The sequence below is a fragment of the Mesoplodon densirostris genome, chromosome 15, assembly GCF_025265405.1.
Source record: "Mesoplodon densirostris isolate mMesDen1 chromosome 15, mMesDen1 primary haplotype, whole genome shotgun sequence".
Lineage (NCBI taxonomy): Eukaryota > Metazoa > Chordata > Mammalia > Artiodactyla > Ziphiidae > Mesoplodon > Mesoplodon densirostris.
In genome coordinates, this window is record NC_082675.1 from 47,087,619 (window position 1) to 47,153,249 (window position 65,631).

General features: G+C 37.8%; 1 protein-coding gene across 1 annotated transcript; it reads left to right on the top strand.

Annotated features, from left to right (window-relative positions):
- Nucleotides 1–31,717: 31,717 nt before the first annotated feature.
- DSG3 (desmoglein 3) lies at nucleotides 31,718–60,566 on the top strand. The gene is given in 16 exon segments (XM_060119072.1): nucleotides 31,718–31,765; nucleotides 39,615–39,650; nucleotides 40,166–40,297; nucleotides 41,954–42,109; nucleotides 42,698–42,842; nucleotides 44,168–44,334; nucleotides 45,194–45,322; nucleotides 45,600–45,785; nucleotides 48,247–48,515; nucleotides 49,699–49,838; nucleotides 50,875–51,099; nucleotides 53,013–53,276; nucleotides 56,845–56,984; nucleotides 57,286–57,349; nucleotides 58,742–59,028; nucleotides 59,949–60,566. Coding segments are annotated over 16 exon segments (3,006 nt in total).
- Nucleotides 60,567–65,631: the final 5,065 nt, after the last annotated feature.

Consider the following 65,631-nt stretch of genomic DNA (forward strand, 5'->3'; position numbering starts at 1 on the left):
GAGCCACCAGTTGTGGGGAAACTGAAACTAGATAGGAGCTGTAAAAAAAAAAAAAAAAAAAAAAAAGAGTGAAAAAATAAATATTTATTATCATGCACCAAGCATTATGCTAATTACTTTTCAAATATTTTCTCATTCAATCCACCCTATGATCTTCCTTTTAAAGATGAAGAAAAGTGGGAAAAAATATGATATGGGAACCACTGTGACCTCGTTTCAATGCTCATTCATTCATTCATTCATTAAAAATGTTTTTAGTATTTCACTATTACCTGTGAGCTGAGTGCTGGGAACAGAGAGGTTGAGTTAAGGTCCTTGCCATCAAGAACCTCACAGTCAGATGCAGGAAGAAGTAAGAGTTAAAATACAGTATGACAAGTGTTTCATAAAGGGTGTGAATGAGAGGGCTATGGGAGAAGAGAGGGGTGCCCAGCTGAGTGGAGTTGAGAAAGGCTTCTCTGAAGAAGTGACCTTTCAGCTGAGTCTGGCAGGACCGCAGGAAATAGCCAAATGATGAAATAGGAATGGCATTCCAGGTCAGTAGAACAGAATGGGGGAGAGACACAGAGAGAGAGAGAGAGAGAGAGAGGGAAACTAGCTAATCTCTTAGCATAGTAAGGCTGGGGAATGAAGGAAGATGGTTCCATAAACAAGAAGTCTGAGGCCTAAATATTATGAAATGCTAAGGATATTTTAACTTTAACCTGGAAGGTAAAGAGAACCAGGAGAACAGTGATTTCAAAATCACTTGTGAAGTTTGCTCTGGAGTAGATAGGAGGAGGATGAGGCTGTTGGTGAGGAGATCAGAGGAAATTCTTTCAATGAAACAAAGCAGTGAGGGACTGCTTTGAGTTTCATCTACACGTCCTGATCCCTGGGCTAACTGAATAATTAACTGCTCATGTCACAAAATCATATTTGAATTGTGCATTTCACATCATCAACAAATGGTGGCAACAAGTTATGCCAGCTATGTCCCAAAGATGGCACTCTAACCTAAAAACACCAAGCCAGTAAATGCGCTTAAAACTGGACGACCTTCCCTGGAAGACCATCTGCTGAAGGAGCAGAACATGAACACTAAGACTCAGGCTTTCACCTCAAGAATAATATGCTTTCTCCTTTTACAAGGAATAGAAATGAAATCAACAGAAAAATCAGTGTTAGGATTTTAAGACTTTTTTTGCTATCGGTGCACCACTGATTATATTCCTAGCATAAAATTAACGTGTGGGGCTTCCCTGGTGGCACAGTGGTTGAGAGTCTGCCTGCCAATGCAGGGGACACAGGTTCATGCCCTGGTACAGGAAGATCCCACATGCCACGGAGCGGCTAGGCCCATGAGCCTTGGCTGCTGAGCCTGCACGTCCAAAGCCTGTGCCCACAACGTGAGAGGCCCATGTACTGCAAAAAAAAAAAAAAAAAAATTAATGTGTGCTTACTGTAGAAAATTTAGAAAATATAAAAACATAAAAAGAGGCAAGTCTCTTAGATAGCCTCATTCACAAGAGGACAGACAGCAGAAGCAAGAAGAACTACAATCCTGCAGCATGTAAAACAAAAGCCACATTCACAGAAAGATAGACAAGATGAAAAGGCCGAAGGTTATGTACCAGATGAAGGAACAAGATAAAACCCCAGAAAAACAACTAAATGAAGAGGAGAGGGCTTCCCTGGTGGCGCAGTGGTTGAGAGTCCGCCTGCCGATGCAGGGGACATGGGTTCGTGCCCCAGTCCGGGAAGATCCCACATACCACGTGCAGCGGCTGGGCCCGTGAGCCATGGCCGCTGAGCCTGCACGTCCGGAGCCTGTGCTCCGCAACGGGAGAGGCCACAACAGTGAGAGGCCCGCATACCACAAAAAAAAAAAAAAAAAAAAAAAGAGGAGATAGGCAATCTTCCAGAAAAAGAATTCAGAATAATGATAGTGAAGATGATCCAGGATCTCAGAAAAAGAATGGAGGCAAAGATCGAGAAGATGCAAAAAATGTTTAACAAAGACTTAGAAGAATTAAAGAACAAACAAACAGAGATGAACAATAAACTAACTGAAATGAAAAATACACTAGAGGGAATCAATAGCATAGTAACTGTGGCAGAAGAATGGATAAGTGACGTGGAAGATAGAATGGTGGAATTCACTTCTACAGAACAGAATAAAGAAAAAACAATGAAAAGAAAAGAAGATAGCTTAAGAGACCTCTGGGACAATATTAAATTCAATCACATTCACATTATAGGGGTCCCAGAAGAAGAGAGAGAGAAAGGACCCAAGAAAATATTTGAAGAGATTATAGGCAAAAACTTCCCTAACATGTGAAAGGAAATAGCCACCCAAGTCCAGGAAGTGCAGAGAGTCCCATGCAAGATAAACCCAAGGAGAAACATGTTGAGACACATAGTAATAAAATTGCCAAAAATTAAAGAAGAATTATTGAAAGCAGCAAGGGAAAAATGACAAATAATATACAAGGGAACTTCCATAAGGTTAACAGCTGATTTCTCAGCAAAACCTCCACAAGCCAGAGGGAGTGCCATGATATAATTAAAGTGATGAAAGGGAAGAACCTACAACCAAGATTATTCTACCTGACAAGGATCTCATTCAGATTCGATGGAGAAATCAAAAGCTTTACAGACAAGCAAAAGCTAAGAGAATTCAGCACCACCAAACCAGCTCTACAACAAAGGCTAAAGGAACTTCTCTAGGCAGGAAACACAAGAGAAGGAAAAGACCTACAAAAACAAACTGAAAACAATTAAGAAAATGGTAATGGGAACATACATATTGATAATTATCTTAAACATGAATGGATTAAATGCTCCAACCAAAAGACACAGGCTCACTAAATGGATACAAAAACAAGACCTATATATATGCTATCTATAAGAGACCCACTTCAGACCTAGGGACACAAACAGACTGAAAGTGAGGGGGTGCAAAAAGATATTCCACACAAATGACAATCAAAAGAAAGCTGGAGTAGCAATACTCATATTGATAAAATAGGCTTTAAAATAAAGAATGTTACAAGAGAAAAGAAAGGACACTACATAATGATCAAGGAGTCAATCCAAGATGCACCCAACATAGAAGCACCTCAATACCTAAGGCAACTGCTAACAGCTGTACAAGAGGAAATCAACAGTAACGCATTAATAGTGGGGGACATTAACACCTCACTTACACCAACTGACAGATCATCCAAACAGAAAATTGATAAGGAACACAAGCTTTAAATGACAAAATAGACAAGATAGATTTAATTGATATTTATAGGACATTCTATCCAAAAACAGCAGATTACACTTTCTTCTCAAGTGAGCACAGAACATTCCCCAGGACAGATCACATCTTGGGTCACAAATCAAGCCTCAGTAAATTTAAGAAAATTGAAATCAGATCAAGCATCTTTTCAGACCACAGCGCTATGAGATTAGACATGAATTACAGGGGAAAAAATGTAAAAAACAGACACACATTGATGCTAAAGAATACACTACTAAATAACCAAGAGATCACTGAAGAGACCAAAGAGGAAATCAAAAAATACCTAGAGAGAAATGACAATGAAAACACGATGTTCTAAAACTTATGGGATGCAGCAAAAGCAGTTCTAAGAGGGAAGTTTATAGCTATACAAGCCTACCTCAAGAAACAAGAAAAATCTCAAATAAACAATCTAATCTTACAATGAAAGGAACTAGAGGAAGAAGAATGAACAAAACCCGAAGTTAGCAGAAGGAAAGAAATCATAAAGATCAGAGCAGAAATAAATGAAATAGAAACAAAGAAAACAATAGCAAAGATCCATAAAACTAAAAGCTGGTTCTTTGAGAAGATAAACAAAATTGATAAACCATTAGCCAGACTCATCAAGAAAAAGAGGGAGAGGGCTTCCCTGGTGGCGCAGTGGTTGACAGTCCGCCTGCCGATGCAGGGGACACGGGTTTGTTCCCCGGTCCAGGAAGATTCCACATGCCGTGGATTGGCTAAGCCCATGAGCCATGGCCACTGAGCCTGCACGTCCAGAGCCTGTGCTCTGCAATGGGAGAGGCCACAACAGTGAGAGGCACGTGTAATGCAAAAAAAAAAAAAAAGAAAAGAAAAGAAAAAGAGGGAGAGGACTCAAATCATTAAAATTAGAAATGAAAATGGAGAAGTTGCAGCAGACAACACAGAATTACAGAGCATCCTAAGAGACTACTACAAGCAACTCTATGCCAATAAAATGGACAACCTGGAAGAAATGGACAAATTCTTAGAAAGGTATAACCTTCCAAGACTGAACCAGGAAGAAACAGAAAATATGAACAGACAAATCACAAGTAATGAAACTGAAGCTGTGATTTAAAATCTTCCAACAAACAAAAGTCCAGGACCAGATGGCTTCACAGGTCAATTCAATCAAACATTCAGAGACGAGTTAACACCCATCCTTCTAAAACTCTTCCAAAAAATTGCAGAGGAAAGAACACTCCAAAACTCATTCTACAAGGCCACCATCACCCTGATACCAAAACCAGACAAAGATACTACAAAAAAAAGAAAATTACAGACCAATATCACTGATGAATATAGTTGCAAAAATCCTCAACCAAATACTAGCAAACAGAATCCAACAACACATTAAAAGGATCATACACCATGCTCAAGTGGGATTTATCCCATGGATGCAAGGATTCTTTAATATACATAAATCAGTCAATGTGATACACCACATTAACAAATTGAAGAATAAAACCCATATGATCATCTGAAGAGATGCAGAAAAAGCTTTTGACAAAATTCAACACTCAGTTATGATAAAAACTCTCCAGAAAGTGGGCATGGCGGGAACCTACCCCCACATAATAAAGGCCATATACAAAAAACCCACAGCAAACATCATTCTCAATGGTGAAAAACCGAAAGCATTTCCTCTAAGATCAGGAACAAGACAAGGATGTCCACTCTCACCACTATTATTCAACATAGTTTTGGAAGTCCTAGTCAGGGCAATCAGGGAAGAAAAAGAAATAAAAGGAATGCAAATTGGAAAAGAAGACATAAAACTGTCACTGTTTGCAGATGATATGATACTCTACATAGAGAATCCTAAAGATGCCACCAGAAAACTACTAAAGCTAATCAATGAATTTGGTAAAGTTGCAGGATACAAAATTAATGCGCAGAAATACTTTGCATTACTGTACACTAATGAGGAAAAATCTGAAAGAGAAATTAAGGAAACACTCCCATTTACAATTGCAACAAAAAGAATAAAATACCTAGCCATAAACCCACCTAGGGAGACAAAAGACCTGTATGCAGAAAACTATAAGACACTGATGAAAGTAATTAAAGATGATACTAACAGTTGGAGAGATATATCATATTCTTGGATTGGAAGAATCAATATTGTGAAAATTACTATACTATACAAAGCAATCTACAGATTCAATGTAATCCCCATCAAATTATGAATGGCATTTTTTACAGAAGTAGAACAAAAAACCTTAAAATTTGTATGGAGACACAAAAGACCCTGAATAGCCAAAGCAGTCTTGAGGGAAATAAACGGAGCTGGAGGAATCAGACTCCCTGGCTTCAGACTATACTACGAAGCTACAGTAATCAAGGCAATATGGTATTGGCACAAAAACAGAAACATAGATTAATGGAACAGGATAGAAACCCAGAGATAAACCCACGCACCTATTGTCAACTAATCTATGACAAAGGAGGCAAGGATATACAATAGAGAAAAGACAGTCTCTTCAATAAGTGGTGCTGGGAAAACTGGACAGCTACATGCAAAAGAATGAAATTAGAACACTCCCTAATACCATACACAAAAATAAACTCAAAATGGATTAGAGATCTAAATGTAAGACCGGACACTATAAAACTCTTAGAGGAAAACTTAGGAAGAACACTGTTTGACATAAATCACAGCAACATCTTTTTTGATCCACCTCCTAAAGTAATGGAAATCAAAACAAAAATAAACAAATGGGACTTAATGAAACTTAAAAGCTTTTGCACAGCATAGGAAACTACAAACAAGATGAAAAGACAACCCTTAGAATGGGAGAAAATATTTGCAAACGAATCAACAAAGAATTAATCTCCCAAATATATAAACAGCTCACGCAGGTCAATATTAAAAAAAACCAACAACCCAATCTAAAAATGGACTGAAGACCTAAATGGACATTTCTCCAAATGTCCAAAGAAGGCATACAGATCGTTAAGAAGCACATTAAAAGGTGCTCAACATCACTAATTATTAGAGAAATGCAAATCAAAACTACAGTGAGGTATCACCTCACACCAGTTAAAATGGGCATCATCAGAAAATCTACAAACAACAAATGCTGGATAGGGTGTGGAGAAAAGGGAACCCTCTTGCACTGTTGGTGGGAATGTAAACTGATACAGCCACTATGGAAAACAGTACAGATGTTCCTTAAAAAACTAAAAATAGAATTACCATATGATCCAGCAATCCCACTACTGGGCATTTATCCAGTGAAAACCATAATTCATAAAGACATGCACCCCAATGTTCCTTGCAGCACTATTTACAATAGCCAGGTCATGGAAGCAACCTAAATGCCCATCGACAGACAAATGGATAAAGAAGTTGTGGTACATATATAGAATGGAATATTACTCAGCCATAAAAAGGAACGAAATTGGGTCCTTTGTAGAGACGTGGATGGATCTACAGAGTGTCATTCTGAGTGAAGTAAGTCAGAAAGAGAAAAATAAATATCATATATTAACGTATATTTGTGGAACCTAGAAAAATGGTACAGATGACCGGTTTGCAGGGCAGAAATTGAGACACAGATGTAGAGAACAAATGTATGGACACCAAGAGTGGAAAATGGTGGGGGGTTGGGGGTGGTGGTGTGATGAATTGGGAGATTGGGATTGACATGTATACACTGATGTGTATAAAATTGATGATTAATAAGAACCTGCTGTTTATTCTTTTTTTTTTTTTTTTTTTCTTTTTGCGGTATGCGGGCCTCTCACTGTTGTGGCCTCTCCCGTTGCGGAGCACAGGCTCCGGATGCGCAGGCCCAGCGGCCATGGCTCACGGGCCCAGCCGCTCCGCGGCATGTGGGATCCTCCCGGACCGGGGCACGAACCCGTATCCCCTGCATCGGCAGGCGGACTCTCAACCACTGCGCCACCAGGGAGGCCCAGAACCTGCTGTTTAAAAAAATAATAATTAAATAAAATTCAAAAATAAAAATAAAAAGAAAATCGAAATCATGTTCCATTACCCAGAGACATCTACTGCTCACACCATGATAGTTTTCCTTTCAGTTAATGCCATCATAGCTCTACTCTTTGGCTGACAGGTAATGCCTAAGAAAACCAAATCTGTAGTTAGTACTTAGTCTCTACACCCTTTCTCTACAAACTTATTCATTGCATATAATTTTAAAGTTGAGATTGTTATAAACAAAAGTTTGTGCCTGCTTTTTATATTTAAAATTCTTTAAAAGTATTTTAAGGGATATTTCATTCCATGAATGAACATTGAGGTTTCTTCCACTTCTTTTATATTGTAAATAGTGACATGATTAATATCTTCATGTGTATAGCTTTGCATGCACTTTGCATTATTTCCTTTTGAATTGAAATTTCTGGGTCAAAGACTCTGCACATATTTAAAAATCTGTATAGTACACCACATTATTAACAAGGTAGTCCAAGATGTTAGTGAAAAAACACCTTATACACTACAGTGCAATAATCATAGCTATACTTTTTACATTTCTGGAGTTCCAGTTTCCCTTCCAGTTCCGAGATTGAGTCCAAGTATCCAATAGATGTTTCCTATTACTATGAAGCTCATATTCGTTTGTATGGATGCCAGCACTCTAGAGGAATATTTAGATAGATATCCCGTGCTATCAAGGCTTAAGTTGTCACAGGTTACTTTTGATGGCCATAAAACTTACTCAGCTTTTAGACTGAAGACAATACAGGCTCTGCTGTCTTTGTATAATGTGTTCAGCCCTGATCTATGTAGGTATAATCCTAGAACCAAAGTATTGAGCTATAATTTTCTTTTAAAATACCAAATTATCATCTAACAATTTAAGCCCTGAAAAGCATCTCTCCCCCCAAAAAGTCATGAGAAAGTCTGAACCACAATGCCACACTGGCACACCCAGGTACCACCTGTGTCCTCACTGATAGAACTAGGTTAACCATCCAACAGAAAAAATCCTTAGATTTAAATATGTGCTTTAGAGGGAAAAAAATATTCCCAGCAAAAATAGGACATGATCTGACATGATGATGGTAAATCCCATCCTGGGATGGCACTTATTACTTACCTGTGGTCTTAATTTCAAAAAATTTGAGATTTTTACTGTGTCCAGAATACAGTAAACCCTGACTAATCTTTCACAGTTGGTGGATTTCAATCGAGGTCTAGCCTGTTCTTTGTTAGTTTACATTTCCACAGTTTGAAACCAATGTTTCCACCCCTCATCCAGCCTCCCTTAACTTAGAGAATTTACATCTTCTGCTTCACCTGCACTGAGATACTGGGAGGAGAGAAGATACTGTGACAAATGACACTGAAAAATTAAGATTAAATGTTCAACTCTTGAATGGAGGACGGACGACCTGGACCCATCAGGGAAATTTGGCTTATACACTCATCCTTTTCACAACAATTACAAGCTGGAGTGCAAACCCTAAACAAATATTACAAGCTAACAAGATTCATTAACTGTTTCTGATGGCTGTTATCTATTCATACAGAGTATAATCTTCACAGAATGGTTAGAATCAAGATGCTTCCAACTAACTACCGACATCGACTAGTACTTTTGGACCAAATCACACAGCAAGCACTAAAACAGTTAAATGGAACCTTAACACTTTTCCACCCATTCCAATTTCATAAAATTTATCAGTGAAAACCAACTGATTACCTAAAGAAACGAAAAAAAAAAAAAAGAAAGTTAAATCCTTTACCATATTCTGGTAATCAACTATTTTAGGGAGTTAATGCCTTCCTCTCTCAATCTTCAGATTTTCTGATGGGAGGCTCAGGGGAGCCTCATTTTCTGCTGAGAGGAAGCAAGCATGAGAATCTGAAAGAGAAGCTATTCTCTACCAGAACAAGAGGGAACACGACACCTACCCTCCATTAACTCTGGCCTCTCCCAGTCTGTCTCCAAGTCAACAGTTCCCTTCTGCCCTGCACCACAGGCTACCTCAGAAAGGAGTACCCAGCAGCAGGTCAGGAGGACACCAAGACTCCTCCCTCCACACTTTTCCCTCCCCTAGAGAGAGAAGAAGGAAGGGGAGAAAAGACCACAGAAAATTCCACTGGCTTAGCAATTTTGGTTTCCCTAGAATCAAAAGGGATGTCCTTTCTCTGAAGGTAAAGGTGTGTTCAGCTCACTGCATGTTTTGGCAAAGTACTTGTGAAGTATCCTCAGCTAAGACAGAAAAACATGTAGCTTAGCAGGAAAAAAGGGTTGAGAAATGATACCTGAAATTAAAACCACTAAGCTCTTTGATAGACTGATTAGCAGTGATTACTTAGAAAACATCCATCACGTTGTCAACTGGGAAATCTGTGCAAAATGAAAATTGGTTTATAAGGAGTTTTGAAATCTGGAACGACTGTTGATTTTAAGTGTCAGGTACAATAATTAGTAGTAAGCATACCTCCTGGATTTCCAGGATAGGTTCACACTGATCACCAGCTCTTTCAGTCTTAACTTAAAATCATCTATTTGTTATTCCCTTATATACTCATTCTTGTTAGACTAAGTTGAGTTTTAGAAAATACAGTCACCCTTGTAGGCATCCATTAAATATCTGTCAATCTCATATGACCCATTAGTCATCTAAAATCTTTCATAGCATGAATTGAATTAGTTCATTTCTTTCCATGCCTATGGATACACCTTTATCCAAGACTCTACCACTGTCTCATTCATCTTTGTGTCTCAAGATCGCCAAAAAGCACATGAAAAGCTGCTCAACATCACTAATTATTAGAGAAATGCAAATCAAAACTACAATGAGGTATCACCTCACACCAGTTAGAATGGGCATTATCAGAATATCTACAAACAACAAATGCTGGAGAGGGTGTGGAGAAAAGGGAACCCTCTTGCACTGTTGGTGGGAATGTAAATTGATACAGCCATTATGGAGAACAGTATGGAGGTTCCTTAAAAAACTAAAAAGAGAATTATCATATGACCCAGCAATCCCACTCCTAGGCATATATCCAGAGAAAATCAGAATTCGAAATGCACCCCGATGTTCATTGCAGCACTATTTACAATAGCCAGGTCATGGAAGCAACCTAAATGTCATCGACAGAGGAATAAAGAAGATGTGATACATATATACAATGGAATATTAGTCAGCCATAAAAAGGAATGATATTGGGTCCTTTGTAGAGACGTGGATGGATCTAGATATTGTCATACGGAGTGAAGTAAGTCAGAAAGAGAAAAACAAGTATTGCATATTAAAACATGTATGTGGAATCTAGAAAAATGGTACAGATGAACCAGTTTGCAAGGCAGAAATTGAGACGCAGATGTAGAGAACAAACTTATGGACACCAAGGGGGAAAGTGGGTGGGAGGTTGTGGGATGATTTGGGAGATTGGGGTTGACATATATACACTAATATGTATTAAATAAATAACTAATAAGAACGTGCTGTATAAAAGTGAATAAATAAAATTAAATTTTAAAAAATTAACTTTTATAATCTGAAAAAATAAATAAATAAATATATTCCGTATACATGGGAAATATACTTGATTGAATTACCCTGACTCAATCAATTCTTTTTTTATTTTATTTTTATTTTATTTATTGTATTTATTTATTTTATTAGTTTCTGCTTTATAACAAGGTGAATCAGTCATACATATACATCTGTTCCCACATCCCTTCCCTCTTGCGTCTCCCTCCCTCCCACCCTCCCTATCCCACCCCTACAGGCGGTCACAAAGCACTGAGCTGATCTCCCTGTGCTCTGCGGCTGCTTCCCACTATTTATCTACCTTATGTTTAGTACTGTATATATGTCCATGCCTCTCTTTCGTTTTGTCTCAGCTTACCCTTCCCCCTCCCCATATCCTCAAGTCCATTCTCAAGTAGGTCTGTGTCTTTATTCTTGTTTTACCCCTCGGTTCTTCATGACATTTTTTTTTCTTAAATTCCATATATATGTGTTAGCATATGGTATTTGTCTTTCTCTTTCTGACTTACTTCACTCTGTATGACAGACTCTAGGTCTATCCACCTCATTACAAATAGCTCAGTTTCGTTTCTTTTTATGGCTGAGTAATATTCCATTGTATATATGTGCCACATCTTCTTTATCCATTCATCCGATGATGGACACTTAGGTTGTTTCCATCTCTGGGCTATTGTGAATAGAGCTGCAATGAACATTTTGGTACATGTTTCTTTTTGAATTATGGTTTTCTCAGGGTATATGCCTAGTAGTGGGATTGCTGGGTCATATGGTAGTTCTATTTTTAGTTTTTTAAGGAACCTCCATACTGTTCTCCATAGTGGCTGTACCAATTCACATTCCCACCAGCAGTGCAAGAGTGTTCCCTTTTCTCCACACCCTCTCCAGCATTTATTGTTTCTAGATTTCTTGATGATGGCCATTCTGACTGGTGTGAGATGATATCTCATTGTAGTTTTGACTTGCATTTCTCTAATGATTAATGATGCTGAGCATTCTTTCATGTGTTTGTTTGCAGTCTGTATATCTTCTTTGGAGAAATGCCTATTTAAGTCTTCTGCCCATTTTTGGATTGGGTTGTTTGTTTTTTTGTTATTGAGCTGCATGAGCTGTTTATAAATTTTGGAGATTAATCCTTTGTCAGTTGCTTCATTTGCAAATATTTTCTCCCATTCTGAGGGTTGTCTTTTGGTCTTGTTTATGGTTTCCTTTGCTGTGCAAAAGCTTTGAAGTTTCATTAGGCCCCATTTGTTTATTTTTGTTTTAATTTCCATTTCTCTAGGATGTGGGTCAAAAAGGATCTTGCAGTGATTTATGTCATAAAGTGTTCTGCCTATGTTTTCTTCTAAGAGTATTATAGTGTCTGGATTTACATTTAGGTGTTTAATCCATTTTGAGTTTATTATGGTGTATGGTGTAATGGAGTGTTCTAATTTCATTCTTTTCCAAGTAGCTGTCCAGTTTTCCCAGCACCATTTATTGAAGAGGCTGTCTTTTCTCCACTGTATATTCTTGCCTCCTTTATCAAAGATAAGGTGATCATATGTGTGTGGGTTTATACTTGATTGAATTACCCTGACTCAATCAATTCTTAACATTGTTATCAAAATTGTCTCTTCTAGTAGCTGTAGGTTATGGGAGGATCTATGCTTCTAAAAGAAAAATCATGAAGAGATATTATTAAACATCTACTTTCCAAGGCTTGCAGCTCTGCATAACTAGACTAAGAATTCTATTCATATTTGGGTTCAATTCTTGGACAAGTCACTCAAGTTTCTTCACCGTACTTTGCTTATTTGTGAAATTAGAGAATTGAATTAAATCAATGTTTTTATACTGTGGGTCACACCCCCCAATAATGAGTCATGAAGTCAATTTAGCAAGCCTATATAGGGAAATATTTTTAATGGAATTAGGTAGAACATAAAAGAAAAGGAAATAGCAGAGTATATCACACATAGTAAGAGTATGCATTTGGATATGTGTGTATAGGTTGTTGACATAACTATATTTTTGACCATGGTTAAAAAAAGTTTGAACCTTCTAGACTAGGTCATCTTAAGTTTCCTCAGAGTCTCAAATGCTTGAATTTTAGGAATAAGTTGAAAGAGGAATAGGAAGGCCTTTAGTGGTAGGAACGGGAAGTTAGAGTGACGGAGGACAGTGTCTCTTGGGGCAGAGCAAAAGCTGTGCAGGTAAGAGATAATTCAGTGCCTTTAATATTATCCACATCATATGAAGATAAGCAGTCAGTAAGTCTTTTATACAGAATACCGCTTCCTGGAGAGCACTGGGAAAATAAGGAAGTTATCAAATACCTGGAGGACTATAGAAGAGTTTGTAAAAATTAGTACACAGTGATCCTCGTTTACCAAAGGCCTATTATAATTGTTACTAAGGGAAGACCGTTTATGTATATGGAGGAAAAGGAGGCTCCATGTAGGTTATAGGTATATCCTATCTTCATTCATTTAAATTGAACTTAGCAAAGCCCACTTCTGACTCTCTTTGCTTTGATCTTCAACTTCTGGAATATGAGATAGCTTGTACTTTGTAGATGACAAGACACGTGCCCATAATTCCTGCCCAGTAGTGACTTGTCATCCTAAGCTGGACACCGGGGATGGGACTGGTGCCCAGTCTCCACCATAGACGAACCATGCAGTGATAAAGTCCCATACCTCTCTGGGCTTCACAAGCATCCCCTTCAAAATGTGAGTTTCTTGGACAACATATGTCTCTGTGTATGAAATTGCCCAGATCTCATCTGCTCTCACTATATCAAGTCTCTCCTAAAATGAGAATGACCTGAGGCATTCCAGGCATTTTGTTCAAGAAGAAACCAGTTTCAGAGGATCCCCTTTGGGAGTAAAACCCCAGGTATGCAATTTCCAGGATATTTTATGGTCAACTGAGAAAATTAGGAATGAAGCTTCATGGAGAGAAATGAACTGTTGTTCCCTGAGGGATAAGTTTTCTGAAAGAAACTTCAGAATTACTTGACATTTTGTGTTGCCCCGCCCCTTTCTGTGTGCCGCCCTTCTTAATGGACTCGAGAGGGGGCATCAGACTGAGTGAGTCCACTCCCACACGCTCAATCCCCTCCCTCCCATACACACAGTAGCTTTTCTTCAAGCTCTAGCAGAATGGGTTTTAATTAAGTCTAAATGAATACCAAGCAATTTTATTAGTTGGATCTTCTTTAAGAGTGAAAAAAAGTTTGGAAGAGGGGGCATTTACATTTTCTAGTGAAAATACAGAGCGTAAAATTTCCTCTGATAAATAGAGTAATACAAATTTCAGATCTACATTCTGCCCACAGGTAGTGTGGAAAAGGGAAAACTAATAGAAAGAAAAGACAGAATGGATGGAGGTGGTGAGGACGGCTTTCCTCCTGAAGCAGCAGGAAGAAAAGTGTTGAGAGGGAGGGAGAGGGACTAGGAATCAGGAATGGAGAGAGCAAGCTGCATCCAGACAGCAGACTGGAAGAGGGGTGCACCCTGAAAGGCAAGCAGGAGCTAGTGCTGTGCTCACTAGCCCCAAGGAGCCTGCCACTCTGGAACCAGTCACACTGGCCCAACCTGATCTCTGACCTCACCAGGAAGCCTGCACAAGACAAAGCAGAGATATTCCTGGCTCTAGGATAGACAGTCATTTCCTGGTTTGGAGCTTGTTAAACTGACTAGTTGCCTGTTCTGATTCTTGTTCCTAATATGCACTCCATTCCCATTTTAGTCGTTGTTGTTTTTCTCATACGAGTCCTAAATGCCAAACTCTTGACTTTTATTCTGACTGCTTCTCCCTTAGATCTGACTTGGATTTCTGAGTGCTTGCACAACAAGAACTTTTCCAGATACTGAAAGATGCCCACATCCTACAGTCTGACCTGGTAGCTCTGACCCTGATCTTAGACTTTCTCCCAGGATTCCCAGATCTGTTCTTTCAATGGACCACTCAGCGGCATGATTCCTAACCCACATTTTGTTCACACTTTCAATCCACTGACTTCATTTCATTTCAAAAATATTTATTGAGTATATGGCATGAACAGGCGAGGCACTGGGGCTACAAAGAGGAACCAGACACAGTCCCACCCTTGGGGATGCTACAGACTAGTAAGAGGGATCAATTCTTAAGCAAACATTTCAGGATAATCTTTAAGAAATCTCTACCTATGTGTTACGTATGGACATGCAGACCCAGAGCACAGGCTAGTTTGGGAGATCAGAGATGGTATCTGGAGAGGATGAATCCTCAGTTCATTGTTAGGGAAGCATGTAGCAAGGTGGTGATCACCAGGTGGTGGAATGGGGGTGGGGCAACCACCAGCAGTGTGCAGCCTGGTGTGACACAGGCATAAAGAGCATCAAGTACATGTGGTAAATGGTGGCCATGAGACCTAGATGTCCATTGGAACAAATCATGGAAAACCCTGTGTCCACGGTAAAGGGCTGGCAGTTTATCTTACAGCAGTTGAGGAGACACTGAAGGATTTCAGCAAGGAAAGCAAACGCTCAGATTTGTATTTCACACGTGTCTTTTCAGGGCCTCTGTGGTGCTAAATTTGTGGAGAGTAAACCTTGATGAAGGGAAGGAATTGGGCTGATTCTGCTTTCAGTTCTGCACCTCCCAGCCCACCTCATCCTGTGACAGTCTGTGACCAACTGAGCACAGCTGGAGGCAGCTTCACAAGCAAACTGCTTTGTCCTTTGACATTGAAGCGTATTGCTAATTAGCCAGTTTAATATCTAATACATATATATTTTTTAATTGAAGTATAGTTGATGTACAATATTATATGTTACCAATGTACAGTAGTAATTCATGATTTTTAAAGGTTATACTTACTTCATTTATAGTTATTATAAAATATTGGCTCTATTCCCTGTGTTGTACAATATATCCTTTTAGCTTATTTTATACCTAGTAGTTTGTACCTCTTAATCCCCTACCCCTATGTTGCCCCTCCCCACTCCCCTCTCCCCACTGGTAACCACAAGTGTGAGTCTGTTTCATTATGTTCACTAGTTTGTTGTAGTGTTTAGATTCCACATATAGGTGATATCATAGAGTATCTGTCTTCTCTGTTTGACTTATTTCATTTCTCATGATACCCCAAGTCCGGGCTTCCCTGCTGGTGCAGTGGTTAAGAATCCACCCACCAATGCAGGGGAAACGGGTTGGAACACTGGTCCAGGAAGACCCCACATACTATAGAGCAACTAAGCCCGTGCACCACAACTACTGAGTCTGCACGCCTAGCGCCCATGCTCTGCAATAAAAGAAGCCACTGCAATGAGAAGCCTGTGCACCGTAAGGAAGAGTTGCCCCCACTCGCCGCAACTAGAGAAAGCCTGCACGGAGCAACAGAGACCCAATACAGCCAAGAAAATAAAAAATAAATAAATTTATTGAAATAAAATACCCCCAAGTCCATCCATGTTGTTGCAAATGGCAAATTTTCATTCTTTTTTATGGCTCAGTAGTAATCTATTTTATATATATTGTATATTATATTTTATATATATATATATACCACTCTTCTTTGTCCATTCATTTGTTAATGGACACTTGGGTTGCTTCCATATGTTAGCAATTGTAAATAATGTTGCTATGACCATCAGGGTGCATGTATCTTTTTGAAGTAGTGTTTTTGGTTTTTTTCAGACAAATACCCAGGAGTAGAATTTCTGGGTCATATAGTAGTTCTATTTTTAGTTTTTTGAGAAACCTCCATACTGTTTTCCACAGTGACTGTACCAATTTACATTCCCATCAACAGTGTATGCAGGTTCCCTTTTCTCCACATCCTCACCAACATTTGTTATTTGTGTTCTTTTTGATGACAGCCATTCTGACACCTGTGAGGTGATATCTTGTTATAGTTTTGATTTGCATTTCCATGATTATTAGTGATGTTGAGCATCTTTTCATGTGCCTGTTGGCCACCTGCCTGTTCTCTTTGTAAAAATGTCTGTTCAGGTCTTCTGCCCATTTTTCAATTGAGTTGTTTGCTTTTTAGGTGTTGAGTTGTATGAGCTGTTATATTTTTTAGATATTAACCCCTTATCAGTCATATCATTAGCAAATATTTTCTCCCATTCAGTAGGTTGTCTTTTTGTTTTGTTAATGGTTTCCTTTGCAGTGCAAAAGCTTTTAAGTCTAACTAGGTCCCATTTGTTTATTTTTTATTTTATTTCCTTTGCTTTAGGAGACAGATTCAAAAAAATATTGCTACGATTTATGTCCAAGAGTGTTCTGTCTATGTTTTCTTCTAGGAGATTTACAGTTTCTGGTCTTACATTTAGGTCTTTAATCCATTTTGAGTTTTTTTGGGGTTTTTTGTATATGGTATGAGGAAATGTTCTGATTTCATTTTTTCACATGTAGCTGTCCAGTTTTCCCACAATATTCTTCTTAATCATTTTTAATTACAGTAAGCCCCATACATGCGAACCTTCAAGTTGCGAACTTTCAAAGATGTGAATGTGCATTCCATCCACGTCAGGTATGAGTCAAATTGCAGCCTGCCCTCCATCTCCTATTGCTGATGATCCTTCAGCTCTACCATCTCCCACCTCCTCTTCCTCCTCCAGTCAGTAACTCTTCTTGCTTGTTCACTTGATGCCAGCCCCTGTATGCCAGCTGTTGTCCTGTACTATTGTACTTTTCAAAGTACTGTACTGTAAAATTAAAAATGTTTAGCTTTTGTTGTTTTATAAATGTATTATTTATGTGAAAATATTATAAACCTATTACAGTACAGTACTACATAGCTGATTCTGTTAGTTGGGTACCTAGGCTAACTTTGTTGAACTTATGAACGTGCTCTCAGAACGGAACTCATTCGTAAGCAGGTGACTTACTATAGCTGCTGGGGGCATATTTTTCTTCCAAACAGACTTCAAGATATTTTTATCCTCTACCTTCGTCCTTCATATAGGCTATGGGTCAAGTCTGAGACTGCACTGAGAATTTGTCTTTGAGGAGCTGACATAGTAATTCATTTCATCCAGGAATACATTAATATCTTTCTATTTTCTTAGATCTTATTTCACATCCTTCATTAATAGTCTTCTAACTATTCTTAAGAAAATTACTTCCAAATACTTACGGTTTTTACCTGAGACTATGAATGAATTCTTTTTCTCATTTCACTTTCTAGACTCTTATTACTAGGGTAAAAAAATTACTGATTTATTATATAAAAGTCCACTTTAACATTTCTAAGAAAAGTGCTACATGCAAATGTGTGATAATAAATTTGAAAACTCTAGAAGATATGGATAATTTCTTTGCAAAATATAAATTATCAAAATGTAGCCCCAAAATGGAAAGCCTCAACAGAACAACTGACCATTGAGGAGCTTCATATAGTGGAGCTTGTAGTAACTGGAGATAAATTTCATAAGCTCAAAACACTTCCTTAAAACTCAGGCTGACTTACCCAAATTAGTATAAACTGCATCACTTCAAAGTCTAAAGGAATAAAAAGGTGTCTTGAGAATTTGTCAATCCTGACTTCACATGGAGAATTGAAGATTAACATTAAGTCAGCATGTTGAACAAGTTAATCAACATGCGCAAACATCCATAAAATTAGCCGTGTGTCTAAGGCATCAAAAATGAAACCCAAACTGACTCATGAACATGCTGTGCGAACAAGGGAGACTAGAGGTGGAGTTTTCTCTACCTTTAATCTCTCTTTAGGTGTATCCTTCCAGAAAAAGACCAAATATGCTGCAGCTGTGCCGGCCCTGGATCAAAAAAATAAAATCATACTGTAAAGATGTGCTTTGAGAAACGTTCAGCCTAAATGAATCCATAGAAATCTTCAGAAGTTTCAATAAAGAAAAGTAAATTGAAATGATGTTCAAAAAAGTTAATGTGAAATAATATAGAACAAAATTCTATAAGCTAAACATTTTGTTGTAAGACATGGATTTATTCCCTATTCAGGTAGGTAATGAATTCTGATCGTCTTCTTAATGTCAGCAAATAGAATAAGGGTGTTTATTCAAAGGAAGGCCAATTAGACATGTCCAAAACTGTAGAAGAAACACGTTCATATGTTTGAACGGGAAGTTCAGTGCCTTCCTAAGTACTATGTGAATACAAAACAGATCCACATGATACAGGAGTTACTGTGCCCCTGAAAAACAAAAGCAAGAAAATACACTTGAAATTTGTTTCCTCTCATTAATCTTTTCAGGAGGCTTTGTAGCTCCTAGTCAGTACCCCAATGGTAAAATGCCCAGGACAATAAGTTGTGCAAGTTTTACCAGTTTGAAACTTACTTGCAACTTACTAATCATAAAAGTATCAGCGTATGATGCCTCATGAGTCTTTGGTAGAAAAGATTAAACACATCAGTCTTTGACCCAGAAGAATAAAGAATGACAGATGGCTCATTTTTCAGAAGCATCCTTCCTTTCCACGCTAGAGCTAGGAGTTCTTAACCACAAATACGCCTGTAATCCTTGGAGATCATTTTTTTAAATGTTCTATGCTGTTTTCAGATCTCATCTACAGATTGGTGTCTAAGGCAGACAAGGGAGCATAGATGCTGTTGTGTACGATGCAGTGTATCCATTCCACTGGCAGCCACGCCTCATGGTGTGTGGTTTTCTTCCCATGGGTGGAGTGGTGGGTTGAGATTTAAATTTTTAAAATTATAAAAAGATTTGTTTTCTTGCCTTAGGAATTACCTATAATAATACTGGTACAATTTGACTACTAGGAAAACGTAAGTCATGGCTCCCATGATACTTAAAAATATTCAAGGACTTCTGTAAATTGTGCTCTTTATCATCAAAAGGAATATATATATACAAATAAAGGGATGTAACAAGAACTAGAGAGTATAGGAAGTTAATATTTGACTTTGCATATTTGATTGTCTTATCTTTTCAAATCTTTTTTTTTAATTTTTTTCACTGTTTTCAAGTTTGACATGTCATTTATTAACCAACGTAATGTCTTTTTTTTTTTTTTTTAAAGAAGACGTTGGGGGTAGGAGTTTTTATTTATTTATTTATTTTTGCTGTGTTGCATCTTCGTTTCTGTGCGAGGGCTTTCTCTAGTTGTGGCAAGCGGGGGCCACTCTTCATCGCGGTGCGCGGGCCTCTCACTATCGCGGCCTCTTGTTGCGGAGCACAGGCTCCAGACGCGCAGGCTCAGTCGTCGTGGCTCACGGGCCTAGTTGCTCCGCGGCATGTGGGATCCTCCCAGACCAGGGCTCGAACCCGTGTCCCCTGCATTAGCAGGCAGACTCTCAACCACTGCGCCACCAGGGAAGCCCCGTAATGTCTTTTTTTAAACATTTTTTTATTCAAACAGAAAGTCACAAAAATTATAATCATCCTCATCAGTTCATTCAGTCCCGTGTAATTAATTTTTTTTCACCTTGATCTTTTGTTAGCACTTTTATGAATTCATCAGTTTTCCATTAGAGTTCTGAAAATGCTTATTCATTCAGTTCATCAGTATAGTCAGTTACCAGAAACCTGTACTTGTCAGAGTCTTTTCCATGAATTCCTTGAAGACGAAACCCTTTTATAGGAACATTTTTGCAAAAGCATCAGAGTACACCCAGAACTGTCTGTAAATGACAAAAGACTTAAAAACGACCACGGTTAAAGATTTGATGAAAGTTCATAATAATGCAACTGACAAGGAAATTTAGTTATTTCTGAGATATACATTTTAAAGTAATAACTAGAATTATGACTTATAACATTATACCAGAACATATAAGATTTTTAGGAATTTCATGTAATGTCTGAACATTTATATTAACATATTTCCAGGCAAATAACCCAAAGAAAGTTTAGTATTAGTTTTTTTTTTGTTTTGTATTGTTTTGTTTTGTTTTATACAGCAGGTTCTTATTAGTCATAAATTTTATACACATCAGTGTGTCCATGTCAATCCCAATCGCCCAATTCAGCATACTACAATCCCCACCCCCCTGCGGTTTTCCCCCCTTGGTATCCATATGTTTGTTCTCTACATCTGTGTCTCAAATTCTGCCCTGCAAAACGGCTCAACTGTAAGATTTTTCTAGGTTCCACATACATGTGTTAATATACGATATTTGTTTGTCTCTTTCTGACTTACTTCACTCTGTATGACAGTCTCTTGATCCACCCACGTCTCAACAAATGATTCAATTTCGTTCCTTTTTATTGCTGAGTAATATTCCATTGTATATATGTACCACATCTTCTTTATCCATTCGTCTGTCGATGGGCATTTAGGTTGATTCCATGACCTGGCTATTGTAAATAGTGCTGCAAGGAACATTGGGGTGCATGTGTCTTTTTGAATTATGGTTTTCTCTGGGTATATGTTGGTAGTGGGATTGCTGGATCATATGGTAATCCTATTTTTAGTTTTTTAAGAAACTCCATACTGTTCTCCATAGTGGCTGTATCAATTTACATTCCCACCAACAGTGCAAGAGGGTTCCCTTTTCTCCACACCCTCTCCAGCATTTGTTGTTTGTAGATTTTCTGATGATGCCCATTCTAAATGGTGTGAGGTGATACCTCATTGTAGTTTTGATTTGTATTTCTCTAATAATTAGTGAAGTTGAGCAGCTTTTCATGTGCTTCTTGGCCATTTGTATGTCTTCTTTGGGGAAATGTCTATTTAGGTCTTCTGCCAGTTTTGGATTGGGTTGTTTGTTTCTTTAATACTGAGCTGCATGAGCTGTTTATATATTTTGCAGATTAATTCTTTGTCCATTGATTCATTTGCAAATATTTTCTCCAATTCTGAGGGTTGTCTTTTTGTCTTGTTTATGGTTTCCCTTGCTGTGCAAAAGCTTTGACGTTTCATTAGGTCCCATTTGTTTATTTTTGTTTTGATTTCCATTACTCTAGGAGGTGGAGCAAAAAAGATCTTGCTATGATTTATGTCAAAGAGTGTTCTTTCTAACTTTTCCTCTAAGAATTTTATAGTGTCCAGTCTTACATTTAGGTCTTGAATCCATTTTGAGTTTATTTTTGTGTATGGTGTTAGGGAGTGTTCTAATTTCATTCTTTTATAAGTAGGTGTCCAGTTTTCCCACCACCACTTATTGAAGAGACTGTTTTCTCCATTTTATATCCTTGCCTCCTTTGTCATAGATTAGTTGACCATAAGTGTGTGGGTTTACCTCTGGGCTTTCTATCTTTTTCCACTGATCTATGTTTCTTTTTTTGTGTCAGTACCATATTGTTTTGATTACTGTACCTTTGTAGTATAGTCTAAAGTCAGGGAGTCTGATTCCTCCAGCTCCGTTTTTTTCCCTCATGACTGCTTTGGTTATTCAGGGTCTTTTGTGTCTCCATACAATTTTAAGATTTTTTTTTCTAGTTCCATAAAAAATGCCATTGGCAATTTGATAGGGATTGCATGGAATCTGTAATTGCTTTGTGTAGTATAGTCATTTTCACAATATTGATTCTTCCAATCCAAGAATATGATATATCTCTCCAACTGTTAGTATCATCTTTAATTTCTTTCATCAATGTCTTATAGTTTTCTGCATAAAAGTGTTTTGTCACCCTAGGTAGGTTTATACCTAGGTATTTTATTCTTTTTGTTGCAATGGTAAATGGGAATGTTTCCTTAATTTCTCTTTCAGATTATTCATCATTAGTGTAAAGGAATGCAAGAGATTTCTGTGCATTAATTTTGTATCCTGCAGCTTTACCAAATTCATTGATTAGCTCTAGTAGTTTTCTGGTGGCATCTTTAGGATTCTCTATGTATAGTATCATGTCATCTGCAAACAGTGACAGTTTTACTTCTTCTTTTCCAATTTGGATTCCTTTTATTTCTTTTTCTTCTCTGATTGCTGTGGCTAGGACTTCCAAAACTATGTTGAATAATAGTGGTGAGAGTGGACATCCTTGTCTTCTTCCTGATCTTAGAGGAAATGCTCTCTGTTTTTCACCATTGAGATTGATGTTTTCTGTGGGTTTGTCATATATGGCCTTTATTATGTTGAGGTAGGTTCCCTCTATGCCCACTTTCTGGAGAGTTTTTATCATAAATGGGTGTTGAATTTTGTCAAAAGCTTTTTCTGCACCTATAGAGATGATTATATGGTTTTTCTTCTTCAATTTTTTAATATGGTGTATCACAATGATTGATTTGCATATATTGAAGAATCCTTGCATCCCTGGGTTAAATCCCACTTGATCATGGTGTATGATCCTTTTAATGTGTTGTTGGATTCTGTTTGCTAGTATTTGGTTGAGGATTTTTGCATCGATATTCATCAGTGATATTGGTCTGTAATTTTCTTTTTTTGTAGTATCTTTGTCTAGTTTTGGTATCACAGTGATGGTGGCCTCATAGAATGAGTTTGGGAGTGTTCCTTCCTCTGTAATTTTTGGAAGAGTTTGAGAAGGAAAGGTGGGTGTTAGCTCTTCTCTAAAGTTTTGATAGAATTCACCTGTGAAGCCATCTGGTCCTGGACTTTTGTTTGTTGGAAGATTTTTAGTCACAGATTCAATTTCATTACTTGTGATTGGTCTGTTCATATTTTCTATTTCTTCCTGGTTCAGTCTTGGAGGTTATAGCTTTCTAAGAATTTGTCCATTTCTTCCAGGTTGTCCATTTTATTGGCATAGAGTTGCTTGTAGTAGTCTCTTAGGATGCTTTGTATTTCTGTGGTGTCTGTTGTAACTTCTCCTTTTTCATTTCTAATTTTATTGATTTGAGTCCTCTCCCTCTTTTTCTTGATGAGTCTAATGGTTTATCAATTTTGTTTATCTTCTCAAAGAACCAGCTTTTAGTTTTATTGACCTTTGCTATTGTTTTCTTTGTTTCTATTTCATTTACTTCTGCTCTGATCTTTATGATTTCTTTCCTTCTGCTAACTTTGGGTTTTGTTTGTTCTTCTTTTCTCTAGTTCCTTTAGGTGTAAGGTTAGATTGTTCATTTGAGAATTTTCTTTTCCTTGTATTAGGCTTGTATAGCTATAAACTTCCCTCTTAGACCTGCTTTTACTGCATCCCATAGGTTTTGGATCATCGTGTTTTTATTGTCATTTGTCTCTAGGTATTTTTTGATTTCCTCTTTGATTTCTTCAGAGATCTCTTGGTTACTTAGTAACGTATTGTTTAGCCTCCATGTGTTTGTGTTTCTTACTTTTTTTCCCTGTAGTTCATTTCTACTCTCATAGCGTTGTGGTCAGAAAAGATGCTTGTTATGATTTCAATTTTCTTAAATTTACTGAGGCTTGATTTGTCACCCATGATGTGATCTATCCTAGAGAATGTTCTGTGCACACTTGAGAAGAAAGTGTAATCTGCTGTTTTTGGATGGAATGTCCTATAAATATCAATTAAATCTATCTGGTCTATTGTGTCCTTTAAAGCTTGTTTTTCCTTATTAATTTTCTGTTGGACGATCTGTCCATTGGTGTAAGTGAGGTGTTAAATTCCCCCACTCTTATTGTGTTACTGTCGATTTCCTCTTTTAGAGCTGTTAGGTGTTGCCTTATGTATTGAGGTGCTCCTATGTTGGGTACATATATATTTATAATTGTTATTTCTTCTTCTTGGATTGATCCCTTGATCATTATGCAGTGTCCTTCCTTGTCTCTTGTAACATTCTTTATTTTAAAGTCTATTTTATCTGATATGAATATTGCTACTTCAGCTTTCTTTTGATTTCCATTTGCATGGAGTATCTTTTTCCATCCACTCACTTTCAGTCTGTATGTGTCCCTAGGTCTGAAGTGTGTCTCTTGTAGACGGCATATATATGCATCTTGTTTTTGTATCCATTCAGCGAGCCTGTGTCTTTTGGTTGGGCCATTTAATCCATTCACATTTAGGTAATTATTGATATGTATGTTCCTATGACCATTTTCTTAATTGTTTTGGGTTTGTTTTTGTAGGTCCTTTTCCTCTCTTTTGATTCCCACTCACAGAAGTTCCGTTAGCATTTGTTGTAGAGCTGGTTTGGTGTTGCTGAATTCTCTTAGCCTTTGCTTGTCTATAAAGCTTTTGATTTCTCCATTGAATCTGAATGAGATCCTTGCTGGGTGGAGTACTCTTTGTTGAGTACTTTCATCACTTTAAGTATATCATGCCATCACTTTAAGTATATCATGCCACTCCCTTCTGGCTTGTAGAGGTTATGCTGAGAAATCAGCTGTTAACCTTATGGGAGTTCCCTTTTATGTTACTTGCCGTTTTTCCCTTGCTGCTTTTAATAATTTTTCTTTGTCTTTAATTTTTGCCAATTTGATTACTATGTGTCTCAGCATGTTTCTCCTTAGGTTTATCCTGTATGGGACTCGCTGAGCTTCCTGGACTTGGGTGGCTATTTCCTTTCACATGTTAGAGAAGTCTTCAACTATAATCTCTTAAATATTTTCTCTGGTCCTTTCTCTCTCTCTTCTCCTTCTGGGACCCCTATAATGCAAATGTTGCTGCGTTTAATGTTGTGCCAGAGGTCTCTTAGGCTGTCTTCGTTTCTTTTCATTCTTTTTTTTTTTTTATTCTGTTCTGCAGCAGTGAATTCCACCATTCTGTCTTCCAGGTCTCTTATCCGTTCTTCTGCCTCAGTTATTCTGCTATTGATTCCTTCCAGTGTAGTTTTCATTTCAGTTATTGTATTGTTCATCTCTGTTTGTTAGTTCTTTCATTCTTCTAGGTCTTTGTTAAACATTTCTTACATCTTCTCAATCTTTCCCTTCATTCTTTTTCAGAGATCCTGGATCATCTTCACTATCATTATTCTGAATTTTTTTTGGAAGATTGCCTGTCTCCACTTCATTTAGTTGTTTTTCTGGGGTTTTACCTTGTTCCTTCATCTAGTACATAGCCCTCTGCCTTTTCATCTTGTCTATCTTTCTGTGAATGTGGTTTTTGTTCCACAGGCTGCAGGATTGTAGTTCTTCTTGCTTCTGCTATCTGCTCTCTGGTGCATGAGGCTATCTAAGAGGCTTGTGGAAGTTTCCTGATGGGAGGGACCGGTGGTGGGTAGAGCTGACTGTTGCTCTGGTGGGCAGAGCTCAGTAAAACTGTAATACACTTGATTGTTGATGGGTGGGGCTGGGTTCCCTCCCTGTTGGTTGTTTGTCCTGAGGCAACCCAACAGTGGAGCCTACCTGGGCTCTTTGGTGGGGCTAATGACAGACTCTGGGAGGGCTCATGCCAAGGAGTAATTCCCAGAACTTCTGCTGCCAGTGTCCTTGTCCCCACAGTGAGCCACAGCCACCTCCCACCTCTGCCGGGGACCCTCCAACACTAGCAGGTAGGTCTGGTTCAGTCTCCCCTGGGGTAACTGCTCCTTCCCCTGGGTCCCGATATGCACACTACTTTGTGTGTGCCCTCCAAGAGTGGAGTCTCTGTTTCCCCCAGTCCTGTCGAAGTCCTGCAATCAATTCCCACTAGGCTTTAAAGTCTGGTTCTCTAAGAATTCCTCCTCCCATTGCCAGACTCCCAGGTTGGGAAGCCTGACGTGGGGCTCAGAACCTTCACTCCAGTGGGTGGACTTCTGTGGTATAAGTGTTCTCCAGTCTGTGAGTCACCCACCCACCAGTTATGGGATTTGATTTTACTGTGATTGCGCCCCTCCTACTGCCTCATTGTGGCTTCTCCTTTGTCTTTGGATGTTGGGTATCTTTTTTGGTGAGTTCCAGTGTCTTCCTGTCGATGATTGTCCAGCAGCTTGTTGTGATTCTGGTGTTGTTGCAAGAGGGAGTGACAGCACATCCTTCTACTCAGCCATCTTGGTTCCTCTCTCTCAAATCTTATTATTATATCACCTGAGATGGTGAAAAGGCCAGGATGAGGTTAGATCCAGGAGGGATGATAGGTTTTTTGGATCTAACCAAGATCCAGAAGTTACTTATATCTGGGTCCAGTTTCTTAGATTGCTATGCTCAGAATCTTAACTTTATTTCCATTTATTATAATCTGATAAATTATTAACATTTAAATGAACATTTAAATCTCTTAGTAGAACTAAAATATATTTTTTATACAAGTAGTACTTTCTCATATAAGAAGCAGAAAAGAATTACCTATAATAAACATTATGCCTGGGGAAGGGGAAGGAGGAAGGACAATTTCTTACACTATCAGTGGGAATGTAAACTGGTATAGCCTTCTGTCATGACGACCTATTAAAAACTGTACTACATGTGCACTTTGATCCAGCAGATATACTTGCACAAAATGTTTAAAGACATATTCATTTATTCACCCTGCAAATTGCTGGGAATAAGCTACTAAATGAAATAGACATGATACCTCCCAGATAGAGTGCACAGTCAAGTGGAGAAAGGCAATATAAGCACTCCAACTAAGAAATAACAATGGACACATGGTACTAAGCCCTATATAGGCAGCAAATTGGGATTACAGATAAAATAATGGGGATGAGAGTGCCCACATTAGGGAGTAGGAAGAAAGGACCCCTCTGAGAAGGTATCATAAGCTACCAACTGATGAATGAGAAGCAGCCAACCAGGCAGGAGAGAAACTGAGTGAAAACCTGAGGCAGGAAAGAACTGGTGGTTTTTGAAGAACAAAAGAAGGTGCATGTCAGAAGGAAGGAGTGTGTAAAGTGTCTGGAGAGGAACACAGGGAATGGACCAGGCAGTTCCCTGGAAGCCACAACAGGCAGTTTTGATTCTGTTCCAAGTACATTGGAAGCCACGATCCTTTCAAAAATAGCAGTCAGGTTGCTGAGAGAGGAGGATTGGGTGAGAGGTGAGAAGGGAACAGGAGCTCAGTCCTAAGCCCATTGCCTAGGCTGCCTGAGAGATGCCAGGAATCTGGTGAGTGTGGATTCCCAGAGAAGGAGGGAACTAGATGGATTCAAAATAGATTTTGTAAGTAGATTCCACCTGGTCAAGTTTAGCTCCAACCAACCACAAGAACCAAAGAAAAATTTCCTGAAGAAACACATTGTTGAAGTGAACATGAGGCTCATTTGGAAAATCCCTCCATTCACACTCTTTATTACCTTATAAAAATATTCCCACAAATAAGCAATTCCCTAATCAGACTAAACAAAGCCAAAAGATGTTGACCCTAATCCACGGCATAAGTAAAAAAAAAATTTTAAAGTGCATTCATCCATATTTACCCTTCTGAAATTTGGGCTTGAATCAATATACGATAAAAAATTGCACAAATCTTTTGAAAGAAAGAATTCCAGGAATTACAGCACCATGGTGACCATGTTGCATACTCTCTAATAGAAAATTAGATCAATAGCTCTATTTTCACTGATTTTTAAAGCTGCAGACTGTTCTCTGCAAATGGACAATTATTACATTCTCTGACATTTCTGGATGTCTTCAAGTGATGATCCTAATGAAAGAAGTGTATGATTTCCATTATCTTGAATAACAAAAAGTGATGTATCCCTACATTGGCAGGCCTTTTCAGGATGTATGTATCATTTTGTTAATGCATAATTTGTGGAACTCATACCTTAATTAATGAATTTGTGGACATTCAAGAACAATTAAATATCAAGAAGTAGTGATGTCTGACATATAAGATATATTATATACATGTTTCCAGTCAAAACAAACAAAAACCAGTGAAGGCTTACCAGTGAAAGCAGTCTTATTAACATCCTCTACTTGGTGAATAGTAGAACTGCTGTAGATAATGAGCATTAGAATCATGGAAACCTCTGAAGCCACTGCCTCTTAAATAAATACTCATTTTTATTGCTTCACTTCTTATGCCATGGCTCAATTTCCAGCAGATTGAAGAATGGTCTCTTCTTAAACCTACGATGTGGAGGGGTGGGATGGGGAGGGTGGGAGGGAGGGAGATGCATGAGGGAAGGGATGTGGGAACAGATGTATATGTATGACTGATTCACTTTGTTATAAAGCAGAAACTAATAAAAAAAAAACCTACGATGTATTGTATCTATTGTCCAATTCTTATATTTTTAATATGATACATAAAATGAAGGAAAATACACACATACAATGAAGCTCCTTTTTAATGATTATGATTATTATTGTTATGATCCTCATTTTTATTTCAGCTTCTTGAGTAAAAGCCAGTTTCAAGTTGGGCTTACGTTTCCAAAGCCATTATCTGGAGAGTAATAACATAACCACTCAACAAAAACTATTGGAAAATCCTCCCTTCTTTCCTTTTCACAAACATAAACATAAACAAAAATAGCAAGTGAAAACACTGAAGGCACAATGCAAATGCACTCCCCAGCAGAAGTAACTTCCAGGCCACCTTCCTATCACCATGTAAATGTGGCCCAAAAACAAGCATGCTTCATTACCTTACTGAGGTTCCCAATCCTGCAAAGAAAAAGAAGTGTTTGCTTAAAACACTGTCAAGAGCACACAGAAAGAAGATTAGGGGAGTCCTGTCTGCCTTCAGAATGGACAATGGGATCAGTCCTTGCTTTCTACAACCCTCCTTAACAGGGACAAGTAGATGGAGCCAGACTGAATCAGGCCAAGTCTGGTACATTACTCTCCTATAAGGGTGCCCATACCCTATTTACACCACCCAACCAAGAATCCTTAGATGGTATTTCAAAATACAGAAATGAAATACCAGTTAAGTCCTTAACCTGTGTTCAGGTGAGGAAAGAGTGAAGTGATAATCAACATTTTTAAGTCTAATTAATTAAAATTGTCAAAGAAGGGACTTCCCCAGTGGTCCAGTGGTTAATACTCCATGCTCCCAATGCAGGGAGCTCAAGTTTGATTCCTGGTCAGGGAACTAGATTCCTCATGCCGCAACTAAGAGCCCGCATGCAGCAACAAAGATCCCACGTGCCACAACTAAGACCCAGTGCAGCCAAATAAATAAATAAATATTTATTTATTTATATAATTGTCAAAGAACTGGAGTTTTAGGAAAGGTAGATCAGAAAAAAAAAATTGAGTCATCTGTAGAATTTAGTCCACAATGCAACTATGATATTCCTAGGAATATCATAATTCACTGCTATCATTTTTTAAATTTCTTTTGTCTTTAACACAATAATGCTTTGAAGAACTTGCAAGATATTAAATTATGGAAAAGGAAGGAATTGAAAGTTCATTATGTTTTTCTGTTTTTCCCTGCCCCAAAGTTTAGAATGTTATTCATAAAAACTTCCTGTACTCACATTATTTTTAAAGAAGTTTCTTTTTTAATTATAAAAGTAATACATTCTCATTACTAAAAATAAGAAAATATATACAACCATAATGAAGAAATAAAATACATCCATAATCACTTCATTCAAAAAATAAGTTCTAGGGCCTCCCTGGTGGCGCAGTGGTTAAGAGTCCGCCTGCCGATGCAGGGGATACGGGTTCGTGCCCTGGTCTGGGAGGATCCCATATGCCGCGGAGCAGCTGGGCCCGTGAGCCATGGCCGCTGGGCCTGCGCATCCGGAGCCTGTGCTCCGCAACGGGAGAGGCCACAACAGTGAGAGGCCCACATACCGCAAAAAGAAAAAAAAAATAAATAAATAAGTTCTAGTATATTAAGGTGGTTCATTCCAGTCTTTGTCCATATGTATATATTTTTCATTATGCTATAAGAAAAAAGCCCCAGTATACATACATATAAACCCAAAACTCTCACCAACGTTAAACAAATTCAGATAGTAAATTCAGAAGCAACCAACACTTCAATTGCTGAATTCTGCATTATACAAATCACTAAGTTCAATAAAGCTCATCCCAGCTTCTATCCCCTTACATTTGTTAACTAGTCCAGTCACAGACTAGTGAATATACTTAATGCCACTCAGCTGAAACTTAAAAATAGTTAAAATAGTAAATTTTGTTATGTATATTTTACCACAATTTTTAAAAAGACAAAAAAAAATCCCACAAGATTTTTACCTATAAGGTGTTTTTTTCCAACTCCTAGACTATAAAATCCTTTCTGTCTAAAATATTCTGGTTTCCCTGGTACTAAAAAGCTTCCAAAACCTGATGCACAAATACTTATAATATTGTTTTTCTACCAAACATTTAAAAAAATATTCTGGAATGTTAAGAGTGCTCTTAACTCTAGTGTTATAAGCCAACTAAAAAGGTGCTTTAGTAGCTTTTCCCCATCCCATAACTTGAGTTGGAGTCCAGGAGTTTAGAAGTGCACAAGTAAATAGCAGTGAGCAGGGTATCTGCTCTAGAGGAAATGTAATTAAAAGTGCACAGAGTTAACCTACTTCACTAGGCAAATTACTTTTTTTAAAAACTTATAAATGAAGAGAAATACAATAGAAAGATGTCATCTGAGTATTATCAGGGATCTGATTTTGCAATGTACAACTTATATATTTCCAACATCCAAGGCACCATATGCGTTTAGTCCAATTTTATTTCCAATTATTTTCATTCAAAACCTGTATTAATAGCTGCTTGATGTGATGGTTTTCTTCTTCAGATTTGTAGTTTCTTTCAATAAAATTGAAAGCCATATTATTGCTTAACACCTAAAATATATTTTGCTTAACTTTAAATCTACTCACATACACTCAGGCTAAAAAAAATATGCTCTTCCACAAGTTAGATTTGGGGGAATTTTGTAGGTTTTGTTTTATTTTTCAGTTTTAATTGGCACCATGAGAAGCAGCCAACTAGATCCTTTTTCAGTGTAGTCAAGGTTAACTTTTTCACTTCCACACCATGGTTAATTTATCATCTGGTGCCTTCCTATTAAAACTGGTTTTTAGCCTGTGAACTTTTCTTTCAGCTTCCAACAGAGGATTTCATTGCTTCAGGAATTGAGGTGTGTCTAAGTTTTTACCTGGGAGCAAAAGTGATGTAAGCGTTTCTGGTTTAGGGTGGGGAGGACCTGCATAACAGGCCATCTGCAGACTCCTGAAGACTCTGTCCTGAAGACAGCAGAGACGCTGAGAGGGCTTTCCTTAGACATCGCATGCAGGCGGTTGGAAGGACTAAAGCAGGAGCTCCTTTGGATTTGTTCACCAAGGAAATCAGAGACAATGGCTTGGCTCCTTTTCAGAACCACAGGGGCTCTGGCCATTTTAATGGTAAGTCCTATTTTTTTCTAATAATTGCAAACTTTCCCTGTTTCCCTCCTTGTTAGAGAATGCTATATTTGACTGCTGAATCCCTATTATAAATTCTAAAAAGAGTTCAGTGGAAATAAACATTTTAAAACGAAACTGTAAAGATTACCAATTTCTCCCTTTTGTTGCTTTTTCTAATGTTGTATTTTCACATAAGAAAATAAGGCAGATGATAGAAATGAATTTGAAAGTTGCCATTTAGCATTTCTTTAGGTAAATAATTAACTAAAGAATTAAATAATCCTGGTCTCAAGTCTATTTTCCATAACACCATCACTTTCTTCAAAGTAATGCTTTTATTCATCTTTTTATTCATGCTTTTATTCTAATACACAAACTAAAACACATAAAAGAGAACGAGGTCTGTTTTCCAAGGTTTTATATCTCTTAAGCATATGGCTAAGAATTGTACATGCCTGGTCTTGATACCAGACATGTTTTTAAGTAGTCAAAGACCATGTAATTAAAATCAAAGCAATATTTGACTCTAGAGAAGTTGGGAGGGTTATTAGGAAAACAGTGTTTTGTTTTTTGCGGTACGCGGGCCTCTCACTGTTGTGGCCTCTCCCGTTGCGGAGCACAGGCTCCAGACGCGTAGGCTCAGCGGCCGTGGCTCACGGGCCTAGCCGCTCCATGGCATGTGGAATACTCCCAGACCAGGGCACGAACCCCTGTCCCCTGCATCGGCAGGCAGACTCTCAACCACTGCGCCACCAGGGAAGCCCTGAAAACACTGTTTTATGTTTAGCCTTTATGTGCAAAAGACATCCAACCTTTGGTTGCAAAAGAAGACAATATTTTATAAGCCAGTTTTTCAGAAGAGTAATACCTTCGTGGATTGGGAAAGTTTTATATAACATTACATAAAAGAGAAGTGGAATCTGGAGAGCAAAGCACTAGCCTGGATGTTACAGACTAGTTTTTTCCTTAAATGTGTTGTTTTAGTGAAGAAGAAAACTTGTCACAATATTATCAGTTAAACAAAGATATCAAAATAGTGAAATATACCATAATGAATATTTTTTAAATTCCTAAAACTGATTCCTCATTTTATCAATTATAAGTTGGGTTGGCCTACACATCAGTTTCCCTCATTTCCTCATCTAAAAAAATTGAGATAATTGAACTTCAAGAAGTTATAGGGAGATAGTTCTCAAGGAAGAACATTCTAAAAATTAAATATGTTTAAAGTTAGAATAGACTGCCTGTGAGCCAGTTTCCCAGCCTTCCTTCTCATGGCAATGGTCAAGCAGAAAAATTGGGTGTGCCCTTCTGTTTGAGTCTGTTTCTATTATGACAGTGTAACTAATTGTTTTGGCAATCTAATGAATTTAATTGACCCAGGAACGTTGTAAAAAGAAATGTGACAATTGTAATGACTTCCCACTTTTCCAGATGGTCCTTTCTGAACTAAATGAACTGCAGGTAGCCTCATAACCCATCTGTCCAAGCCAATGACCAACCTGGGAAGCTAGGTGATATGTGGGAGGGAATGTCGGAATAGTGTTGTCACGGAGTTTGATGGCCACAGGCTTAGAGGAGCTTCTTTCCCTGCTTTGACATGTACCACTCTCAGTTACCCTTCTGGTTCTGGAGTGACTGTAAGATCCTTATACTGAGGGCTGTTTTATTCATCTTTGTATCCCTAATGCCCACCATAATATCTGTCTTACAGTGGATGCACAATTGTTTGAAGAATGGATAAATGAATGATTAAATGAGGCCTCTCTCAACTATAACTTCCCCTCACGGTGCCTCTATAATGCTAGTCATGGAAGAAGCTATGAGAGGTTAGAACATTTTGCTCCCCTCAGGAAAATTTTACAGGCACACATACACAAACACACAAGCTATTTAAACAACAATATAACTTCATACATAATTGTTAAACTGAGAGGTCTGGACCTGCTCTTTCCAATATGGTAACCAGTAGCCACATGTGGCCATCAACCATTTGAAATGTGGTGGATCTGTATTGAAAGGTGCTGTTAAGTATAAAGCATGCACCATGTTTTGAAGATTCAGTATGAAAAAAAATGTAAAATTTATCATTAATAATTTTTATGTTGATTACATATTGAAATGGCAATATTTTGGACATATTAGTTTAAAATATGTTAATAAAATTAATTTCACCTTTTTAACCTTTTTAATATGAATAATAGAAAATTTAAAATTATATATGCAGCTCACATTTGTGGTTATTATATTTCAACTGCATAGTGCTGGTCTACTCTTAATGCTATTAGTGGAAGGCAGTGTCAGTCAGAGGTGAGGTAGGCAAACCAGGCTCCATGGACCAGGTGAGATTTGAACTGCTTTTTGATAAGTATAGATGGGCCACAGGGAGATATCTTCGGTTGTCAGCCCAGCACATGCAAAGGCAGGCGCAATTACGGCACTTGCCTAGAGGCAATGGACACACTGATTTGGCTGGAATGATAGTCTGCATTGGAGAATCTGGACATGAAGTTAAAAAGGCAGATGAGAGTCAGACTGAAAAGTGCATTTTGTGAAGGGTAATGAAACCCTTTTAGAAGTGGGGAGCCACCCAGAGTTTCGAAATAGCTTGGTGATGGGAAAAAACAACGTTTTTAAAAGCACTGTGGAGTGGGAAAGCAAATCTTTTGTTATTAAAGGGTGGGGTCTGAAAGTTGGAAGACCTGTTTGGAGGTTTTGAGTTAATGCCACCAACCTATGACCATACAAGGGTTGCCTAGAGAGGTAATATATGAAAGCTAAGTCACGGACTTCAATCTATGCCTGTACCACTGACTCACTCCAGGCCTTGCTTCCTCTGCTGTCAAATAAGAAGAATCATATCCCCCTGACTAATGAGCATGACCCCAGTAAGAATAAAGGAACAATGTGCACAGGAAAGTGCTCTGGCAAACATAAAGTGCTTTGTAAGACTCTAATTCCTATTATTTGTGATATTTTAGTAATAAAGATGAATCTTGATTGATGAAGCAATCCAATTTCCAGTACTAATAAATATATGAAAATTAATTTCCTCCTGAGCCTTTCCAAAAGTTAAGATTCTAAAATCAGAATAACCTTGCCAAGAAATTCCAGCCAGCCCTGCCTGACTTGAGCAAAACTTAGGAAAGATGTCATTACTTCCACCTATTATCACTCCCACACCTATTACCGCTCCCACTTACTTAATACCCGAAACCGGTTTTCACTTAGAACACTCAGTGTCCATGACGTTTCTCATAAACTTCTTAGCCTTTGTCTTGTCCTTTCCTGTGAAGAGTCATTCTGGGGCTTCCCTGGTGGTGCAGTGGCTGAGAGTCCGCCTGCCGATGAGGGGTTCGTGACCTGGTCCGGGAAGATCCCACATGCCGCAGAGTGGCTGGGCCCGTGAGCCATGGCCTCTGAGCCTGCGCGTCCGGAGCCTGTGCTCCGCAATGGGAGAGGCCACAACAGTGAGAGGCCCGCGTACTGCAAAAAAAAAAAAAAAAAAAAAAAGAGTCATTCTGATAGCCTAAGGTGAGGGCTTGCTTTGGGAAGTTCATCACAAGAAAGAATTACATAGGCAATTGGCTGCTATCAATAATTTTACTATGAATAATTGAATTTGCATAATATGCACATTTTTCTTGCATGGCCACTGCACAGTTGGCCAGGCTGTACACTGCACAATGCCAGGAAGTGCATTCACATAAACTACAATGTGAACAGTGCCCCCTGGAGCTGTGCAAGGAGCAACCTACTCAGTTGTACGGTGGAGCATTGGTTCTTGTCTTTTTCTGATGCTCAAGAAAGAGAAAGTCCTTATGTGCCTTGACATGAATAATAATAATAAAAGGCCACTTAATATCACAGTGGCTCTTTTACACGTTTTTTTTAAAGTCTGGACAAAAGTAATTAACACTTATTAAGCAGTTACTGTAGGCTAGGGATCATCTATATGCTTTAGACATGTTAATTCATTTAATCCTCACAACAAACCTATAAAGTAAGTAGAATTATTATTTCTATTTTACAGATGAGGAAACTGAAAAATTAAGTAATGTTCCCAAGTTATTCAGCTGGTACATGGTGAGACTGGGATTTTAATTCAGGGATTCAGGATCCAGTGTCCAACTTTCTATTGCTACATTTGACTGCATCCTATACAGTATTTAAAATGAGCTCTTTAAAACAGCCATGGGTATTTGTTTTCACCTCTATCATGATACGAGGCTTAACTTTCTAAATTGAGCTTACTCTAAACATCAGTTATTAAAAATTGAACCATCCTAAATTAATTTTTAAGTAATTAAACATATATCATTTTTTTCAATTAAAGAATTTGCCTTGATTAATACAAAGCTTATTAAAATACTTCCAGGTTTTTTAATTTTAAAAAGTCTATATATATATAAAGTTATGAGGTATCATAAAATATAAATCACTCATTTCTTCTGAATTGTACATATGAAATTTATTCCAACATGTATTGAATGACCTCTATGATCTGACACATAAATAATCATTGTACTTAACCAATTATAAAAATAATACCACCAACCTATGTATATATATTTCATGAATTTTTCCAAAAATAATTAATAATTTTAAAAAATCAAGTTTAAAATTTGTAATGATTTCTTGGAATTACCCAATTCATTCTATAAATTTCCCAGAGGGGAGTGGGTGTGATCCACTCTTATCCCATTCTGAGAAGAGTGGCCATGCCCTAGCCTGGCTAAGACTATCTCCGTGGATCCAATGCACAGTCTAACGGTCTGTCCTTCCGCACACTAAAGTATCAGATTACTCTAAACAAAACCTTGGCCAACTCAGTAAAAAGCAATTGTTATTATATATGATATTTAAAAATCCAGTCACCCATATCCTCAAAATACATTTATTGTGGACCTACCATACTCAATAGGAATCTTAATGATATAACTACATACATTTTAATTAGCAAATAGGGCATGTGAATATCAAATCACTTTATGTCATATACTTTTTAACCTAATAATCTCATTTGCTTTTAATAAAATATTTCTAATTCTTACATATGCCAAGGTATTTAGAGCATATCAATGCTTTAAAAATCATGTAGTCAAAGTTATAAAAATAGGGCTTCCCTGGTGGCGCAGTGGTTGAGAGTCCGCCTGCCAATGCAGGGGACATGGGTTCGTGCCCCGGTCCGGGAAGATCCCACATGTCGCGGAGTGGCTGGGCCTGTGAGCCATGGCCGCTGAGCCCACGCGTCTGGAGCCTGTGCTCCGCAATGGGAGAGGCCACAACAGTGAGAGGTCTGCGTACCGCAAAAAAAAAAAAAAAAAAAAAAAAAAAAAAAAAAAAAAAAATTATAAAAATAACCAGGAAACAAAGGGAAGAAAGAAAAGTAAAGAAATTCTCAAGATATGGAGTGTTTTGTCCACATTGGTATTTCCTAGACTCTAGGCCACAAAAAAAGAAAATTTAGTTGATTTACATTGTCAAGAAACTATTGAAATATTTATTACATATTCAAAATTCTTATATGAACAAAGTAAAACATCTAAGTAGCCACATATAAGTATTAATTAACTAAAACAGGAAAGATTTTTTAAAACACTATTCGAAATAATGTAAGCCTATGATTATATGTCTCAATACATGTATAAAGAACACTGCATTATTCAGAAGTGCCCCATATTCCTAGAAATACAAAAATAATCCCATTTTCACAATATTCCCTAAAATTGGAGAACATTCTTGTTGGTCTGACTTTAAAAGAGAGGATGGGAAACAGTAAAGGTCTGGCTGAGTAACTTCTCTAAGGGCTCTGATTCAATGAAATGATTGAACAAATAAGAAACACCTGTCTGCTATGCTCATTTTCCATAGTTTAGGGTTTGTCCTTCCTTTGCTTCCCAGGAAAACAGAAATCATGTCTTAATGTCTACTAGAAGAATCATTCTCCATGGGGCTAGTATAAACATGATTCGTATTTTCTGGATGACTCTTTCTGGTTTTCCTGTAAAAGAGATTGTGCCTGGTCCATCCCTCCTCTCACGTGTGGCTGGGTTGTTCTTATGAACTGAGAAAGTAGTACAATGACTACATTGCTCTGGTCTTTTCTCCCAAGTAACTCATGATATTGTTGAATAAAGAGCAGCAAAGCTGTAAAATCATTTTGAGACCTGTTAGAACCACAAGTAATGGTTCTTTTTCATGACAATTTAAAAAAACACCCTTTGAAATAAAGATTTTACTGAAATTTTTAGAATGGAAGGGTCCTGGCATTCTATGTCTGGTATGATTATTCCTTTGCTTCAGACTGGGACCTGCCTCTTTATTATAACCTTCCGAAATAAACAATGTAATAAATCTACATTGTTTCAGGAATAACTGCAGCCTTTGCCAGGAAGAAATCTAAACTGACTATCATATAACTTTCTTTCTATGACTAGTTTTTTTTCTATTTATTTACATTGACTTTGGTTAGAATCTAGTGTAGTGGTGATGTGCATGCTTTAGAGTCAGGCTGCAGGGGTTCAAATCCTGGCTCTCCTGGGGCTGTTAGTTGGGGCAAAGTACTCATTCTCTCATGTCCCCATTTCTTCATCCATGAAATAGGCTTTACAATAATAGAATCTCCTTCAGCTGACTGCCATACAAAGTGAGATAGTAAACATAAAGCTCTATGAATAGCAACTGACACAAAAAAAATAATCATTTTTTTCTTCTGATATATTTTTCACAATCTTTTCCCTACCAGATTCTCTTCAGATTAGGTAATCAGTGAGTCACAAAATAGTGGTTAAACATCTGCTGAGGGACAGGTATTGTACGAATTGCAAGAAGAAAAATAATACAGAAGCAATGATTTGGGAAGTTTGCAATTCTCATGGCTTGATATCACAACGCACATAAAGCCATAAGAAATAATAAATCGTGGTAAACCATTATGAGCAAAACTGCATGCTATAGAATATGTGTTGTACAAACTCAGAAAAGGAGACATCAGTAAGGACGGTTTCATGGAGACTGTTGGAACTTGAAATGATCTTAAATGATGAGTAATATTTAAGTGTGTGAAGGGAAAGAAAAATGCATTCCAGGGGGAAAATGACACAGATGAAGGTCCTGTATGCTCTTGAGAAAGTGAAGACCCTGGCCCACTTGGATTCATTTTATCTTTATTTTTAGTTTTTTTCAGATCAGTATGAATATTAAGCTCAAATTTAAATTGAACTAGTAAGGTGGAGATGCACAGATCCATGTCCCACAGTAAACACCACTAGTGGTTGGAATAGCATATCCCAATCTTTTACGTTTCATTCTCTAAATTAGACTAGTTCCTTTCCACTCTCTCCACTCTTATATGACTACGAAAATGCCTTACCCTGCAATTGCAACTAACTAATACAGCATTGCCTTTGTACAAGTCAGTAGCATAGGTCATGACTTTTAATAATCTCCTATGGCACTTTCTGAAGCTTATCACAATGATGCTCATCATTGTTTCCCAAAGCAATAGCTTCCATAGCTCCCGGGAAGTGTTTATGGAGCAGCCAGGTAAGAAATGTCTGGTTGCTGCAACAACTGTTGGAATTTTTAAAAGTTTTAGATTCTCCTGTGTATCTTTGAAATGCTATAGTCAGATTAAAGAACTGAAAGAACTTGTTTATACGAAGAGTATTTTCTTTTTTTTTGGAAGGATTTTGCCCTTTGAATACTGCGTCTCCAAATCTACTTCTTTTGAAATAGAAACAAACTACAATATGAACAGCAGAATGTAAAAACCAGGATTATTATCTTATATAATTACTTATTTGAAGAATTCACATTTAATTTGACTTTATTTAAATGTCTACAGGTGGTCCTTTTGGTTCATGGAGAATGGAGAATAGAGGTAAAGTATGAAAAAGTTTTTTGTAATTAAAATAATAGTTTAGTTAAAAAATTAAAATTGTACTCAGGAAAAATAAATATTTAATGTTTTAAATTATTTAATAATTTAATCGTGAAAATATAATTAAAATTCTAATTGCTAACCTAATAATATTTAAATACTAGCAAGAATAAGTGTCATTATTGTAAATTATCTCATGCATTCTTCTTATCTTAAATCAACAGGATTTCATTAAACCTGTCTTTTATGCACAGAATAGTTAGATGTTGTGGAATATATAGAGAAAATATAAAATATGATTAGATGCTAATATTAAAAATCATATAGCTCTGTAGCTATTCTAGTTATTTAATATTTCTTCTTTGCTTGACAGTGTGAGGGAGAGAAAATTAGATATTTAAGTCTTAGAGATCTTGAAACATAGGCGGCTCCTCAACCTAGGTGTCTATAATTAATACTCAAAGCAAAAATTTCCAACAATGTGCATAATAAAATGGAATCCCTTTTTACATAAGACAAAAGGACAACATGGAGAATATGAGACAGTGGTACAACAAGGCAAAAGGAGATACAAACGTGACTGGGTGAAATTTGCAAGACCCTGCAGAGAAGAAGAAGACAACTCGAAAAGAAATCCAATTGCCACAGTAAGTCTTATGAGCAGAAGTAATGTTTTCAGAATAAATGTACTAGATGTAAATTAAAATAATCTGGCAATTCCAATTAGCAAAATGCAGACTGAGGAGTCCACAGAACAAATAACCTGGTATCTTCAACAAAACAAAAAACACAGTAATACTAGTAATAACAATTTGAAAGAGAGAAAGATGAAGGAGCTATAGCTTCTAGAGTAATAAAACATAATTAAGAGACATTTCAATCAATTTCAATGGATACACCTTTTCGGATTCAGATTCTAGCAAACAAATAGAAAAATTATATGGAAAGTGCTTTGTTCGGGGCAGCAAATTATGCTCAGAGATTAAGATTTTTATCAGTAATTTATTTAACACGGGTTCACTGCAGGAGTTATAATAATTTCACAAGCCAGTAATATATAAGATAATGTCTCTCAATAAACCAATAAATACCGTACTCCTAACCACAAGTAGATTAATCACACTATTGTTCCAGGCAAGGGAGAGGTTAAAGGAATAGAGTACAAATGTAGCTGAGTTGTACTCTTCTACGAGTTGGTTCTTGGGAGAGTCAGTTTAGTCAACCACAAGCTGATGTCCAGTGCAAAAGCACAAGTCCCTTATCACTAGAGCACGTTACTAGGGAACAAAGGCATTGGTACTGGCAAGCAACATCGTGGTTTTCACCACTGCCAGGCAAAGAGCTGCCTTGCCCAGGCAGGAGCTAATAATGCCCCAAGGTCTTCAAGAGGGCTATTTAGATCAGCAAAGAGTTGCCTTGCCCAGACTGAACACTCTCAAGAGGTCCTCATAATCTCTTGATATTTAAAGCTTAAATGTCCCCCAGCCATAATGGCTGCTCCACATGTTCGTATCAATAAGCCCCTAACATTGCTCCCCAATAGCTGAGCTACTGAGTGTTTAGTGACAGCCACGGATGTCCATGACGACATCCTGGCACAGCTTCCTCAATGTAAGCAACTTCACTCTTAGAACAAAACAACTTTATTCTTAGACTTTTTTTTTAAAGCGGATTTGAAATCATACCATACCAATACACAGCAATAAGATAATTAAAGATGGTTGAGAGTCAACATTGGATTGGCCATGTATTCAGAATTGTTGAAGCTGGGTGATTAGATATATCAGGTTCATTATACTCTTCTAACTTTATAATATATTTGAAGTTTTCCCTATTAAAAAGTTTTAAAAAAAATAATAAAAGCAATGCATTCTAATATTAACACTTACTATATAATCCCTTTCCCTTTTTTTCTCCAGCTCCTCCTTTTTAAACTAAAATAAATGTCTTTTTTGGTTTTTTAATGTTACCTGCGAAGGAGGGGAGCATTCAGAAGTAGCCTTGTCAATATTAAGTGTCCTTGACTTTCTCTCAACCTTTTAACATCACCATGGTGACCACAATCTGGGCAAATATTCTAAAGCCAGAATGATTAACGACACATTGGTCCATAGTAGTCAACAGAAGCAAAAATTTGAATTTATTTCACATTCCTACTATCTATCAAGGCAAAAAAGTAAACAGCACAGTGTCAAGAAAGTGTGAATAAAATGAATAGATGACTTGAGAGTATGGAGGAGAGGAGGGGAAGGATTAGGCCTGAGTGATGATCACCTTAACATTTTGGGTATTTTGGGCTACAGATTACTTCAGACTTCCAAGCAACCCAGACTATTACCTACCACATTTCTGGAATAGGAATTGATCAGCCCCCTTTGGGAATCTTCACTGTTGACAAAAACACTGGAGAAATTAACATAACAGCCATAGTTGATCGTGAGAAAACCCCAAGCTTCCAGGTAAGTTTGTGTCCTCTATATCGGCCACCCTTCCCCTGGTGCACAGTGGCTTTAGAAGGTTAATTTAGAAGAGACATCAGTGCATGAATCCATCCACCAACAAATAACAATATTAGTCCCTCTACAAAGAGCCTCCCCTGGACTTCCCTGGCAGTCCAGCGGTTAAGACTCTGCGCTTCCTCTGCAGGGGGCGCAGGTTCGATCCCTGGTTGGGGAACTAAGATCCTGCATGCCTCGCGGCATGGCCAAAAAAGTAAAAAATAAAATAAAACAAAGAGCCTCCCCTTATGGCTGTGCCCCTGAAGGAATACCCCAGGAGGGTGCATGAGCGCTCATCTCCAGCACACTGCTTGCCAAGAGCTTCATGCTGCCAGGAGACACATAACAGCCTGCAGGAAGGGGCAATTTGCCCAACTGGTATGCCCAGAGTTGACACTTTTTCCTGCTTTGTCTCCTCTCTGGGGAAATACTTTTCCTCTTTGAACAAAAACACTGTACATGCCAGGAGAGGCCTTATCTCTACAAGTTTTAATAGTAGGCAAACTAAAGTTTGTAGAATGTTAATTAACATTTCCCCTCCTTTTCTAGATTACCTGTCGTGCTCTCAATGTCCTGGGACAAGATGTAGAGAAACTGCTTATACTAACAGTCAAAATTTTAGATATAAATGACAATGCTCCAGTGTTCTCACAAAGTATGTTCATGGGTGAAATTGAAGAAAATAGTGCTTCGAGTAAGTCTTTTGCAGTAACTACCATTTTTAATTTTTTTTTCAGATACAAGTATCACTATAGTACATCATTTTTACAAGCTAATTTATTCTCTTAGTTTCATCAGTAGTTTTGAAGAAAAATTCGTCAAGATAACCTGAGTCTTCCTTTCTAATATTTGTGGTTGAGCTACTTGTCCACTGCCAGTGTACTATATTTCCAAGTTGTGATTGTGTTATCAAGTCAAAGCTTATCCTAGTCACAAAGCTAAGGAGGTGGCTTTAGGCAACCTGGATGCATCTGCATCTAAAAAGCTGGGCTTTTTTAGATTATAAGGGACAGAGATACACTCATTACTTGGATAATGGGGGTGGGGGGTGGGGAGGGAGAATTATAAGGCCATCCAGCAAGGGAAAAAATAAAGAGAAAATAGTCCCAACCTCAACACAACCAACCAAGGCTTAGTGAGAAGTGGAGGATTTTTACGGAAGGCAGTGCAGCTCACCTGATTGAGAGAGACAGAAAGAGATATTGCAAGTGACATGTAATATTTTTTTAGCACACAGATAGTTTTTGTTGTTGTTGTTGTTGTTGTTTAATTAATTTATTTATTTTTGGCTGTGTCAGGTCTTCGTTTCTGTGCGAGGGCTTTCTCTAGTTGCGGCAAGCGGGGGCCACTCTTCATCGCGATGCGCGGGCCTCTCACTATCGCGGCCTCTCTTGTTGCGGAGCACAGGCTCCAGACGCGCAGGCTCAGTAGTTGTGGCTCACGGGCCTAATTGCTCCGCGGCATGTGGGACCTTCCCGGACCGGGGCTCGAACCTGTGTCCCCTGCATTGGCAGGCAGATTCTCAACCACTGCGCCACCAGGGGAGCCCCACACAGATAGTTTTAAGATTTCTTTTTTTAATTTTTTAAATAGATTTATTTTATTTATTTATTTAATTTTGGCCACGTTGGGTCTTTGTTGCTGCGCACGGGCTTTCTCTAGTTGCGGAGAGCAGCTTGCAGTGCGTGGGCTTCTCCTTGCAGTGCCTTGTCTCTTGCGGAGCACGGGTTCTAGGCGTGTGGGCTTCAGTTGTTGTGGCCTGCGGGCTCTAGAGCACAGGCTCAGTAGTTGTGGCACACGGATTTCGTTGCACTGCGGCAGGTGGGATCTTCCCGGGCCAGGGCTCGAACCCGTGTCCCCATCATTGGCAGGCATATTCCCAACCACTGTGCCACCAGGGAAGCCCTCTAGTTTTAAGATCTTAAAAGACAAAGATCAGTTTGAAATTGTGCTGAACATTTCATGTGAACATAATGTCAATCTTTACAATTCTTTAATAAACTTCTTCCGTATTCCTAGACTCACTGGTGATGATCCTAAATGCCACAGATGCAGATGAACCAAACCACTTGAACTCTAAAATTGCCTTCAAAATTATCTCTCAGGAACCTGCAGGCACATCCATGTTCCTCCTAAGCAGACACACCGGGGAAGTCTACACTTTGACCAGTTCACTTGATCGAGAGGTAAAGCAAGGCACTGGGGAGCGTTCAGTAACTCAGGATTCGGTTGTAAGAATGCTAAGAGAGGTGACTCCTTTCTACCTGAGAATGAAAGGAGGAAGGAATAGAGGTTCCCAGGACTCACTTGGCCCAATCTAGGGAAACTCCTTGCATCCTAGTGTGATTCTGCTGGGGTGGAATGTGTACTTGAGACCTGCGCAATCAATTGTACCTGAGGAAACAAGTATCAGCATACCTGTGGGAGTTAAAGCGGGAGAGTAAGGGAAGGCATTGCATGCATGACAAAGACTGAACTGGGGTTAATCCCTCATATGATGGAGGAGAAGGAAATTTCTTAGATGGAGGGAGAAATTTCTATCTGGAGTAAAGCCTTCTCTGGTGTCATGCTTCTTCTCCTGACTTCTTTCAAATTTACCCCTACTTCCGGAATACTAAAGAATCCCCTTCCTCTCTCTGCTCCATTGTCCTACCACATCTCCATCAATGCATGCTACCCCATCAGACTCTGTGTAACTTTTATACAAGTGATTTTCCAAACAGACCAACAAGGAAGCTCTGTAAGTGAGTTTCCCTCTGATAAACATCCCATCATCCTTGTTGTTCATTTTTGCTCTAAGTGTACTATCCTGCCCTAAGAAGCTCAGAGAAAACCTGTACTAGCCTCATAAAGACTTCCGCCCAACCATCCAGAGCCCCACATACCTCCTCTATGATGGACAATGAACAGTGCGTGTGGTCCTTCTAGAGAATGAACCATGAACTTGAATATTTTCACCTCCTTCCCACAGGAAGCAAGTAGTAGTCATTCGTATCTCTGGCACTAGAGATTAACCATTTTTCTTTATTTTTTCTCCAAATTTAGCAAGTTAGCATGTATCGTCTGGTTGTGAGTGGTGCAGACAGAGATGGAGAAGGACTAGAAACACAATGTGAATGTAGCATTAAAGTGAACGATGTCAACGATAATATCCCAACCTTCAAAGAATTGCAGGTGTGTCTTTCATTCCTTGAAAAATAACTATATACTTTTTTAATGTTATACCTTGCCATCTTAATCCAGGATTTGCCTGCTTGCTGGCTTTTATTTAAGCTCTCTGCACTTTTCTTTTAAAATAAGCTATTGTAAAATATAAGAAGTCAGTAACCAGCAAGGAGGCAATACATAATTAGAGAATTAATGACTAATGCCATTCAGGATGAATATAATTCATTTAGATAAAACCTGCCGATGAGTCTTATATTTTGCTTTTTTTTTTTTTTTTTTTTAGTATTCAGCAAGTATTGAGGAAAACACTTTGAGTTCTGACTTGCTTCGATTTCAAGTAATAGATTTGGATGAAGAGTTCACAGATAATTGGTGTGCAGTGTATTTCTTTACCTCTGGAAATGATGGGAACTGGTTTGAAATACAAACTGATGCCAAAACTAACGAAGGCATCTTGAAGGTGGTTAAGGTAAGGTCTGATTTCCCTTCAGTGGGAAAAAGGTTCTGTATTAACCAAAACTATTACTATATTTTAACCAAAACTGTCATAAATAAACTTTATTCACTTATGAATAATAATACCACTTCTTTATAGAAAACATAAAAAACACATAAAAGTAGATAGAATTTTGAAGACACACATAGCCCCATTACCTAAGAAAATTCTCTTAACATGTTGATTTGTTTCCTTCCAAGCTATCACACTTTCTATAGAAACACAAACACACTAATATACATATATTTATCAGTGTGCCTGTTTTATGCACAAGAAAGTAAAACACACTTCCTGACTTAAACTTGGGAACAGACAAGAATACATGGAATAGTTGCTTGTGAATTTGTCAACTTACTTTAAATGGATTAGCTATGGTCCTCAGAGGGGGAAAAAATGTGACATTTTCTAGAAAATGGAAATGTAAAAACTAAATCTGAAAAATAAAAAATAAATAATTGAGTAACACTTCCATTTAACAGGCTTGGCTACAATAGACCCTTCATCTGAAATAACATAAGGCTATTTATGCCTGGATATTGTATAGACTAGAAAAATATTACCACTATTTCAGGACATTCCTTGCCATAGAACATTGGACTATATGGGAGCTTCTCTCTTTAATTCTGTGACTCCAGTAGAATGACAGCTCCATAATATTCCTTAACAGGGAGATCCCTGGAATTCTAGATTGTTGGAAGCCACATAAGTGGTTGCTATTACTCTGCTTTTCAGAGTGGGTTACAGCCATCCTCAGTTGCAGGGGTTTTGTTATAAACTCCCAACAATGCCTAGGAATGAGATATTCCCAGTCTTCTGTGTTGGTGTCATCCAGTCCCCCAAACTAGAAACCTGGGCCTTATCCTTCAGTCGTGGCATTTTCTCACCACCTAGAGCCAGACATCAAATTCTGTCCTAGAAACTGCCCTTAAAGTCTAGCCCTGGTGTTCCTTCTCACAGCCTGTGTTCTTCTCGGCCTTGCCCCCTCCCTTCCTGATGGACGTACCTACCTCCTGTGTATACTTCCCTTCATTCTCCTTCGACCACATTTTTCTTAAAGCCAATTTGGACCAGTTCCTCTCCTCTTTAAAAACTTTCCTTGTTCTCCATTGGCTGTGAAAATGGCCCTCAATCAAGATTGTCCATGTGAATCACCTGCAGCTTCTCCCAGCCTGTGGCAACTACTGGTTCAGTTGGTCTGCAGGGAAGGCCAGGCAGCAAGCGGTTCTTAAAGGTTCCTCAGGGGACTCTTAATATGCAGCCAGGGTGATGACCACCTGCTAGCCTTTGAGATGACCTTCAGCCCCCTCAGAATTGCATCCAAGGTCTCTCAGCAGTCATCTCCCTATCACCTTCTGTAATTCTGGTATTTGCAAGTGCTTTCACTCTGCCTGAATAACTCCTCCTCAACCTGTATCACTCTGCTCACATGAAAACCTCTCGGAAGCCTTTCCTGACTTTCTCAAGTACAAGTCTTCACTCGCTTTCACACACAGACTCTGTAATCTCTTTTGTCAATTACCCCTTATATTATAATTACCTATTTAAGCATCGTTCTCTTCTTCTCCACTAGGAAACACTTGAGCCCACAAAACCAGTCATTGCAGAGTTAAAACTCAAATCTGGATCTCATACCTTAATTATTTTCAGTTATACACAAATGTAACCAAAATGAACATTTCCTTAACCCATCACCCTTAAAAATTTACTAGTGAATGGAAAAAGCTATCCTGGGATACCTCAGGCCTTGATTTGGGCCACTCAATAACAGGATCAAACAAATAGGTAACACACAGGACTATCTGAAAATGGTTCTATGAAGAGTCGGTGGGCCACCCACTCATCGTTTTGCAGAGGCCTATTTGCCAACCAAGTTTATTAGGATACTTTATCTTTGCCAACAGGGAATTTTTAAAGCCAGAAAAGATATTATTGCACAGGAATCCAATAACTATTCTGTGAATGGGCATAGCTGCCGTTTACAGGAATGTATTATGGGCCTTAATTAGTTCAGTCCTTACAACGATCTGATGAGGTAAGGGTTTTTTACCAGAAGCAAAAAGTTGAGGATCAGAGATAGTAAATATTGTGCCCTGAGTCACATAGCTATTAAGTAGCAGAATCAGGGTTCAAACCATGTGACCATAGAAAATTTGTGATTCTTTCCACTGTACCACACAGCCTGAAGAAACTATAAAGGTGTTTTGTTAGTCTAAAAAGAAGTACTCTGCTTTGTAAGTATCCGTTACCAAACTGAGGTTTCATGAGTTACAAATTCTAAAGGATTCTCATCACAGCATTGCGAAGATCTGTGAAACCATTTCGCTGTATAGAAATAAAGGATTCATTCATAGCACGTAACATAGAGCTCTCTTGTCCTCTTTCCAGATCATATTTTTGTGACGCCTCTTTCCTCCTAATTTTATTTTTACTCTAGTCTCTAGATTATGAACAACGACAAAGTGTGCAACTTGTTATCGCCGTCAGAAACAAAGCTGAATTTCACACATCAGTCTCTCAAAGTAGGGTCCAGTCAACCGCACTCACAATCCAAGTAATAAATATGAAGGAAGGAATTATATTCCGTCCTCCTTTCAAGACATTTGTTGTCCCAAAAGGCATAAGCGGTACAAACCTGATCAATTATATCGTGGGATCATATCAAGCCATTGATGAAGACACTGGCAAAGCTGCCTTATCTGTCAAGTGAGATTTTATTTTAATATTTTATTATTCTTTGAATTTTTTTTATTTTATTGAAGTTTAGTTGATTTACAATGTTGTGTTAATTTCTGCTGTACAGCAAAGCAACTCAGTTATACATATATAATCTTTTTCATATTCTTTTCCATTATGGTTTATCACAGGATATTGAACATAATTCCCTGTGCTATACAGTAGGACCTTGTTGTTTACCTTGACTAGTTTTAATTTATAAACTATTACAATATAACATCTAAACTATTCTGTGCCAAGGATACAAAGAGATACAAAGCAGCCAACTCAAGGAACCATATAACTCAAAAAGAGGCATGCTATGAGCAAAGGTAGCATAAGCATAAGTTAAAGTGGAAACTAAGAAAAGAATGACTTAGCCTGTCTAGAGAGATCAGGAAAAAGTTTCATGGAGACTTTCAGTTGGGTCTTAAAAAAGAGTAGAATTTCACCAGAAGACCGTGGTGCAGTCAGATAGAACAGCACATACAAGACACATATGCCTAAAATAGTAGAGCACCATGCAAAGTAGCTGCTGCAGTATAAAGAGCAAGGACACAGGGACTTCTGTGGTGGTGCAGTGGTTAAGAATCCACCTGCCAACGCAGGGGACATGGGTTCGATCCCTGGTCTGGGAAGATCCCACATGCCACGGAGCAACAAAGCCCATGTGCCACCATTATTGTATTCTGCATGCCTTAGGGCCCATGTGCCACAATTACTGAGCCCACGTGCTGCAACTACTGAAGCCCACGCACCTAGAGCCTGTGCTCCACAAGAGAAGCCACCGCAATGAGAAGCCCGCACACCGCAACAAAGAGTAGCCCCCGCTCACCCCAATTAGAGAAAGCCCATGCAGCAACAAAGACAAAACGCAGCCAAAAAGAAATTTTAAAATAAAACAATAATAATAATCTTCATTAAAAAAAAGAACAAGGACACAGTTATTTTACTGAGCAGAGCAGAAAATTGAAAAACCAGGCTAACATATACTTAAGGATTATGAAATACTGCTTGTCTGTGCTAATATGTTAAGCTTCTGCTGCTTTTATAAAAGTATATTTCATAGTCTTATACTAAGTATAAATATATTAAATATTAATGAGTCATCTTCATTAAATAGGTAACATTCCATGTTTAAAAAAAAAACCTATTGTTTTCTATTACAAAACAGATACATCTTGGGACGTAATGATGGTGGTTTGCTAACTATTGATTCAAGCACTGCTCAAATCAAATTTGTCAAAAATACTTTTCGGGATGTTACTTTCATAGTTAACAAGACAATCACAGCTGAGGTTCTGGCCATAGATGGTAAGAAAAAATATTTCATTTTTAGAGAAATGTTACTCCAACTGGCATTTCTTGATGAATAGATGATTTTGATTATTAACATATTACCTTTATCATTAGATGAAGTTAATTATCTGAGGTAGCTAAATCCAGGAGAAGACTGAGCATCCCAGCTTCTCACTGGAGTTTGTTGGACCAGTGAATTCTGTGTTGGTCCTATGGTTGGCTGTTGGGGCAGGAATTTCTGGGTTTGAGAAGGTGGATAAAGATTGAGACAGAAAGCCTATCAGGGAAGCTCAGCTCCAATGTGAGGTGCCTCTGTGAGTTACTTACACACAGAGTGAGTTACTTATAGACATCTCAAGCACTTATATCATTGAACAATAAAAATCTTTTGAAATGTTTTTAAAATAATATTCATGGACTATTTGTGTTTCCCTAAGTGTAAAATTAATTTATGCTCAAGGCGATCAGCAAACATAAAAATAAAACAAAAGAATAAACACCCAAAATCATATTATCTGGGAAAACAGAAAAAAGCACTAAGGGAAACAACAGAAATAATTCATAATCCCACCACTGAGAGATTTTTATTTTATTGTTTTTGATTGTCAACATTAAAAAATTTTTCTTCAATAAACTTTATATTTTGGGTAATAAAAATAAATCATAGTTTATTCCAAATACTTTGGCTCAAGCTTTAGAAGCAAAAATCTTTCACACAGTCTGGGCTCGTGCAGTAGGATACATTTAAGAAAACTATTATTTTTATGTTGATTTCATTTGTAATCAGTGAATTTATCACCTTAGAGGTCTTGGTTCCAAGCTTATTAAATTAATAGCCATGCTTCTAATCAAGACATCTGCCAAGTTGATAAATTTAAATTTGCTCTCAACAAGGTGTGGAAATTGGGTGACTTGTGGGAATAACGAATACAATTTCTCATGAGCAGATATGCTAATCTGGTTGCATATGAGAGAAATTTTAAAGGTTTATTTAGTTATTTTTTGTACAACTTGTGTATATTTCTCTAACACTAAAATGTTACTCTTATAGGAAAAACAGGTGAAACTGCTACAGGCACCATATATGTCCAAATAGGTTCTCTTAATGAAAATTGTCCAACAATTGTCCTGGAAAAGGAAACAATCTGTAGTTCATCACCTTCCGTGGTTGTCAAAGCTATATCACTGGACAGTGATAAATATACTGGCTCCTACACATTTTCACAGGACAAGCAAAATATAGAACTGTCAGTGTGGACGATCACAAGACGTGATGGTGAGTACTTGTAAAGCTGCTTCCGCAAATGAAAGTTGTTACTTCTTTATATTTCCAGAAGGTTAAGAGAGAGTTCTTTTGGGAGCAGTTCCTTTCCAAGAGTAGTTTTTAAAATTCTTTGTAATGAAGATGAGGTCCTAGCCTCATGAATTTCTTCTCTCTTCAGGAAAGAAAAGGGATGATACAATATAATATTAGCACTATTTAATATTTTCTGCTTTTCATGTGGACTCTAATTTTTAGATATCTTTATATTTTTAATTTTTTATCTGTACCTCCACAGCACCCCAAAAAAATAAAAATAAAAAGATTATAGTCGGGCACCTATTTTACTGCAGAGCTGTTTAGGTTTCTAAATACAGCCTTCATGTCTGCAGGCTGTCAACAGACATGAAGCACTGAAGGGGTCAGCCTGCTCAAGGCTGTCACTAGTCGGTCACTAGTCAGGAATCTTGAGAGCATGGTGGACTGAAATTTGTAAACCTATTAGCCAATGGGCAAAAGCTAATCCATCCTTCCTTTTCTCCGAACCTTTATCATGCTAATTTCACATTTCCTGTTTTCCAGGAGTCTCACAGAAAAAGCCATTAGACAATAAGAATCTTCTCCCTTTTAGGATTTTATAATGACCAGCAGGCACTTCAAATCCTTTGTAAATGAACTCACTTATCTCTAGCTCTTTTCTGAACTACTCTTGCTTCCTTTCATGAATGTGCTTACTCTGTGGTACCTTAGTCATAGGGATCTGCCATTGATAGAGTCACCAAAGGCATCTTGTTCTCCGTGGCCTTCTTTCCCGGGGTCTTACTGATCCTGGTGTAGGGATCTGGCTCCGAACTGTGCATGTAGCCAAATGGGTTTACCAGACACATGTCCAGTGAAAAGGCTACAAAAGAAACATCATAGAGAGACAGGACCTGGCACTAGACACACCTGTGTGGGTGAGGGTAGGCAAGGTAGCAGTGGTTGGACTAGGTGGGTCAGGCACAATGTCAAGGGGCATGATGGGGTCAAGAATGATTCAAGGGATACAACCCTACAGCTTATGAGAGCTGCTGCTGGAGCCCACTTAGGAAGGGATAGCATAGCAATGAAGAATGGAGTACGATCATTGCTCATGAGTCAGAGAAGCAACAGGCCTTCACCGCAGGGAATCCCATACAACTGGCATTAGGCTCATGGGATGAGTACTGACAGGAGCAGCTGAAGTAGCAGCAGCCAAAGCAGAAATTCAGTCTTGATAAGTCAGGCACCAAAGCATGGAGTGAGGCGGAAGGGATACATTCAGAGATCTACACCAGGTTCCAGGGGTTGGTGCAGACGTACAGAAGAGTGGTTAAGTCCCAGAAGAAGGAGGCCTGGGATTTAAATGATGCCCATCTCCCCTCCTCTTTTGGGGGAAAATCAAGATAGGACTGAGGGGCTTCCCTGGTGGCGCCGTGGTTGAGAGTCCGCCTGCCGATGCAGGGGACACGGGTTCGTGCCCTGGTCTGGGAGGATCCCACATGCCGTGGAGCGGCTGGGCCCGTGAGCCATGGCCGCTGAGCCTGTGCATCTGGAGCCTGTGCTTCTCAACGGGAGAGGCCACAACAGTGAGAGGCCCGCGTAAGGCAAAAAAAAAAAAATATATATATATATATATATATATATATATATATGACTGAGTTTTCACGGGGGAGAATAATGGGCCCATCTGGGGCAGACAGGAGGACAGGAGGAAGTACAGCCCCATACACCCACTGATCTCCAAGAGCCCTCATATCTGCTCAAGCCTCACCCTACTATTTGTGACAGTGATGTCTGTTACAACTCTGGTTCTGTTCACCAAAAAGAAAAAAAAAAACGTAGTTTGCAGAGCAAGGAGCAAGATACGCCTTGTTCTACTGCTGATTTGTTTGGTTGTTTCCCTTCAGCCACCTCCGCAAACCTACAAAGCACGAAGCAGGTATCTCCCGGTGTGTACAGAATCCCCCTGATCATCACGGACAGCAAGGGCATGTGGTGCAAGACCCCGGAGAACTTGACTCTGGAAGTCTGTCAGTGTGACAGCAGTGGCACCTGTAGAGATTCGGGCACGACCGAAACCCCTGTCCCTGGGACCCCTAATGGAGAGAGTTCCAGGAGGCTGGGGCCTGCCGCCATTGGCCTGCTGTTCCTCGGTCTTTTGCTGCTGCTGTGTGAGTATGCCGCAGCATCATCCTGCTTGCACTGGGTGTCAGCACATGCAGAGGCCTTCCCGCTGCATGGACAATGCATCTCCGCAGTTGTTTTAAAGGCAAAGCTGGGGGGAAATGGCATTTTCAGGAAGAATCGGAAATGGCATTTTCAGGAAAAATCAGAAATGTTTAAAGCTAACACGTCACCTGCCAACAATCTGTATTTATAATACAGAAAAGCAAGTCGTATATGTTAGACATATAGAAAACAGCACGAGAGACTCAAGAAGGAAAAAAATGAAGCATGAATAGTCTACACACTGGCCATGATGTTCATGGTCAAAATAATGACTTTATCCATGAGTGTGGCACTTTCTAAAATGTCTTTTTTGTATACAGATCTCATGAAATTCTAAAATAAAATAGAACCCTGGCCAAATAAATTTAGGGAAAATATATAAGATATCATAAGCCTTGAGCTTTACAGTGCACATAAATATATCACAGACTCTGAGAAGTTATTGCTTAATCCAGAATTTCCTCAGAATAGCTTTCTACCTGAAAATATACTCCTGTAAGGCTCTCATACTTAATATATTATTGAACACATTGAGGGAAATTACACACATGTATTATTTTTCAATAAAACTAAAATTTATTTTTTTAATAGGTAGGTTTCAAAAATTACACTTAAAATCGTGTGAATCAATTAGTATTTTGAATGTAATAAGTCTCTATTTAAAAGAACTTCATGGAAAATTCTTATATTATAAATAAAAGAAATCCTTGATAAATTCACAGTCACTTCCCTAATTTATTATAGAACCATAGACTTTTAGAGTTAAAATGATTATTCAACCTCTTAATGTATTTTTTTTAATTTATGAGATATTTTTAAACCACAAAGAAGAACAGAAAATTGCCATGACAAGCACAAATATAACCACAACTCAGACTTAACAGATAGTAATATTTGCACATATATAATCATATAACATATAACTATCACTCAGACTTAACAGACATTAATATTTGCCATATTTATTCAGATCTCTTTTTAAAAAAGAAATAAATTACTATCCATATATTTAGTGGCCTCCTACACATGCCATATATTCTTCTTCCTCTTTCCCCTTAAGTGTTTACTATTCTAAAGTTAGCATGCATCATTTCATTTAATAGCTGAAACTGACACTCAGAGTTTCAGTTTTCCAATGTCATGATTAGTCAATTTCAAATCCAAAAATTTTTCAAGTACCTATATATGAGTCTTTATATAGATCAATCAAGTTCAATCAAGATCAATCAAATTCCCAAGAAAGGGAACTTGATTCTGGTTTTCATGTAGTAGTAGATTTATGCATGTCTAACTCTATGGAAAACATATACCATGATAAAGCTGTAATATATATAATAATATGATATAAAATAAAAGTGAACACTAAGGAATATTGCAGAGGTTTCACAGACTCAGGGGAATCATCCATTTGAGCCTTGGAAAATGAGTAGGATATAGCAAGTACAAAAAGAGGGAAAGGTGTTTCCAAAGGGTAACAGCATGAGCCAAAACCAGAAAATGCTTGGCAGGTTTTAGGAAGCACACAACCTTGAGAGGCTAAAGCAAGGGGAAATTGTGGAGAGTGAAGGAGATGAAACTGGAGAATGCTTTGGGACTAGTTTGAAAGAGCTTACACACACATGGAAAGGAGAGTTGCTGAGAGTATTTGAATAAAAGACTAACACGATCATATTTGTATTTTAGAAAGATAACATTGGCACAGTGTGTACTGTAAATTAAAAAGGAAAGAACAGTTAGGAGGTTATTGTAATGGTTCACAAGGGATGATGGAGGCCAGGTTTTGAGCCATGGCATAAGACTGGAAAGGAAAGGATTGATGTGCAAGGCACGATGTGGGTACATGGAGAGGATCTGGAGACAAATGGATAGGAAGAGTGGAACAGAAGTCCATATGCACCCCTGAATTTGGCTGCTACTGAAACCATTAAATGAAATTGAAAATATCAGAGAAAGCACAGATAAGTTGGGTGGCAATGATAAGTCTGATTTTGAAATGTTGAATTTTGAGGTATGCATATATCCTCTAGGCTACTGTACATTTAGGACTGTGGCTCAGGATGACAGTCAGAGGTAATATACTCCATTATTCCCACAATCAAATTTGCTTCTTATGAAATATCACCATTTGCAAAATGTCGTACCTTGAATTTTGTGCAGGACAGAACTTTCTCTGGATGCATATGTAAAAACCTAATACATATTGCACACACAATGATAAACAAGATTTCTAAAAGACTATTATGGCCACCTAAAAATACTGATCATACAAATATATATTCATCACTTTTCAAAACTAATTTGTCCATTTATAATATTCAACCCTTCCCACACATTTAACAAAGTCATAGAATTAAGAATGGCAATAAGTAAAGAAAACCTTTAGAAGTATCACTTATATGAACATTACATTAAATTTTGAGAAAATGTATTATGTCCAACTTACTTTATTTTATATACTTGGCCTAATTTTTTTCATTTATGTATATATAAAATATATAAAACTGACCTAATTTGTACAACTGATGTAGCCCATCCAAACAATACTGGCAAGTCCTCATGGCACTCAGTACCATCCTTTATCTGTATTATCTCATTTAATCCTCACAACAATCTATGAGGTAGATACTATATATTCTCCCATTCTTTGGATCAGTTAATGGAGGCAAGAAAAGATGACATAATTTGTCCAGCTGGTGAATGGTGGAACCAAAACTCAAACCCTAGAAGTCTGACTCCAGAGGCTATATACTCTTAAATCTCTCACTAAGCTGCCAGTAAGTGAACAGAATTCAAACATTAGGATTCAGGTGGCCTCAGCAGGCCAAAGGTGGAGGTGGGGTCACTGACTACCTAGACTGAGAAGTGCCTCCTTTCTCTCTTGGCCCATTAGCCTGAGAATGATGTTAATCTTTATTGCTAAGACTGATATGCACAGAAAGAAGTAATTACCCAGGCAGGAAGGCCCCCCCAAGCTAAGAATTCCTAAGTCACAATTAAGAGTGCAATGATATTAGATCATCACTCTAGTTGCTGAGGGAGTTTGCAAGTTAATGGCTATTCTCTAAGAGATCATTAGAGACCAGATTACCAAATCACTATAATGCCCACCTAAAATCTTGACTCTTCGGGTGTGTATTCACTTGACACGATATACATTGCCTCAACATGTACAAATAAATGCAATAATAAAAAATATATATATATTACGGAAAATGATTGAGGAACTGAATGGCCACCTTTATCATTCATCAAACAGTGCCTATTTTAAGAAAACAATATACGTGTCTCAAGAATAATCTGATCTGTCTCCTTCAGTTTCATAGTCATGTGAAATTTTAGTATGCTTAATTTACTAAATTTTATTTTGTAGAAGCAAATTTTGCTTTCTATTAGATTATCCATAAGCGTTAAAAATTATTGTATTTTCTTTGTAATGTTTCTGACAATTGCCATATCAAATTGTTTCCAAGTGATTCAAATGTTCTGATATTTTGTTTTCCTATATACTAGTGGTCCCCCTTCTGCTGTTGACCTGTTGCTGTGGGACCGGTCCTATCGGGGGAGTGACCGGTGGATTCATCCCAGTGCCTGATGGTTCAGAAGGAACAATTCGTCCGTGGGGAATCGAAGGAGCCCGACCTGAAGACAAGGTGAGGATACACTTTGTAAAACATTTATTTCAATCATACAGAACAAAATTCGATTTATATTCATATAGATAAAGAGGTAATGGGGTATAAAAATGATACTCCTGACCCTCAAGGACCCATGAGAGTCAGTACTAAAATGAATGGAGCCTTTTAGGATCTTAGCTCTTCAGATGTCAAATCATAAAAATGTTACTCCTGGAAGAATTTGAAATTCTTGTAATGTCTCCATTTGCATATCTTACTTATATTGGTGAAATCTGGGTAATTTTTAAATGTATTTTTTTTTGCATATGGTTTGTAGGAAATTGCAAATATCTGTGTGACACCTATAACTGCCAATGGAATAGATTTCATGGAAAAGTCTGGTAAGTGAACATAAAATTTATTTTTGAAAGCAATAATGAGTTAAATAAGAAATATTGAAAAATAAGAAATGTTCTAAATTATTTTCTTAATAATTTGCATATTTGTGCACATACTGAGAGATGTTACCCCTGAAATAGGGTTTCAATGAAATGGTTTATTGTTAGTATATCAGTCAATTCTGTGACCTAGCTCTGGCTTCAATAAGTTCATTTGTCCACTGATGTCACCATTTTTTACTAGCTGAAGATTTGCTATACATTTCCAAACTTTAATAAACTGAAGTAGAGCTCTCAGGGGGTCAATTATTAATTTTTTAATAAGCAAAGATTTCACACATATAGAAAAATGTAAAGGAAAATATAACAAACACTATGTACTCACCACCCAACTTTGCCTATCAACATTAGTAATATTCGCAGTTAAAGCCTCATGTGTGCACATCCTAGGTCTTGTTGCACTTCTTCCTTCCCCAGAGCTAACAGGATCCTGATTTGAGTTCAATTACCAATTCTTATATTTAATCATAATGGGACAAGAATCACTTATTTGTCATATAGGTGAAATTATTTATTTCTTTGGTTTACCAAATGACTATTTTACTCATCTTATCTCAACACTGCAACTAAGGTGTAAACTAGAACCATAAGACCTAATGCCTAATATTCAGTTTTTTCTTAATTCCATGCTTAGCAATAGATTGTTTTTAAATGTCCAGCCTGAAAACTCCACATAAGATCTCCCCCAAGAATGTAACTGTCTTTATCAGCTACCTTAATCCTTAATCCTTACCTGCTTCTCCCATTATAATTACATAGCAAAAACTATATTTAGAATTCTCTAGAAAAAATAGCTTCCCATGAAAATGCAATGTAAAAGTAACAGGCAAAATAGTCACAGCTTATTAAATTTTCATTAAGCACCAAGACACCAAATTAGCATCTGCTAATTTGCATGATTACATTATGTATGTTTCCTCTTTGGTTTCCATATTGAGCCAATATGACAGCTTAATTATAATTTCTTTTTTCCTGAAAACGAACAAGCATTACATTAGAAGCTTTCCAATGCTGTGTGCTGAATATTCTGTTTTTACTTTTCCATTTCTGGCCGTTGTCACTGAAAATCTATTTCCTTTGTATATTTTTTCAATTAGCATGTTTTCAGAGCTATTTCATCTGCTGATATCCTCTGTTACGTCCTCACCTCCTCTGTTACTCTCACATAACAGACTGCGGGATGTTCTTATCACCTCGAGTCATAAAATTGTATTTTCTCCCACATACTTGCTTTACTTGGCAACTGCTCACGGATATCAAAGACCAGGAAAAAAAACAAAATAAAACAAAACAAATCACAGCATGAGATGTTATCGAATTTTCTCCTGTTTTTAGAAGTTTTTACAAATACATACGCTGGAGGGACGGGGGTGGAAGGAACTTCTGGAATGGAAGTGACCACCAACCCTGGAGCAGCTGCAGGATCTGGAGCCGCTGCAGGATCTGGAGCCGCTGCAGGATCTGGAGCCGCTGCAGAATTCGGAACAGCCGCTGGACTTAGCAACTATTCTGCAACTATTGTGTCCGGAACGATGAGAAGAAGGTATTCCATGGAAGGAACCAACAAGGACTATGGTGAGGGGGCAATAAACATGAACTTCCTAGACTCCTACTTTTCTCAGGTAATTTGGTGGAAAACTTTGTTATCTTGTTTACATTAGAGATCTTTCTACTTGACTCTACTTCAGTTTTACAGTTCGTTTGTTTGCAGCTTGGGGAAATACAAGAAAAAAAAAGTAGAGACTCCTTGTAAAATAATACAGATAACCTAAGATGGCTGCCAAAATCCAGCTACTGGTCAAAAGGAAGAAGGGGCCAGTAGACATAAGATGAGAGAATATGGCACCTCATTCCTCCAGCTGGAATAACAACAGAAAGCAAAACCTTTTGCATTTCAGATCAGCAGCATCCTCTTTAGGAATACAAAGCAGCTTATTTTCTATTTCCAATACCATGAAGGATGTCAGAATACATCTGCAAACATTTTTCTGAGAGTGTTAGAGTATTCTTCACATTGTCAAGGAGTCCATGTCCAAAAATGTTGAAGAACCATTGAGTTAATGACCCAAACATAAAAGTGGGAGCGAGGGCTGTGGTCCAAGATTAGGTGAAGTGTCAGGAAGCATAGAATCAAAATGGGACAAGGGTGCAAGAACAGAGAGGACTTTGGGAGGAAGGTTGCTTGCCTCTTGGTTGGTGCATCTTTAGAACGGATCTCACCTACAGTTTCGGTATCAGAACTGGCAACTGCTGGCATCTAGCCTGGTAGAGCAGATGAAGGCTGACACTGTGTGTGAGGAGAGACTGGCAGGAAGGGCTTGTTTAGGATGAGGATTCTTGGAATATTCCGAGGTGTGGCATGGGCCCTATTTACAGGTCAAGCTCTCACAAGATTACTGATACAGAGGATGCCCTTACTTCTATGGATTACCTAAATCACGCATTCTTGATCAAACCTTGAGTTCTAAGAATGGTATAATATTACATTTTTCCACTGAGTGTCTCTTACGATTCATTTTTTTCCACTTTTCTCCACCTTTAGAAAGCATTTGCCTGTGCCGAGGAAGACGATGGCCAGGAAGCAAACGATTGCTTGCTGATCTATGATAACGAAGGAATGGGTGCCCCTGGTTCTCCCACCGGCTCCCTGGGTTGTTGCAGTTTTATTGCTGATGAGTTTGATGACAGCTGCTTGGACTCACTCAGTCCCAAATTTAAAAAACTTGCAGAGATAAGCCTTGGGATGGATGACGAAGCCAAAAACTCTCAGCCACCCACCAAAGAGAGCGGTTCTGGGATTGAATCCCGTGGCCAATCCGTACAAGTCCAGCAGTCAGAATCTGTTAGGTATCAGATTTTGTCAGGCAGCCAGGGAGCGTCTGCTTTGTCTGCTTCTGGCTCTGTCCTCCAGCCAGCCATTTCCATCCGTGACCCTTTGCAGCATGGTAGCTATTTGGTAATGGAGACTGGCTCAGTTTCTTGTTCCTATGTGCAGCCTTCCACTGCAGTCTTTGATCCACTTCTCACATAAAATGTAATAGTGACGGAAAGAGTGATTTGTCCCATTTCCAGTGTTCCTGGCAACCTACATGGTCTGGCAGAGCTACAAGGGTCAGGTCGTAAAATCTGTACAGAAGATCCTTGTTCCCTTCTGATGTGACCAGAATGAACTGGAATTATATACTGGCCAAATATGGATATTTGAACCAAATTATTCAAAATAGCATAGCAAATCTCACAGTATTGGTCTGATTTGGCACTTATTTGCTACTCTCATAAACTGATCATGATTACAGTCTAAATTGTCTAGTTTATATCCCCAAACTGGATGTGTTGTCACTCTTACTTCTCAAATACTATTCAAGTCCTTGTAAATCTTAATGTTTTACAAAAAAATCTTGAGATCATATTCAGTGGGAAATTTTCCTAATAATTTTTAAACTTCAAATGCCATGTGTTTTAGTGGATTAAGTGCTTGGAGTCAAGAACCCCAGTTGTTGAATCTTTCACCTTTTCTTATATCATTAATAATGATATGTCATAAGGTCTTTGCTAAAGCATTTTGAGCTGCTTGGAAAAAAAGAAGTAGTTGCAGTTGAATTTTTGCTGTCTTCTTGGTGCTGGGAGACCCTGTGTACATCTTTTGCTCAAGCTAATGGTATTGGTTTATGCATTAAACTTGCTGCATCTATATTCCTTACATTCTCTCAATAAGACAATTTTGAAATAGAAGTATCATAGAAAACTTAGGAAAGTTTAGTATGGTGTAAATATTTTGTGTTTTATTAAATCACCTTGAAAGGATCTACCTAAAGAAAATATTTTACATTAAGGTCCTCCCTACATACTTCTCAGTAACAGTAATCCTGTGTTAATAGTCTTTGAAAATTACTCTTTATTTTTTAAATATCAGTAGGTAACTGTAACTTACATATCACTTATAGTGATGTTTATCTTGTTAACCGTGTCTACAGACTTCATGGGAATACAAAACATGGCCTTTCTCATAAGCAAAAGAGGCTTCTAACTAGAATAACACATAGTGAAATTTGTGAATGTGTATTATACACAGTGTTTCTGGTCAAAAAGCAATACAGAAAGGAATTATCAGTAACTCTATTTTATTAAGCCTCACTCCTTTTAAATTAAGGTGCTACTGCAATTTAATTCTTGAGCATAACAATGTTAGGTAAGCGATGGCTTAGAATATGTCATTTCAGGGGTATTACCCTGATGGCAACGCAGTTCTTCAAATCATTTCTGATCATTCAAGGTCTTCAGCCTTTAGCCCATAGAGAGCACCCTACCTCTTATCAACTTTTTTGTCCTTAACTGAGTCTTTACAAGGTCATTGCCTGGCTTCATGCTCTATTATCTCTAATTGTATATAAAATAATCCTTTCTGGGTTTTGCCGTATTCAAAACCTATATTTGTTTTTTAGATGGAATGCAAAGTAATAAAGTGTTTTTTTTTTTAACCCAGAAGTGTCCAGTCCTGAGGGTTCCTGTGGGGGAAGAAACCCCCTAAATGTCCTTACATCTAACATTCTTCCCTCTCCCTGGTGCCATGACCACCAGGAAGGCATGTGCTAAGACAGCCCGAGAAGCACAGACAATCTGTTCTTCCAAGACTAGGCAGCTGTGGCAACAAGATTGCAGGGTGCCCATCTTGAAGTGAGGGGAGCTAGACCCTTTGGAGCAGCCTGCCAGGTCCTGAGGAAGTCACCTTGCTATTACCACTGGGGCCTCTTCTCAATAGAGGGGTCTTGCTCTGGGATCTAGAACACAGAGTTGACTTGTGACTCTTGTTTATGCATGAGAATTAAATTAATAATCAGAATAACCCTTGTGCCAAGTTCAAATGTGTTTTCAGGATCCTCAAAGTATTTTAACATTGCCTCTTAAAATCAAACTTATGAAATGGGAATTTTGCTTCGTTGTCAAACTGCAGAGGAAACTATGCCATAGTAGTAAAGACTAATAAAGGAAAAATTGAAATTAAAGGAGTTTTAAAATAAAAATAGATCCATCTTGTCTAGGAGGACCTAAAATTGATTTGCCATGTAAATGAAATTCAAAGCAAAAATGTATCTGTATTTTTTCACTAAAAATAAAAATTGTTTTCAACAGAAAAACTTTTTAAAAGCTGTCTTTTGACTTAATGTATTATAATTTTAAACAGTATATACTAAAACTTTAACAGTCAAACATTGTTATAATAAAACTGTTTTGCAACAAATTTATGAGTACTTCCTTAACCATTTAGCAAAAGCTGAACTACTCTCTGCAGTTAATAACTGTTAAGAAATATGATGTAAAAAAGAGACTGCACATGCATTTTTATCAGTATTCTACATTGTTTTTCTAGTTGATACTTTTTCTGCATCCTCCCAGGTAGGAAGGAAGTACTGGGAGACTCAGGATCTCTTCTTCGGGTAGAAATTGTGCTGGATAAGGTGCTGGACGAGGTCAGGGCAGACTTATTAACTGGATGATTTAACTCATTTATTATTTGTTTGATAATTTGGAATGGTCTCTCAGGCAAAAAAAACTGACATTCTATGAAGACTCAGAGAGAAGTTGAAGTAAAGAGAAAGTAAGGTTTCCAGCCTAACATGGTGACAAAAATGTACCATGACCTTGGTGACAGCCATCAGCCCCTGTGGTGAGTTTGTCTCCCAGTAAATGCCTGTTATTTTTATGTCTTCCTTTAAAGGGATGCTACAAAACAACTCCTTTCAGAACTCAGATCTTGCTTTGGTTGACCCTCCTCATTCTTAAATGCAGACAATTCAACCTGGACCTGGGGTATGGGGAGCAGAAACTGGATTAGAGTGAATGTTGAGTGAAGAAAAGTGGATGGCTTAACTCAGGCTTCCAAATCAATCTCAGGAAAATGAAAGCTATGCAGGTAAATTCCAAAAAAATCACCAGTTCCTCTTCTTCACAGAAAGTTGAACAAATAAAAACAGCAAGATCAGTTTCTCTTATCTTAATTTTCAGAAATCAAGTAAGAGTGTAAAGGAGTACATTCAACTGACTAGCTTCACTGCAACTAGCAAATAAGAAATAACTAGCAATTAAGTAAAAATTATGGATCTTTCCTTCTTGTTATTAGCAATCCAGTATTTTCTCAACTCTTTTACTGAGTCTACAAAGAGTAATTCTGAATCCGTGATCACATGATTTAAGACTTGCTCAACAGCACAGTCTGAGATCATTTTTATGTAAGGGGGATAACTGATGAGAAAAGAAGATAATTATTTAAATTCCAGGTGCCAGAAACAACACGTTTTCCACAAAGAACACTGAGCTTTCTTCTGCTTTGCCTGATCCAGAGTGCACTGCAATTCCCTCCATGACAAGACATAGGCCATTCCAGGTTGGTGTCTTTTTGCTTTCTTTTTCTTTTATACATGGACTTTTTTTTTTTTTTTTTACAAATGCAAAAAAAAAAAAAAAAAATCTAAGCACAATGCAGATGTAGTTAAAACTCAAGATAATGATGGTCTAAAAGTGCAAAGGATGAAGTTACCAGAGCAGGAAGAAACGTGACATTGGTGAGGTCTACCAGATGGCCAAGAGAGTTATATTCTAATTTATTTCTTACAGTAGCCCTGAGATTACAGTCACAAAAACAGAGACCCAGAGAAGCAAAGTAACTTCCTCAAAGTCATACAAGTGACACAAATCTAATTGTATTATTATAATTATTATAATTTATAATATATCTCAATATATTTATAATAATAAATATATTACTATTTATAATATACTTCTTAAATATTTATAAGTATATAATATTTATTATATTATAATAATATTATTATATTGCTGAATTATATTATTCAGCAATAATAATACTTATTACTCTCTCGGAATAATCTGTTTATTTTCAGTTCTGACTTGAGTAGAACATGAAAAATTGGAAAGAAAACAATGAAAATTATACAATAAAAAGATTATAAATCTAGATATAATTCTAAAGGTTAAAGAAGCAGTACAATGTAGGCATATATATGTATACATATATACAATTGAAAGGTAGAGATAGAAAGATAAAAAGGTAGGGATAGATGAAAGAATGCAAATACATGATTTGTTGCTGTTTTGAAAAATATTTGGGTTTATTTTTCAGGTCACAGTGAGCAGTTCTCCTCCACATTTAATAACAGAAACAAGCTACCTGGAAGTCATGGAATCTCTTTTCCGGTAAACTCCTGAAGACTTACTTTGACAGCACACTATTTAGAAGAGGTTATGTGACATGTGTCTAGATATAAAAAATAACTTTATATTTAAAATTTTTAATTTGATATTTATATATATTGCAAAATGATCACCACAATAAGTCTAGTTAACATCCATCACCACACATAGTTACAAAAAAATGTCTTTTCTTCCGATGAGGACTTCTAAGATTTTAACAACTTTCAAATATGCAGCTCAGTATTATTAACTATAGTCATCCTGCTGTACATTACATCCCCAGGACTTATGTATTTTATAGCTGGAAGTTTGTACCTTTTGATCCCTTTCATCCATTTTGCCCATCTCCCAACCCCTTACCTCTGGCAACCACCAGTCTGTTCTCTGTATCCATGAACTAGGTTTTTGTTTTGTTTTTTTAAAATAATAACTTTAAATGGTTCCTTCCACCTCAGTGTTTCCATGATTTGTGAAAAACAACACATTTTAACAACTACAACAAATGTTTTATTCCCATGAAAGACATGGGACCATTGTATTTTTAATTTTATGCCTCGGAACATCTCTGATGTTTTCTGTGAGCTGAATTTTTATTAAATTAGCAACAGTAAATTTTGTATGAAAACAGAACATCAAATTATGATAAAAGCCAAACATTGATATTGAAAGAATATGTCCTCATTTCCTCAGAAGGCAGAGGAAGTATTTATATTCTTTCATAATCAAGAGAAGGTTGCAAAGAAGTTTCTTAATTATAAAGCAACACAGAATCAGGTAATCTTGGATTTATTTAAATGACATAATTGTATGGTTTCTACTCCTGCAAGGAGGCATTGTTACTAAGCCAAAAATGAGTATTTAAACACAAAATGTGAGATTAACTTAGTCATGGCTTCCCATGTCCTACTGACTAGTATTGATAATAAGATTGTATGGTCCTAAGTAGGAGGAGAAACACACACACACACACACACACACACACACACACACACACACATACATATTTGCCTCCAGTA